The sequence below is a fragment of the Panicum virgatum genome, chromosome 2N, assembly GCF_016808335.1.
Source record: "Panicum virgatum strain AP13 chromosome 2N, P.virgatum_v5, whole genome shotgun sequence".
NCBI classification, from domain to species: Eukaryota; Viridiplantae; Streptophyta; class Magnoliopsida; order Poales; family Poaceae; genus Panicum; species Panicum virgatum.
The window spans coordinates 4,377,430-4,446,396 of record NC_053146.1 but is presented as its reverse complement, the minus strand read 5'-3'; the positions used below and the strand labels follow the sequence as shown (position 1 = coordinate 4,446,396).

Here is a 68,967-nt window from a genome sequence, read left to right as displayed (position 1 = left end):
GGTGTAGTGTTTTGTTGGGTGTGTTGTTTGCGTGCGTCGTTTGTGTAGTGGTGGTGTTCGCTTCGGCACGTTATGTACGATTGCTTTTTGTTTTTATATGATGTGGCAGTGCTCTTGCCTTTTTTTTAAAAAAAATCGATCCTGGCACCACTATGCTGACAAAACCTAGCTGTGCTGACAGAACCAAGCATTTTTCGACAGCTAAAACGACCACACCTTCATTCAGTTTGGAGAGTATGGAACTACACTATAAAATTCACTTCATTTACATTTTAACTCGAAACTGCGAATTCAGTACTCTATGTTCGCAGCTACGCAAAGGTTCACGAACAAGATCAACAAGTACTGAAATTTAAGTCTTGTTTAGATCACTTTGCATTTTGGTTTTTTAGATTTTTAGAAGGAAATCTTCAACATTTGAAGTATTAAATGTAGACTAATTATAAAACTAATTACAGATCTCGTCTGTAAACTACGAGACAAATCTAATGAGTCTAACTAATCCATCATCAGAGTATGTTTACTGTAGCATTACTGTAGTAATTTAGTGTCTAATCACGTCCTAATTAGGCTCATTAGATTCATCTCGCGATTTACAGTCCATTTGTGTAATGCGATTTATTTTTTGACTACATTTAATACATCATACAAAGGATTTACAAAAATTTTCTATTTTAGCTTTATGGATCTAAACAGAGCCTTAAGCAGCTTTGAAGGTTGCAGTTCAGACAGGGTGGGTAGTTTAAGCAGCTCTGAAGGTTGCAGTTCAGACAGGGTGGGTAGCTCAGGCTCTGACCATACGTCCACACCTCGGCCGTGCAGAGCTGCCAGCCAGTCAGGAACCAGAGCAGCGCCTCCATGATCAGTCCCCTGAAGATGACGGTGTCGGCAATGGCCAAATAATCCATCTTATCACTTTCGATGTATTTAGAGGCTGCATTTGCCCATTGTTTAGTTCCCTTCAAAATTTCAAAACTGTACAAGATTTTACAGCACATCGAATCTTTAAATGTATGCATGAAGTATTAAATGTAGCTAAACAAAATAACTAATTACACAGTTTGTCTATAATTTGCGAGACAAATCTTTTGAGTCTAGTTAACTCATGATCGGACAATAATTACCAAATACAAACAAAAATATCACAGTATTTTACAGCTTCCCTTTTACACATCTAAACAAGGGCTTGGTGCTCCTGTCATCTCCATGCAACACCTGCCGCATCACACGACAGCGACGCAAACTGCTTGCGTTCTGTGCGAGTGTCTGTACTTAATCGTGTATGTCTAAGAGACGGCTAGCTGTGTCCACTACTACAAAATCGATTTGTAAGAACACTCCATATTTTTTTAGGGGCGGATCAAAAAACAGTCCGTTCCTACAAATAAACCGAGACTACTGTAACAGCTAACCCGCCCCTAAAAATCGATCTGTAGGGACGAGTAATGGGGTCATCCGCCTCTAAAAATGAACACTATTTTTAAGGGCGGGCAACGAGATGACCCGCCTCTACAAATGTCATTTGTAGGGGCGGGTCACAATTCAACCGCCTCTACAGAATTTGAACTAGATGTGCGGGCTTAAAAATATTCGCTTACTGCAGCAGCAAGCACGAGGCACGTGGAGAGCCACATCTTTCTCCTCCCTTATCCTCTCTCTCGTCCCTCATCCTTATCTCTCCATCTCCATCTCGTCTCCCACGGCAGCCACACCTCCTCCTCCATTATCCTCTCTCTCTCCTTCTCCCCCCTCTCTATCTCCTCCTCCTCCCCTACTGCTCCGTCGAGCGCGGCGGGCACGCAGCCGTCCTCTACGACTAGCGAGCGCGGCGGGCCCGCGGCCTCCCCCTACGGTCCCATCGAGCGCGGTGAATGGGTGGGAGTAGCGGCCTGGCGTGGCGGCCGGGCGGTGGCAACCTGGACGAGCGGCAGCGGCGGGCGCGCGGCCTCCCCCTGCGGCCCCGTCGAGCGGCGGCCTGGCGCAAGCAGCAGCGTCGTAGACGATCGGCGGCCTGGCGCAAGCGGAGGCGGCCTGAAAGAGCGGCAGCGGCGTCGACGAGCCGCGGCCTGGCGCCGCATGGCGGACGACGACCTGCCGCAGCAGCCAAGCTGCGGCGACCTAGATGAGCGGTGGCGGGATGAGCGGCAGCGGGACGCGCGGCCGGACCAGCGGCGGCGACCTGGCGCTGGACGGCCGACGCGGCTAATTTCTTTTATTTTTTAAATAGGTTAGTAGGGACGGGTGATGCTGTGACCGTCCATGGAAATTCATTTGTAGGGACGGGCACCTTATCCGCCCCTACGGACACTATTTCTAGCTGCGGAAGGAAGGAACGGGTACTGCACCCGTTCCTACAAATATAGTTTTACCCGCCCTTACAAAACATTTATGTAGTAGTGGTCTAGCACTCTAGCTTGAGTCCGTACGTGAGATCTCATGGACACTTGGTTTGGTTTGGTTTTCCTTTCCTTTCTAACTCTATGGCAATCTATTTGCCGTGTGTTAGAGGCACACGACAAAGATCCTAAAGCACACGGCAAAAGCTTTGCCGTGTGTTGCACACGACAAATTCGACACGGTAAACAGGAGCCAACAAAACCGACTTTGTCATGTGCCTTTTATCGGGCACACGATAAAATCTTTGTAGTGTGCTAAGATGAGCCATGGCAAAAAAAATAACGCTCAATAAAATTTGAATCAGAAAAATCTGAAACAAATGGCAATTTTTGTTTAATTAGGGAAGGGTCTTGACCTGTGGACGGTCGTCATTGGGTGCGGATGGTCCGCCACCTAAAACTAGGTACCGGCAAATTCAAAGGACATTTTATAGCAGTAAATTAATTCTTGTATAACTTCTGAAGATTTACAATTATTATTTTGGTCATTTGTTCATTCGAAATAGTGGTAACAACAATGTTTACAAATCTTATATATATATCTCTTCTAGTTTTTGAAAACTATAGGAGAGATGTTTCCATTTGTAAGCATCGCACATGTTAAAATTGCAAAACACACTCCAATTTTTACGACAGCCTCTAGGTATTATAATATCATGAGATATTAATGTTGTCGGTCAAAACCCACTGGCGAGTAGCGACAGGCAACACGAAGAGCCGGGAGGTCGCCGGGGCGCTGGCAGCCACTGCTTCCTCGGACAACGGCCCGCAATCCGGCACACGTCGAATATTCCGGAGAATGTAAGGCGTGCCACCTGACCTATACCCGATCAGAAAGGTGCGAACGTGCTTGCAACAATTTGCCTGCATATACAAACACGTGGAAACGTAAGTCCTAGCCGTGGTCGGCTCCCCGAGACGACTCTTGCATCGGCTTTATAGAGCAGATTGAGTCCCGGTGTCAGATTGGATCAGCATCTATCTGGATATTGGTGAATAAAGCAAATAATTATGAAAAACTTGCTTCAATTAAACCTAGCTAATCCGATCCACGACGGTAAAAGTTTCACTGCTAGATCGAAACATCCTACACGTAACTAGGCCTAGTGAATATAACAGATAGCTAAACCATAACCGAAAACAGAGGTCTAAGAACTAGCAAGAGCCGATTCCCAGAACAATCCCTATCAAGGCTAAGATAAAGCATCTATTACATCACCGGAACATCCAATCTGTTTGCAGGGCCTAACCTAGCAGATATTGAGTTAATTCTTATAAAATAAGAATTAACCGTAACAGATTGGATCTACTAGATAGAAAAGAAGCGAGGTGTTGTCTCTATACAACTAATTCTATGCAACAAGAACTAGCTTAAGATCAAGCATGAACACATAGAGAAAACATGATACTCGTAGATGGTAAACAATAAGAGCATGATAGATCTACTAAAAGCCATGCTCCGAACATCAAGATAACTAGTACTACTCGCCATCAAAAACACTTCAGTACGAGTAATATCAAGGTAAAGGCAAGAACAATGCTGCCCTGATCGCAAGAAGACGATCAGGGTAGCATGGCGCTTACTTGGATGAAACCCTAGAATTAGGGGTGGCGTTGCGCCAAGGTGTTGTTGCAAAACGTGATGACGTTCTCCTTTTTACGAATACCATAGAGTACATATTTATAGTCCGGAGACTTGGGAAACAATCTAAACTAATGTGTCCATATCGGACTCTATCTCTAAAACAATCTGAACTAAATCTAAGGATACATGACCCACATGGCCCAAATGCTCGTGCAGGAGCCGATTCGTAACCCTTCTTTAATTTCTTCATTAAGCCCAACTCACTCAAGGCCCATTAATTAACCCTGTTAATTTATGGCGATAACACATGCCCCCTGGTTTTGGCAATGATAATTCCAAAACCACTCCGTCGCTTCATCTTCCCGTTAATGCTTATTAAAACACACTGCAACCACCAAGGAAGACGCAACGTCTCTGCAACTGGCTCCTCGTAGAATGTGAAACTGCCGATCCGTCTTCCATCCTTTTACTATTTAATCTCATACCGAATCGGCTCTCTTCACGGCAAACTCATCTTCCTCCCAAAGCCAAGTAGCACAGAAAAAACCCCAACCTTCATCAGCCAGTAGCCATGGAGATTTCCTCCTCCTCCGGCTCCAACTCCATCGGCCACTCTTCTTCTTCCCCTCCTTCTTCCCCTTCTTCCTCATCAACCGACTTCTGCACATGGTGGGGAATGTGGAAAACTCACGTTTTTAGAAAAGCTCTAGGTCCTCGTCTGCAGCAAATTGATCCTGAATATGTAATACCCGAGGAAGAGGTACCGAATTTGTGCACTTTATCCCTTCTGAGTCCTCTATCCTTGTACTTGTCTAATCCTTGCTCACCTCTCTTACAGCAATAGGATGGCCCAGTACCTGTGACCAGTAACAGGGAACCATTCCACTTTCTTCCAACTGTTCCTGATGTCCTCTTTTGCAAGGGATCACCATCAATGAAGAAAGTAATAATGGCTGTTCAGCCAGACTTACTCCAGTCGGCTTCTAAACGAAGACAAACTTCTGCAAGTGCTGCCCCCCGAGTGCCAACTAAGAAAAGGAAGATGATCACGAGGCGAGTCATCAAAAAATTAGCACAAGCTTCCCCGAGTCCATCAGAGTCTAACACCAACCAGGTAATCCATCTTACAAAAACCTCTCCCTTATTGCATACATATATACTCTGGTTGATTGTAATTTTATTTCCAGAACGCAACTGAAGACAACCTTAACACTAGTAGCTCAGTACAACACGAAGCCATCATTCACGAAGCTGATACTGGAGCAACTGAAACTCCCAATGCTCTGACGGATGTGCATGATCAACAGGCTGACATAATCGAATCCCCTGTTGTCACCTCCAATCCAACTGGATCGGCCACATTTGAACCGATCATCACTCCTTGTTCAGAACAAGTAACTCTACGAGCCGATTTAAATCAGCTGATCACTCCATTAATGTACTTTGCTCAAATAATCTTTATCATCAAGGCTTCAATATTTCGGACCTGCTCTCCTTTGACCCAGCATCAATGGGACTGAATGCACCGAATGCAGAGGTGCAATCACCACAGCAGCCGATTACAGTTACAAATCAGCTTCAGAATATCAAGCGTCTGCTCTCTGCTCCAATTACTGCTCTAGTTGGTGATTCCAACGAAATAAAGAACATCTTCGAGCAAATAGAATCCCAACTCCTGGAGCCATTGCAAATCAAGCTCTGGCCAGCCAGCAATCTTCCATTCTTCTGTGTAGAAGTGAATAGAGCACAACAAAGAATAGAAGCACGTCGTTCTCAAACTTCTCTGAAAGTTGACATTGCCCAAAAGTGCAAAGCCCTCAACCAGAAGAAGGCAACTCTAGATATCAAAGCTGACGTGTCTGCCAACATGAACCGACTCGACCTCCTGAAGAAAGAATTGGCGGAACTCGAAGAAAAGGTCCGCACCACCAAGAAACTCATCCAGGCCGAGGAAGCTTCCATTGCAAACTCCAAGCAAGAAACCCAGGAAATAGCCGAGCAGATACAAGCAGAGTTTACAGAGATAAGCACCTTGAGTCGGCAGATAGTAACAGGCGATGACAAGGATGATGAAGCAATCATAGCACGAGCAGACGCCGTCCGTACAGAAGCCATCCATGCCATTGAAGAATTCCTGAACTAATAGATAGGCTCAAGAAACATTTAATATTGCATGTCAACCTGAAACTTGTAACTGTTTAAAACATCTTAAGTCGATGGTCGCACATCGGCTATCTCGCTTCTCATATATTATCTCTCTTTTTTTATTGGCCAACTCAACGTGTTGGCCTCTCATGAATTTTTCATCGGATTTTGTCATTCACCCTCCCACATGCTCGGGAAATATTTCTTGAGGTGCTGGCCATTGACAGCCACAGGAAACTTGACACCATCCAACTCCTCAAGCCTGTAGGCATTTCCAGGCAAAACCTGATCAACCTTATACGGCCCGTGCCAAGTTGGAGACCACTTGCCATATTTTCTATCTTTAGTTCCCAATGGTAAAACTACCTCCCAAACTAGATCTCCAACCTGGAATTCTTTCGGCTTGTTCCCAATGGTAAAACTGCCTCCCAAACTAGATCTCCAACCTAGAATTCTTTCGGCTTGATCCTTTTATTGTATGCACGAGCAACTTTAGCCTTGTTTTCCTTAATTTTCTCAAGCGACCAAAGTCTTAGCTCTGTAAGATCCTCCACATTATCGTTCATCAAGGCTACATACTGTTCAGCCGATAGATCATTCTGAAACTCAACACATCTCGATCCGGCCGTAATCTCCCATGGTAACACAGCATCTTGGCCGTAGACCAAATGGTATGGTGACGTCTTGATGGATCCGTGATACGAAATTCGATATGCCCACAAAGCTTCTGACAACACCTCATGCCAGCGCCTAGGATATTCATCGATCTTTCTTTTGATCAGCTTGATCAGGCTCTGGTTGGATGCTTCAGCTTGTCCATTAGCTTGGGCATAATATGGCGATGATCTGATCAGCTTGAACCCCGTGTCATCGGCAAACTTTCTGAATTCCTCCGATATAAAGACCGATCCTCCATCGGTCGTAACGGTCTGAGGGATCCCAAACCTATGAATGATGTGCTCTTTAACGAAATTGATCACATCTTTTGATGCCATCGACCTCATGGGTACCCCCTCTACCCATTTTGTGAAATAATCTGTGACAGCTAACACCCATTGGTGACCTTTACTAGATGGCGGGTTAATCTGGCCGATCATATCCATGGCCCAACCCCTGAACGGCCACGGCTTAATAATAGGATTCATTACTGACGCCGGCACTATCTGAATCTTGCCGAATCTCTGACATGCCTGACATCCCTTGTAATATTTGAAGCAATCTTCAAGCATGGTAGGCCAGTAATATCCCGATCGCCTAATTAGCCATTTCATCTTATGAGCCGATTGATGAGTGCCGCAGGCTCCTTCATGAATCTCATGCAAAAGCCGATTCGACTCTGCAGGTCCCAGACATTTGAGCAGCAGCCCTTCCAAAGTCCTGTAGAACATGTCATCCCCAATCAGAACATATTTCATGGCTTTGAGTCTTATCCTTCTGGGTGCCCCCCGAGCCGAATCCTTCAAATAATTGAAGATATCGGCTCTCCAGTCTCCAGGTTCTAGATACTGAATGTCAACATCGACTCCATCGGCTGTTTCCTTGTAACCGGAAGCCATTTGTGTCAAATCATTGGCTTCATTGTTCAGAGTTCTGCGTATCCAGTGGAAATTAATGTACCTGAATCGTGATATCAACTCACGGCATTGCATCCATATTGGGAAAAGAGCTTCGCTCTCACATTTGTATTCTTCCGTGAGCTGAGAAATCACCAGCTTCGAATCCCCAAATATTTCCACTGCCTCTGCACCAGCTTCCAGGAGTAATTCCATCCCTTTGCGCACGGCTTCATATTCTACTAAATTATTGGTGCATGGAGCAGTCATTCTGATGGAAAAAGAATAAGTCACCCCTTGCGGTGATACCAACAGAATTCCCACGCCGCATCCATCATCACATGCCGATCCGTAAAAAAACATGGCCCAGGCACGTATAAACAGTGCAGCTATATCGGTGCTGACCCTATCTGCCACGAGATCTGCCAGTGCCTATCCTTTGACTGCCTTCGCTGGCTGATATCGGATATCAAACTCCGATAATGCAAACATCCATTTTCCGAGTCGGCCTTTCAGAACCAGAGCCGACAACATATACTTAATGACATCCGATTTGCATATGACAATCGTTTCTGCCGAGAGCAAAATATGACGAAGCTTTGTGCATGTAAAGAATAAACAGAGCCAAAGCTTCTCGATCTCAAGGTACCTGGTCTCGGCATTTAACATGCGCCTGCTGAGGTAGAAAACCACCCTATCCTGGCCATCGTGCTTCTGAACCAATACTGAAGCAATGGAAGTGTCACCCACGGACAGGTAGACGTAGAAAGGCCTATCTTACTGGGGTGGAACCAACACTGGAGGCTTCGATAGATATTCCTTGATTTCATCAAAAGCCTTCTGTTGTTCTGCCCCCCAGCGAAACTCAGCATCGGACTTGATTTTCACCAGACCCATGAACGGCTCGAAGCGCCCAGACAGATTGGAGATAAATCGTCTGACAAAGTTGATTTTGCCAATGAGCTTTTGTAACTCCTTCGTAGTAGGCGGTCTCATTGTCCTTATGGCTTCTTGACTTTTCAAGCCGATCTCGATTCCCCTCTCGTGCACCAGGAATCCTAAGAACTGACCGGCTGATACACCAAAGGCACATTTCTTTGGGTTCATTTTGAGCCCAAACTTCCGAGTCCGCTCCAAGACCTGACGCAAATCTTCCAAGTGTCCCCCAGCCGATGTGGACTTGACCACGACATCGTCAATGTAGATCTCTACCAACTTGCCGATGAGATCATGAAAAATGTAATTCATGGCACGTTGATACGTTGCATCGGCATTTTTCAACCCAAAGGTCATGACCAAGTACTCGAACAACCCGACCGCACCTGGTACTCTGAACGCGGTCTTGTGTACATCTTCTGGGGCCATAAAAATCTGATTGTAGCCGGCATTACCATCCATAAAACTCATCATCTTATGACCAGCTGCTGCGTTGATCAATGTTTCTGCAACAGGCATCGTATATTCATCTTTTGGCGTTGCTCTGTTGAGGTCTCTGAAATCTACGCAGACTCGCCATCGGCCATCTTTCTTTTGGACAGGGACCACGCTGGAGATCCACTCCGCATACCGACATGGCCTGATGAATCCTGCATCCAGCATCTTTTGCACCTCTTTCTTGACCTCCTCTAGGACTTTGGCCTTCATTTGACATGCTGGTTGCTGAAACGGCCGAAATCCCTTCTTAAGCGGGAGCCGATGCTCGACGATATTTCTATCTAGACTGGGCATCTCAGTATAATCCCATGCAAAACAATCCCGGTATTCCTTCAACAGTGCTATCATTTGTTCACGCAAGATCGGGTCTAACTTTTTGCTGATAAATGTCGGTCGCGGCTTATCCCCGGGACCGATATCAACTTCCTCCAAATCGTCAGTAGATGTAAACTCGTACCCTAACTTGCCGCCATTTGAAAGATCGACATCGACAGCAAACACAGGGAGATAACAAGAAAAAATTTCCGGCCAACCACATGGGTTGGCCGTTCCCATATTGCCATTATTATTCAAAACTGAATGCTCAGCAAAGGCCATTGTTTGTACATAATGTAACAATTGAGACCTCAAGTACATATTACTCATTTTTTGGGGCCGGTCGTTGGGACCGGCCTCTTTAACCTCGCTGGATTCTGTAGCTTGCTAGGATGTGTCTACTCTATGAGGCCAGGGGATAAGACCAGCCTCAGTCCATTTTTTGTCGCTTCAATCCGATCACAGTCCTCCAGCGCGATTCCTGAGGTCGGCTCTTGCCCTTCCGCATCCCAGGCATTCATGTCTGCAAGTGAAACCTCGCTGGAATCATCTACACGGACAACCTCCACTTCATCGCCGTCCCACTGGACTAAACACTGGTGCATCATGGAAGGAACACAGCAATTCGCGTGAATCCAATCCCTCCCAAGCAGCACTGTGTATGTACTCTTACTGTTGACGATGAAGAACGATGTTGGGATGGTCTTGCGGCCAACTGTCAACTCCACATTGAGGACACCCTGTGCCTCCGACGGCTGACTGTTGAAATCATTGAGCATCACATTGGTCTTGATAAGATCAACAGTGGAACGACCCAACCGGCGCAGCACTGAGTACGGCATCAGGTTGACTGCGGCGCCAGTGTCGACCAACATTCTGTTCACAGGTTTGCCATCTATGAAGCCCTTGAGATACAATCCCTTCAGGTGCTTGTAGCTTTTCTCCTTGGGCTTCTCGAAGATGATCGGCTGCGGGCCGAGATCCAGCTGCACAATGGCCAACTCCTCCGGTTGGGGCGCCCGAAACTCCGATGGGAGCATGAACACCATGTTCACATCAGCCGATGGCTTGTCATCGGCTCTTGGCTACTTGGGGCGCCACTCCCTTCTTGGAGGACGCCTTTCCACCCTTTGCGGGCGCCTGACTTGCTCTGCGAGATCCGGACATGCTTTCCTTAGCACGTCCAAGTACTTTGCTTCCGCCTCTTCGAGATTGCGTAGGCGCTGCACTCTGCGCTTCTGTGATCGGCTGAGCCCATCAGGACACCACCGTGGATGATGATACTTGTCTTCTTCTTCTGGCTCGAGATCATCCCTGGATGGCCGCCTCACACGGTCATCGCGATGTGTTCTGGGCCCCAAGCGCTGGAACACCGATGTCTCGCCTTGCTGGCGCTCCCGAGGCCTGCACTCCAAGCAATCATCTATAGTAGGCAATCGGCTCATGCCGGAGTTCCAACAGTACCTGAAGAACGGGCAATGCCAGTGATCACGTATAGCCTGGCACCTCCCCAGCGTCCTTCCTGTGCGGTGCTCGTACTCCTCCTCTTCCGATTCATATCGGCGGCACAACTTGTACTGGTACTGGTATTTTTCCAGAAGCCGATTGGAAGCTGGGAGCTGGTTGCGGATGTGACGCACTTGTTCTTCAGTGACATGTTGCTGCTCTGGCTAGTCTTCATCCTAGGGCCGTTTGCCAGAAGCGGCCTCTCTCCTCTGCTCGTCACGGCGGCGCATGGGTCCCGCCATGTTGATCTGAAATGCCAAATTCTGGCCCTCAGGTCCAAGATCTGACAGCTCTACCACGTTAGCTTGTGGGAATGGCTGACTGTCCACTTTCATCGTGTGTTGGGCCAGAATTAATCGGCCTTGCTCGATAGCCGATTGGATCTACCGACGTAGCTCCTTGCAGTCGTTTGTGGCATGAGTGAACGAGTGGTGCCACTTGCAGTACAGCCTCTCCTGCAGCTCTTGTACCATTGGTAGCTTGTGACTCTCTGGGAGCTTCAACTGCTTTTCCTTGAGCAGTAGATCGAATATCTGCTCTGCCTTGGCCACATCAAAGTCAAAGCCCTTCACAAGCCCCTTCTGTTTGACCCATTTGCACGGGACGGGGTTTGCCCCCCGGGTCCACTCTGCTACAGCCACTTCTTGTTCCTCGCCAGAATCATCGGAATCACCAGCTTGGGCCATATTGACATGGCACTTGAACTTTTCTTGGTACAGATCAGTGTGGTAGTGTTCATATGCCGTAAGCTTCTGCACCATGTGTGCCAGAGAGGTGAGTTCCAAATGAAAAGCCAAATCCTTGATCGGCTTAGCGAGTCCCAGAACTGCCAAATCAACCGCTTCCTTTTCTGTTATGCGCGATGTGTAGCATCGGTTCTTGACCTCTCGGAAGCGCTGCACGTACTCTGAAACACTTTCCCCATGCTTCTGCCTGACTTGAGCGAGGTCGGCAATTCCAGCTTCAGCAGCCTCTGAATGATACTGGGTGTGAAACTGATCTTCCAGCTGCCTTCAAGTCCGGATCGAATCTGGAGGCAGTGATGTGTACCATCCAAAAGCTGAACCCGTGAGAGACTGGGAGAAGAAACGGACCCTCAAAGGATCCGATACTGAGATCATCCCAAGCTGCGTCAGGTATCGGCTCACGTGCTCAATAGAGCTGGCCCCTTCTGATCCGCTGAATTTGGTGAACTCCGGAAGCCGATACTTGGGTGGCAACGGGATCAAATCGTAATCACTTGGATACGGCTTGGAATAGCCGATCGCCTTTCTCTGGGGCAGGATGCCAAATTGGTCCCTTAGTATTGCACTGACCTGCTCCACACTAAGAACTCCTGGGGCCGAGGGCTCAACACTCGGCCCGGTAGCGTACTTTGCCAGCCATGCCTGTTTCTTTGCATCTGCTCCCGAGGCTCCTGTACCCACCAGCTGCCCCGTGCGTGTTGCGCTGATATTGTCAGGTATGTACACGCATGTGTAGCCATGCGGGATCTCCTTGGGCGGTTCGCTCAGGAACTGTCCTTCCCCAGGGTCACCGCCGATCTTGTGGACGACATAGATCGGCGAACTCTGCTGTCCTGCTGCCGCGAGCGGGTAGGACACTGGCGGCCTAGATTGCAATGCAGCTTCCCCCCTGTGACTCCCCAGATTTGGTCCCAATGGGGAGTACTGGTTCTTGATCACCTCCTGGACAACGCGATGTGCCACGCGCTCAAGCTCGTTCACCAGGCTTTCTGAGTGCCGATGGAGCGTATGAGCCACCATATAGTTCATCTCCAGGCGTAGGGCCCTGGTTCGCTCATCTGACGGCACGGACAAATCAACATTGTCGAGAGCGCCCTCTGGTGAGAACCCCTTCCACCTGATGCCATGGTTGCGGGTCCTCTCAAAAGAGCCGATGAGATTGGCTTCGAACTGAGCTTTAACCTCATCGTATTTTTGTTTATGTTCTGGAGCCAGCTCTTCATATGTGACAGGTTTGGTGACCGGCGGAACAGGAACTTGGTCTTGAGGTCCAGTCATCTCTGCGACGGGCGTTGTAGTTGATGAAGGTCCCACCGGGCGTGCCAGAATGTGTTGTCGGTCAAAACCCACCGGCGAGTAGCGACAGGCAACACGAAGAGCCGGGAGGTCGCCGGGGCGCTGGCAGGCACTGCTTCCTCGGACAACGGCCCGCAATCCGGCACATGCCGAAGATTCCGGAGAATGTAAGGCGTGCCACCTGACCTATACCCGATCAGGAAGGTGCGAACGTGCTTGCAACAATTTGCCTGCATATACAAACACGTGGAAACGTAAGTCCGAGCCGTGGTCAGCTCCCCGGGACGACTCTTGCATCGGCTTTAAAGAGCCGATCGCGTCCCGGTGTCAGATTGGATCTGCATCTATCCGGATATTGGTGCATAAAGCAAATAATTATGAAAAACTTGCTTCAATTAAACCTAGCTAATCCGATCCACGACGGTAAAAGCTTCACTGCTAGATCGGAAGATCCTACACGTAACTAGGCCTAGTGAATATAACAAATAACTAAACCATAACCGAAAACAGAGGCCTAAGAACTAGCAAGAGCCGATTCCCGGAACAATCCCTATCAAGGCTAAGATAAAGCATCTATTACATCACCGGAACATCCAATCCGTTTGCAGGGCCTAACCTAGCAGATATTGAGCTAATTCTTATAAAATAAGAATTAACCGTAACAGATTGGATCTACTAGATAGAAAAGAAGCAAGGTGTTGTCTCCATGCAACTAATTCTATGCAACAAGAACTAGCTTAAGATCAAGCATGAACACATAGAGAAAACATGATACTCGTAGATGGTAAACAATAAGAGCATGATAGATCTACTAAAAGCCATGCTATGAACATCAAGATAACTAGTACTACTCGCCATCAAAAACACTTCAGTACGAGTAATACCAAAGTAAAGGCAAGAACAATGTTGCCCTGATCGCAAGAAGACGATCAGGGCAGCATGACGCTTACTTGGATGAAACCCTAGAATTAGGGGCGGCGTTGCGCCAAGGTGTTGTTGCAAAACGTGACAACGTTCTCCTCTTTACGAATACCATAGGGTACATATTTATAGTCCGGAGACTTGGGAAACAATCTAAACTAATGTGTCCATATCGGACTCTATCTCTAACTCAATCTGAAGTAAATCTAAGGATACATGGCCCACATGGCCCAAATGCTCGCGTAGGAGCCGATTCGTAACCCTTCTTTAATTTCTTCATTAAGCCCAACTCACTCGCGGCCTGTTAATTAACCCTGTTAATTTATGGCGATAACAATTAACAAGTCTTATGATTCTCAGACTTCATTTGTTTTTTAAAATTTTAAAATCATTTGGACACACATTCATGGTCGTATTTCCTGGACAAGATGTTCGAAATTTCTTTTCATTTGATAGGTAAGGCCTCAAACTAGGTTAAATAACATGAATGTTATTTTTCCTCTCATTTTATTCTATTGTTTGAATCACTTGTTGTTCAAATTTGACTTGATTCAAAAAATTATATGAAATGCAATTAATTAGTTAAATATAGCAAATAAATATAAAAATATATCAAAATTTTAACATGGAGTATTACATGTTGTAAGTGAAGAGTAGAAAATGTTTTGAGGTGAAAAGAGAAAAAGATTATTATTTCGTCGTGTGCAAAAAAACGAACATGGATATTTTATTACTTCGTCGTGTGCCAAAAATGGCACACGACAAAATATGTCTTTGCCGTGTGTCAAGAAAAAACACACGGCAAAGCCACGAAGCTTGGCTTTGCCGTATGTCATATATTCATCGTGTGTTTTTTTATCGACACTGGACGAAAGTGTGTTTTGCCGTGTGCCCCAAAAAATGGCACACGACAAATGATTGGGCACATGGCTTATAAGCAGTTTCCGGTAGTGTGACGTGTTTGCTTTGAGTTCTGTTAAACTAAGTTTCCTTTTTCAGCTTTTTACTTTCTGTTATGTTATCTCAGAAATTTTTATTTGATGAATGTTTTGTTAAAATTATGCGAAAACAATTTCATGGGAAGTTGGATAGAAAGTTGTGCGAGGAGTTCTCTGATAATATTATCGTGGGCATTATGCTAAAAAATATCCTTCAATAAGTTGTCTAAAAAATGTTATACATGCAACATGCATATCATGAAATGTTATGCTAAAGAATATCTTCTGAGAAGTTGATTGAAAGAAGTTTATTATACGCAAAAATTTTGTGTATCACACAAGTTTGCTGAAAAATATTCCTTGAATAGTTGTTTGGGAAAAAATTATATGTAAAATTGTTGTGCACAAGCTTTAAATTTTCAAAACTAAAAAGTTGCGGATGAGATTAATATCCTAGCACGGTGTGATTAGAAAGGCCCCCACCCTTTGTATCCCAGCAGTCCCTGAAGATGAAGTTGTCGGCTATGGCCGCGGGGGGGGGGGGGGGGGGGGGGGGGGGGGGGGGGCCGGCCGCCCGGCGCGAGCTTGCAGGCGGACTTGTGCGGATGGCCGTGGTTGGAGGCGAGGAGCTCCGCGACGAGCCGGGGCGCTACCTCTATCGACAGCTTTAATTCTTGGTTTCTGCCGCTGCATCGTCCTCCTATTAGCTTAGTTCGCCTCTGACGAACTGCATTGACAGGTTGGTGTTCAGCTACGCGCGACTACATGTACTTCATTTATTCCAGGAAGTTACAAGGCGATCTGGCGGTAGTTTCTATGAAAAACAATGAAATGTCAATGAAGTTCAATTGACCACACATAATGTCCACTTTCAAAAATGCGATCGTACACGTATGTTCGTGATCCGTAACTGCAAAAAATCCATAGCTAGCTAGTAACATATGCACCTTTAATTCTGCGAATAGTAAGTTAGTAACACTTAGCAATGGACGAAGATCACACACACTACGGGAGACTGCTGCTTTGCCGTGTGCCGCACACGGCAAAGAGCACACGGCATTCAGATGTCGGCAAAGGCGTCGTTTGCCATGTGTCATTTATCGGGCACACGGCAAAGCCTTTGCCGTGTGCCAAAGCTGACCCACGGCAAAAAAAAAAAAAGCAGAAAACCTGGGAAGTGACATGGCGGCCGCCTTTGCCGTGTGCATGTAGACGTGGCACATGGCAAAGTTCAAATGTTTGCCGTGTGCCTTGGCTTTGGCACACGGTAAACATTGGTTTCTTTGCCGTGTGCCATGGTTTTTGCACACGGCAAAGGTCCCTGATCCTGTATTTTCTTTTTGTTTATTGCGTATATGGTACCCCAAATAATACAAACAGTTCACATATATCATAATAATCATCGCATGCAATCCAAATAAGCATCGGATGCATTCAATATTATCCAGAAATGCACAAATACAAATAAACTCTAGTATCGTTCATCGGCAACCACAAGTTTAAGTCAAATCCATACAAGTCCATACGGCAAAGTCCATACAAGTTCAAGTGCAAAGCTTGTCTCTAGAAATGAAGTCCATACACTTCACGGGGCCGGCGGCGGCGGCGGGGCGGGTGCTGCGGCCACATCGGCGGGGGCAGCCATGTAGGCGACTGCGACCAACCTGGCTGCTGCTGCTGAATCCAAGCCACCCATTGAGGCGGTGGCCACACAAACTGCTAAGGCTGCTGAGTCTACTGCACCGGAGGCGAGAAGTCAGGATTCACTGGCCCATCATTGGATGCCGCCGACTGATTCTGCACATAAGCGAATATATATTGAGTTACATAAGAATAAAACTACAAGCATTAGCCTAAGTTCTAAGTCATTGTAGATGTATCATAAGATATTATTTTTAAGTAAATCTAGGTTAATGCTAAGTCATTAAGACATTCCGAAACTCGATAGGAGTCAAAACCACTTACGGTAGGAGGAGTTTCTGCACGACGAACAAGTGGGGCCGGAGGGAATTGTGGAGGCGAAACACCCATCACCGAGCCCAGGCTTTGCATAAATGTTAGAGCTTGATCCAATTTTTGCTGGATGTCGTCCCGCTCGGCCCTCCACCTCTCCTCTGCCGCCTCCTGCCGTGCTTGGAAGAATGCTTCCATCTGGGCCTAAAGGATTTGATCCCAGGGTTAGAATTCAAAGCGAACATATGTATAAATGGAGGAACGACGGATGAAACAGAAATAACCTTGACAGCCTCAATCTGAGTCTGTGTAGTGTCTGACCGTGGGCGTATGCCAGGGCTTGAGCTGGTACTCCTGGCTCGAATCTGCGAGAGAGTGGGAGTAGTCGCCGTGTCGACTAAGCTGTCACCAAACCAGTACCGTCCATGTTTCTTGCCTCCTCCCGCCCTCATGACGACTTCTCCATCAATGGGCTCATTGATCGCATCAAACTCCGGACCATGAACTTCTTGTGCCATCGAGGTGTACCCACTGAGGCGGCTGTGGACGCTTGCGTTGCTGTACACTTCGGGCGGATCCTGCGGGTTGAAGGTGACATCGGACGTCGCCTTTCCTTTGTGGGCCAAACAGTATGCCTGGACTTGGGTGCAAGGCACACCACCATGTGACGCCGACTGCGAAAAAAGGAAGATGATTAGAAATTATGCAGAATTGAGCGTTAGAATAAAAAAATTAATTCACATACATATCTAGCCGCGTACGCCTTGAGGTTACGGTTGCCCTGATGGTGTGATGCACCTGGCATCAGCAAACGCCGCTGCCGGGCAGCCTCGTGCATCTCCACCCACTCTTGCGAGCACCACCGGTCCACTATCATTTCCCAGCACGGATAATCATTGGCAATCCACCACGGAGGCACCTGCACATCATCAATATCTAATACATTTAAGAAGAACAAATGGAGCATAGTTGATAACTCCTTAAGATTGAATCTTTACCCGCAAGTATTGTTCCCGGGTAAGTCTGATGTCTCTCGCAGGTCCTTTGTAGATCCTCACTTTTTCGATCCTGGCCTTGTAGTCGATGACGGCCTGGATGCGTGCCTCGTAAAGCATATCCGCCACCAGCTTATAACAAGCTCTGCTAGCCACCTGCATCGCCCTGGGCATCATTCCCTCCTCGCATCTGTAGAAATCCTGCACAAAAACGTGAACAAAGTCATTATTTCAAAACCCAGTGCAATGAATATGATGTATTCGTAAATGTAGTTCCATGAGGACTTACCCATAATTCGTTCAACACCCGGTGCGCCTTGTTGTCAAATGCCCTGCCTTCCTCATCTGGTCCATCCGGTGCGGCGATGTAGTGCTCCCACGAAGAGGCTGGCTGACGTACCCCAGCAATATCCATGGCGCCTGGGTAGTGTCGCTTGCAGAGGAGGCCCAGGATGCCATTGGCCATGAGGTTGTGAGCAACACCTGGAACAACTATGTCAAAGTTCCTGCTCAAGTTATTGAGAGATAGTATTAGTGTCAATTGTGATTTTGAATATATCAAAAGGAAACGTATTGAAATCTTGTAAACTTACTTACCTTTTCCCGTCAGGTCGGAGGACCGGTCGGTGCTCTAGAGGTATCGGACGATCCGGGAGCCTCGAGGGGCCTCGCTGCCAGACGGCAGGTACGCCCAAGTCCTCCTCCTCCTCGTCCGCCCCATCCTCCTCCTCCTCCTCCTCCTCCTCCTCCTCCTCCTCCTGCTCGTGCTCGTCTGGCTTTCTGTAACACCGTAATTTAAATTTCAGAATTTATTAATAAAGTTAAATGGCTTTGTTTAATTTTCTAAGGTTTATTATGTTTAGCCTTGCATTTAATCTAATTTTCTCTCACAAGTAATTAAAATTTGTCTAAGTTTAAAAATGGTTGTTGCATTCATGCTGGTGCATTATTTTATTTGGTTGAGTGTTAGGGTTGAATTCAAATTTGAATTTGAATTTGAATTCAAATAGTTTGAGTAGTGTTTGGAATAGGAAATAGAAAATAGAAAAGGATGAAAACCCAATCCGGCCCAAACCTCAGTAGCCCAACCCAGGCAGCCCAAACCTAGCGGCCCAATTCCATTCCACGCGGCCCAGCAGCCCAGCCGCTCACCTTTCCTTCCCTCCCGCTCGCCCCGCGCGGCCCAACACCGCTCACCTGGCCCAGCAAATGCCCCGCTCCCACGCCGCGTCAACCCGCGCCGCGCCCGCTTCTCTCTCTGGACGCCCGGCCCCACCTGTCGGCCCCTTCTCCCTCCTCCCGCACCCTCCGCTCGCGCACCGGTCTCCTCCCGTGATCCTCGCCATGACACTCGCCCGCGTGCCCAACGGCCCGCAAGCCGAGATCCCGGTGCCCTCCTTTAAACGCCACCCCAGCCTTCTTTGCGCCCCCACGACTCCACACCGCAGCCGCCGCCTGCAACCCCAACCCAAACACCCCGCCTCTGCTCGACCACACGGAACTCCTGCGCCGCCGTGCTCTCGCCGCCCTGCCACACCGGAACCCCCGCAAACCACCGCAACGGCTTCACCCGTGCACCAGGAACATCCCCAAACTCTTTTGCCTCGAGCTCGGCCCTCATCTCGCCGGATTTGTCTCCCGACATCGCCGCCACAGGTGAGCTCATTTCCGAGCGATTCCTCGCCGCTGGTGGCTCTCCGGATCGTCTGACCCGCTCTTCACCTCCGCAGCACGACCCCACGACTCCTCGATGGACCCAGAAGCCGGAGACGCCCTCCTTCGACCCCGTCCCCGCCGCCCGGACCTCGCCGCCGGCCACCCTGCGCTGCAGCACCTTCCACGTCAGGCCCTCGGTGAGCACCGCGTTTTTCCCCTAGTCCTTTTGCGCTAGTTCCGGTAGGCAGTAGCCCATCCCTGCAGCCGGAACACTGCCACCGGCGTTCCGCCGCCGCTGCTCCACCGCGGTGACTCCCCTGCAGCACAGCACAGCCCCGCACAGACCCAGTTGCGCGTTGTTCTTGCACTGCGCACACACCCACATCCTTTTTCCCCCGCCCCCGAGCCCAGAGCACCGCGTGAACGCGCACGCCGGCGGTGTCCGCCGTGCAACTTCCGTCCGTCCATCGATTACACCTCCACAGGTCTTCCCGAGCCCATCTGAATGCCCAGGTGCTTCACGCGTGCCGTGTAGGTGCTTCCAGACCCCAGCCCCGCTCGAATCCATCCCAGGAAGGCCGAGTTCGGTCTTCTCCGGTCGAGCGCCGCCGCGGGAGCTTTGCTCCAGCGAGCTCCGCCGCCGCCCGTGCGCCCAAATTCCCAGAGCCACCCGATTCAGATCCAACGCACAGGATTAGGTCGGGCTCCCTTTAGATCGGAACCCCCAGATCTCGATCCAACGGCTGAAATCCACCCGTACCCCTTCGCCCTGGCCATTTTGTTAAAGAGCCGCTCAACTTTTCCCTATTCAACCCGCATTCCATCTGTATTCAAAAATATTTCCAGTTAGGTCCTGTTTTTATCACTTTAGCCCCTAAACTTTCCAGATTTAGCACCCGCCGTCCAGTTAGGGTCTTTTGCACGCTAGCCCTTAGATCTAATGTTTATTTACATTTAGGCTCTCGGTTTTTGCAGAAAAACCCCTGAAACTTAGTTTTTCTCGCAGTTAAGCCCCTGAACCTTGTTTTAGGCCTAGTTTTCACATTCTAGCTCTGTTTTAGTCTAGTTTTGTTTGCTGTTTTTATGTATTGGTGTACTGTTTCTTAGTGTTAGCTTTTGTTTGCATGTATGTTTATGTTATTGCCTTATTTTTTTGCCATGTGTTCGTGAGTAGACGTTGAGCTACCGGATTAGCCCCAGTACCAGTACCCGGAGCAGCCACCACCTTCTGAGCACTTTGAGCAGCAGGAGCAGTTTGAGGAAGGCAAGTATAACATGAACACCACCTATCACTTTAAATACAATTTCATACTGCATTTTAATATTGTATGCCTATAAGGATTTCCTAGCCACTTTATATCCTTTATATATATCCTTTGGGTTGCATTTTGGTTAGTTGTGCTAGGTGCCGCGCTATAACACACTTGGTCCTTTTTAATTAATTTGATTAATGGTATATGCAACTTAATTCTGAGAGTGGCCCGTTTGAGTGGCTCACATCTCGTTATAAAATGGTTTTGTTAGAAACATGGTTTAGGGGGGCCAGCACGGTGCTTACTGCTGGGTTGGCCACTCTCCATAAGGACCGGTTCATAGAGCGACAACCTGGGACAACAGCGCTACCACAAGACTGGAATGGGACGATCTTGGCTTACAAATTAGGTCATTTTGGTTCGGGAGTAACTTACCGACGGGGCAAGAGGGGGGTCGAGCTTCAATGGTCCCTGCGCTATGAGGCTTGGTCTGTGTACCCCCTCGAGGTGGGCACCATCATTGCATTGCCTGAATCCTTAGCGGTTACACCTTACCAACGTGATTCTTTGTAACGGCCTCGTAGTGAGTTTGCTAGTCATCTCACCTAAGGAAGTGTGATGAACAACTAGCATAGCACACGACTTGTGGGTAAAGATGTGCAACCTCTGCAGAGTGTAAAACTGGTATACTAGCCGTGCTCACGGTCATGAGCGGCCCAGATGCTCCTTTTGATTAGTGGGGTTATCTTCCTTTGGTTAGGACGGTTTCCCCGGGTGGCTTGGTTTGGTTTGGTTCTCAGTAGTTCATGATTAATTCTGATTAATTACTATGTAATTGGGTTTATGGTAATTCATCAACTTGTAGTAATTAGCTTTAATAAAATTTTGCCAAGACTAAAAAGCTAATGCAGTTGAGTCAGCCAACCTTAGAGCCTCATAGTTTGTGTTATACTTGTTGAGTACAAGTTGTGTACACACTCTTGCCTACTCTACTCTTTTTCCTCTTGGGGATACTCTACTACTGCTCAGTTCCTGCCGACGCGAGGGAGTGCATCCGGAGCTACCAGGAGTACGAGGACTTCTAGGCGTTCGTCTCCCAGTCGACGTCCCTGTGGCGCCCTGCTCAGCTTCCGACGAGAGTTATCGTATATGTTTTACGCTTCCGCATACTCTGTACCAGACTTTTGTCATTAATGTAATAAATAACATTCGTACTCGCTTTATTATATCTTTTTACGTGATATGTGCTGTGATATACTGTTCATTCTGTTGTATATACGTGTGACTTGATCCTGGCACGTATATGATTGCTCGGTTTATGTCCTTTTATAAACCGGGTGTTACACTTTCCGTTTCCCGCACCCTATCTAAGAAGGGTCTCAGTTTCCTGGAGGGTTGGTATCCTTGATCGATGCCAGAATTGCACATGAAATTCCCTGGTCGAAAGAGAAACGAACGGGTTGGATGCCGAAAAATAAGTACTCGAGAACTAAATGAATGCAGAGAACTTACTGTATGTACGGCTGCACTTCGGATAGGTTGGTCAACACATATAGCATGATACTGCGCCACTCTTCAAAATTTAAGGTCTTGATGCTCGCAACACTTTCGCTTCCGAGTTGCCCTTTGAAAAGGCTGAGGTTCGAGTCAGCTTCCCCAGCATTGTAACGTGAGGGTGGATTATGCACGCTTGGAAGATTCTCAGTATAATATTTCGATGTGAAGTTTGACACCTCCTCTAGAATGTATGCCTCTGCGATGGAAGCTTCAATTTTGCATTTATTTTTACATTTAGTTCGAAGGACTTTTTGACATCTCTCAATTGAGTAGCACCAACGATCTTGCACTGCCCCCCCATTCGTGCCTCGTACGGTAGGTGCAAAATCATATGCTGCATCGGGTTGAAGAAGCCTGGTGGAAATATCTTCTCCAACTTACAGAGCAACACAGGCGCCATTCTTTCCATTTCTTCAATAACGGTCAGAGATAACTCCTTAGCACAAAGCTGGCGGAAGAAAAAGCTCAACTCTGCCAGCACCTGCCAGACTTGATCAGGGAGGTATCCTCGAACCATCACCGGAAGAAGCCTCTCTAACCACATGTGATAGTCATGACTCTTGAGCCCGTTGATTCGCATAGTAGACAAGTTGACTCCCCTCCTCAGATTCGCTGCATACCCATCAGGGAACATTAAGGTTTGAAACCACTCTAGCACTTCCCTCCTCTGGGGCCTCGTCAGGACAAAATCGGCCTTAGGCTTTTTCCATGGCTTGCCTGACGCAGGAGGCCTCATGTCTAGCTTCGATCTATCGCATAATGTTGCTTGATCCACTCTGGCCTTAACGTTGTCCTTTGTCTTCTCTACAATGTCCATGATAGTTCCAAACAGTGCCTCGGCGACATTCTTTTCAGAGTGCATCATATCAATGTTATGTGGAAGGAGGAGATCTTGCATGTAGGGAAGCCTCCACAAGCCCGACTTCTGCGCCCATGCATGTTGCTGACCATATCCCTCAAAACCACCATCTGCATTAGCCACAAGACTATCTAACTGAGCACGAACACCAGCACCTGTCATAATATGAGGGGGAAGGTCCAGAACTTCGACACCTTTCGTGAAGTTCTTCTTATCGCGTCTGAATGGATGGTCAAGAGGGAGGAATTGTCGATGTTTGTTGAACGAAGAATATTTCCCACCCTTCCGCAACCATATGAAGATCATAGCAACCTTGCATACAGGGCAAGGGAACTTTCCGTGAACACACCAGCCGCAGAATATTCCATACGCCGGCAAGTCATGCAGGGAATAATGGTACCAAACATACATCCTAAAGTTTCTCTTTGTAGCTCGATTGTATGTCCAAACCCCTTCCTCCCAAGCACTGAGCAAATCATCAATCAGGGGCTCCATGTAGACACTCATATTATTTCCCGGATGTCTAGGAATTATCAACGACAAGAATATGTTCTGTCGTTGGAAAATCACACCGGGAGGGAGATTGAGGGGTATAACGAAGACAGGCCAACAAGTGTAAGGTGCAACCGACATTCCATATGGATTGAAGCCATCTGTTGCTAGGGCAACACGCACATTACGAGCTTCATCTGCTTTGACTCGATGAATCCCATCAAACTGGGTCCATGATTTAGCATCAGATGGATGTACAAGCTTATCAGGATTGTATCGAGTTCCCATTTTGTGCCATGTCATCTGTTTCGCGGACTCCTCGGTCATGAATAGCCGTTGGATCCTCGGTATGGGCGGAAGGTATCGTAGGACTTTCACGGGGACCGCGAGCTGCCTCTTTTGACCATCACTAGTATCTACCTCTACGAACCTAGAAGATTCACACTTTGGACAGTACTTTGCTTCTGCATGTTCTTTCCTAAACAAAATGCATCCCTTCGGACATGCATGTATCTGCTCATACGGCATCTTCAATGCACGAAGGAGTTTCTGTGCCTCATACATGCTTTTTGGAAGAATGTGACCTTCCGGAAGCAGAGTGCCAATAACTGTCAACATAACATCAAAAGCATCTCGACTCAGGGTAAATTGGGACTTCACGGCCATCAGGCGCGCAATGGCATCCAGTTGTGAAACCTTGGTATGCCCATGAAGGGGTTCTTGTGCTGCACCCAACATGTCATAGTACGCCTTCGCGGTTGCCTCTGGCTCCTCCTCGCTATGTTCTCCCTCGAAGTGTGCTTCATGAAAGTCATCTAACATATCTCCTACCCCGGCATCAGCATCATGATCTTCAATGTGTTGCCTAACGACCTCGTTTCTCATACGATTGCCTTCACCATGGTAGGTCCACCGGGTACAGTCTCTCGTAAATCCATAATTGCAAAGATGTTGTGTCATGACTTCCCGTGTCTGTCGACGCGTGTTTCCACATTTGGTGCAGGGACACCAAGTGCATGAGCCTCCTTTAACCTTTGCAAATGCTCGATCCAAGAAAGTCTCGGTCTTCTGAATCCATTCCAAGGTCAACTCTCCCCCTTGTTTCCAACCGGAGTACATCCACGCACAGTCATCCATACTCTATCATATCAACGAGTAATATAATATACAAGAGAATGTTTGCATCTACACGATGTCCAAACATTCTACTAGGTTAAGATAGGTCCTAATCCCACCCGAAGATGCGTAGCTTGAGTCGATTTCCATGCTCTACTCCGATCCGGGACAGAATTTCGGCAGCATTTCGCCGCTGTTCTCCAAATACACGTCCCGGAAGAGAGATTGTGTATCCGGAGAACAACGGGGAAATGATGCCGATACTCTGTCTCGAATGCGAGTAGAACATGGAAACTAACTCCATCTACGCATCCTCGGGCTGTCCAAAAAACGTGGACAATTCGAAATAGATACGGTCGTACATATGCAAAGTTTTGCATATTTCCATCCATATCTATTTCGAACGGGAGATGCCTAATTAGGTTACGTGATATACAAATATGCGGTACGAAAAGCGGACTACTCTTGTATGTCTCACCTTGCTATATGGTCCGGTGGCAGAGGCCGGCGACGGGAACTAGGTGGCGGTGCTCGGTCCTGAAAAAAAAAAGAATAATATGTGTGAAATTATAATCAATAATTTGTTACTATTGGTCATCTCAATAAAAAAGTATTGAACTACTGTTGTATGCCTCAGATATGTTTCGTTTCATTTGATCTTGAACTTGCAGCATAAGAAATCATCTAAAAAAAAGTTCATGATATACATGGAACCATGTGACACATCCAGCCCAACCATCATATCAACACAAATATCAACACAAATGAGAGTTTGCTTTGGGCATGGATGTGTCACGTGGTTTGATGACAATCATGAGAAATATAACCACAAGCTCAAGATCATCATATGCTACCCAGACCAAATCTAGGTAAGAATTTATATCATCACAGGCAACGAGGTTATGTAATCTACTACGAACATTAGACGGAGGCAGGGTCTTTTGCACGTGCTCACCTAGGGCTCGACGGCGGGCGAGACGGTCGGCCGTGAAGTAGTGGACGTCGGCGGTGCGTCAAGCATGGGCGCGGGGAGCGTCGGCGCGGCGACCGTGGGCGCGGCGAGCATGGCTGCGGCGAGCAGCGATTGTGGCCGCGGCGAGCGGCCAACAGGGGCGCGACGTGTGTGGCCGCGGCTAGCGTGACCACGGTGAGCGCCGATCCTGGGCGCAGCCAGCCTGGGCGCGGCGACCAGCAACCGGCGGTGAGGACGTCGGCGTCCGGGTGGCGAGCGCCGGCGAGGCCGAGCCCGGGCGCGAGCGTGGCGGGCCCAGCTTGAGCACCGGTGAGGGAGGTGGCGTAGCAGCCCCGCTGGCCGGCCACCCTTTGGCGAGAGGCCGAGAGCGTCGACGTCGGGCTCGCGAGCGCCGTCGAGGCCGTTGGCGGGCCGAGTGCCGGCGCCGGGGTGGCGATTCCGCGGCCGTCTGGGCTCGGCGGCGTGCTTCGGTGACCGGCAGGTGTTGACGCACCTTAGCGCCCCCGATTTGTATACCGCAAGCGCACGGTTCGTGTAGCTTTTCCCTTAGAGTATTCCCCCAAGGTTTATCAATCCACGGAACCAAAGATACAAGAAACAATCTACTAGCATAGAGATTCTGTAGGATCAAGAACACCGACTAGAGGGGGGTGAATAGGCGGTTTAAAATCTAAAGCCAACAACACTAGAGAAATTTAATTAGTAACAAAGGAAAGCCCTATGTCATGCTATTGCTATCTCTAGATGGGTTTGCAACCTAGGGTGATAAGATACAAATCAAGCTCTAGTAAAGTAAATTGCTCAAAGTAAAAACTAGAATTAAAGTGAGCAAGAGAAGTAACCAAGCTTGACACAAGAATTTATCCCGTGGTGTCGATGACTTGCCGGTCACCCCTAATCCACGTTGAGGTGGATTCTAAGAATCAACCGCTCCTCTATCAAGACCCTCTTGATCTTGCGCCGGCTTGAATCAAGGAACCGCTCCACACCTCGATTCCACTAGAGTTGCTCTTCACCACTCCGGTGAGGTGAGCACAAGACCTCTCACAACCGAAATCGGGGCTCCTCAACAATCTCCTTGGAGGAGCACCACGAAATCCTCTTCTCCAAGCCGTCTAGGGAGCGTCAACTCCCAAGATTAACAAGTCGATGACGCTTGCTTGAAGTTTCCCTAATGCCACAAAGCTCAAACTCTTGATGTAATGCACTAGGAAGCCCTCACACCCTCTAGAATGCAATCTCTAAGCAAGTGTGTGTGAGAGAGGGATGCCTTAGCTCTATGAAGACAAGTATGCAGTCCAAATGGCCAAGAGAGACCCCCAAAGGCCGGGCAATGGGTATATATAGACATCCCTCCAAAAACTAGCCGTTACACTCTTTTCTGCGAAGTCGCGGACCGTCCGCATTTCAAAAACCGGACCGTCCACCGTTATAAACCAGTGAGTTAGAGTGCATTTAATGCGTGTCAGAACAAGCCGTTAAACCCCGGCGGACCGTCCGCGACACAGGGGCGGACCGTCCGCAGTTAAGAGATCTGACTCACCAGAGACAAACAAGCTCTCTGGTACAAATTTGAATTAGCCTGCGGACCGTCCGCGCCCCATGGGCGGACTGTCCGCAGTTCACTTTTCAGCCCAAACCAGAGAAACAACCTCTCTGGTACAAATCTAAGATTAGCCGGCAGACCGTCCGCGCCCCATGGGTGGACTGTCCGCCGTTCAACTTTGAAGCCCACCAGAGAGACACCCTCTCTGGTGCATTTTTGAAATATAGTGGTGGACCGTCCGCCCACCTGGGCCGGACTGTCCGCCAGACCACCAGAGCCTCTGCAAGCTCTCTGAAACTGGTGCGGACTGTCCGCCCCTTGGGTGCGGACTGTCCGCCGTTACTCAGTCAGCTCCCAAACTTAGACCTTTTTCAAATCTTTTCAAAACGCCGTTAGCCCTCATGCATGCAACTAGACATTTTGAGCAAAATGGCACTAAGGTCCTGTCAAGCATGAGTACATGACCCCTCTTGATAGTACGGCTATCTATCCAACAAATCAGGTCACTTTTCATCCACTAAACGCCTTGTGACCGGTAAAATGCAAAAGCCCTATTTTATACCTTTGCCTTGTGCCCGAGCTTTGCTCATCATCTCCAAAACTCCATATGTTCACAACCAAATCTCTTTCATCCGTGGATCAACCTATACACATTATCTCAAATGAAATCGTTAATCCACAAACCGTTGTCATTAATTACCAAAACTCGAAATTAGGGGCCTAGATGCTTTCAGATTCCTTTGTGTTGAGATGGTGAAAAACGAATCTAATCTACTAAAGATGACAAACACCGAAGGTAGCAAGAGAAAGTTAGAGATAACCAATCTAGATCACCTAGATCATGCATATGTTGTAGTTCTAGCTAGATGTAGTGAAGTAAGATAGATGTGAATCTCAATGAAAAGCATCTTTAAACTCAAAATCTCCAATCCGATCCCTCGATACCCCACCTACTCAGTGGCAACGCCCTGTCACGACGCCGCCCCTTTGGACGAAAGTACCCTGAAGCAAGTCGAACCCCCTTTGGTAGTTCCGCCATGAACCTCTAGCCACCATGACTACAAGATCATGCTAAGCGATCTATCTCGATAATAGATCTAAGATGAAGCAAACCCAAAGAAAAGAACGAAATCGAAAGAGAGAACATGGTCGCTAAACATTCGGAATCACAAATAACTTCACCATAAATGATTGTACATCACAAGATCACAACCGGGGCCCTACCTTGATCTTGATGATCCTAGCTCCAGAACTCCGATGTGGTCTTCCTTGCAAGGTTCCCACGTCGGCTAGGGCAAACCCTAGACAACTAGCACGACCCTCGGCTCTCCGAGAGGTGTCCCTCTATCTTCTCTGCTCCTTGGCGTCATCTCCCGAATTGATCTCCGCGTGAACCTTGGGGAGGGGTCTTTAAATAGCCTCAGAAAACCCTAGGTCAAAGGGGAGGCCGAACCGCCTCAAAAAGGGGCTGGGCCCGCCGGCCCAATGGACCCAGGCCGGCCGGCCTGGCCCATTTATTCGCCGCCTCGTGTCCTCCTTTCTCCCCAAGTCTCCTGGAGTCTTCTAGAGTTTATGCCTTTCACGATTGTACCCCATTAGACGTCGTTATCTTCGAGATTTCTTCGAGGAAAAAGATAGGATGGAAAATCCTTCCTTAAATCTCTCTCTGCTTTGCTTACCCCCAAAGTATCTTGATCTTATCTTGTGGGCTTTGTCCTTTGGGCTTCATTGGAGGGTGGATGTGCATGAACGGGCCTCTAATCATCACGGGCTTCGGTCCTTTGTTCGGGCTTTGACCTTCGTCTTTCTTCGTGTCATCGCGTGATCGTGGGCCTCGTCATTTCGTGCTCCAAAATTGGTCAAAAACCTGCAAAAACAAAGTACCTCCAAAATATATGTGCAAACGCAAAAACAACCAATAATTGGGCCGAGGTTAGGATGGTTAGTGATTTTGATATTAAATTCTTGCCATTATCAAAGTTAAACATGGGATAAAATGGATACTTAAGGAGCGCCAACATTCCCCCCATGCTTAAACCTTGCTCGTCCTCGAGTAAGTCTTTGATAAAAATCAGCGTTGCCTTTCAATGTCCAATCCCTGCACTTGATCATACACGAGAAAACACAATGCTCCCAAAAATATTTTGCAGTTAATAGTTCAAGTTGTAACCAGCTTTTTCAATGTGGAAGGTAGATACAAGTTAAATGCTTCCCCACAATTATTAAGCACATGCTCTCAAAATTCAACAAGTCTCAGAATTAAGAAAGTAAGTTCCATAAGTAATGCTAAACCAAGATCAATAATTTAAACCTCATTGCAATTTGCTCATGGAAACTCTCAGCTCATCTTGTCTCTCAATCTTGCTAGAACTTTCTCCTTTCTTTCTCTCATATGTATGTGTGAGGCTTTATCTGGAGCTCTGGAAAGTTTAGTCCTAACAAAAGATATTATAATCAAGATATTATCAAAACAAGAAATATTTCTTATGGATTTACCGAGACTCGTCAAAAAAGACCATTGGAAAATAATTTTTTTATGGAGAGGGAGAGAATGGAACATACACTTTAGATGGTGGACATGTGCAAATGGCAACGGTTGATCCCAAGGCACAACTGAAGTCCTTGTTATCGGATTGCACATGGTTGGAATAATTGAGTATAGAATAATCTTCGAAGTACCTGGAGTTTAATGAAGCAAACGGGACCGAAGAGCTTTTCATCATCATTTTTTTTCTTTTTTTTATTCTTTCTTTCTTTTTGCTCCTCAGAACCGTTGGCAACACAATGCACTTACTCCACCTCCCCCCATGCTTTAACGTTTGCTTGTCCTCAAGCAATGAAGTGATGATAACTTGATGGAGTGGGTGCACAAAACCTTTATCAATTCTTTGGACTCAACTTTGGAATTCAAGGGAGCATCTACTCGTGAAAGATTGAAGCCAACAGAGGAGGAAAAGGGGCAGGCCGGCCGGCCTAGGGGTGTTGGGCCGGCTGGCCTACTGCCTGTAGGCCTCCACTTCTTCGGATTTTTCTTCTGCGAACTCTTTGATGCTTCCCAAGCTTATGTTTTACTGAATTTTGCTCTTGATTCCACTGTTTTGTCGTCGAAATAAAAAAATATACTCAATATATATGTTGTGGTCAAAGAGGTGTTTCACAAAAAGATGTTTTTGGTTAAGGGTGGATATCCAGCGAGGTTTGCGATGTTCCCGGTATAGAAACTCACAATGCATGGATAGAATGGCTAGCAAAAGAGAGGTACACAAAAATACGGAATGGTCAGCTTCTTCGTCTCGTACCAAAGAAGATAAATCCTAAATTAATTCACCTGAAAATAATTCTTGCTCTATGGTTTGTTATGATATATCATTTAGGCTTGTAGAAGGTAGAGCAATTGCAAAAGGTATCATTGACAAGGTTAGCTCAAAATTAAATCCAAATTAAATTTTCCTTGACAAGCTTAAGTAAGAGAGCAAGAATAAAAGATATGGGTCTTAATTTATCATAACCTCCACAATTGAATTAGCCGGCATTTAATTAATTTTCAGATCATGTTAGAGAAAGTATTAGTTTAATCATGCATAAACCAACCACAAGAAAGTAGACAAGGCGGCAACGATATTCATATTTTATCATGGCACAAACTTTCTATCATCATTACTAACCATAACATTAAAGCGTGGGTGATGCATTTATTTATCATGGTGATGAAAACAAAAGAAAGCAAATTGCACACATGCTGAAATAAATAAAACAGAAAATTGCTACGCACACACAAGCTTGCACACATGCTGAAAATAAATGAAAAGAAATAGAAAAATCCAAACCACACGTGCGAGCATTTTATTCATGGTCTTGTCGTCGATCACTCTTCTTGATTGGCTCTTGCGTTGTATCCTTGGTCATAATACTGCTGAAATGCTCCTCCATCAAATTGTTCCGGTGGCGCCAGGCCTAGAAGTCCCATTTGATATGCAATTCCTGCGGTTCCATCTTATAATTGGCTTGTATGCCTCCGGATGGCGTCTATGTCTTCCATGTTTCTTCTTGCATAGGCACCCATGATTCTCATTCCTTGTTCCGGTTGAGGGAGGTCAAAAAATTGTGCTCCAAATGACGGGTCGGGAATCTCTCCTTGGTGTGATGGGGGTGGGTAGCCGTAGTTGCTAAATGGTGGGGGCGCCGCCGCAGCATGCCCCCATGCTTGATTTTGGTTCCCTTCCCATTGACTCTTCCAACCTTGCGGGTATCCTTGTCCACTTGATGCACCTTGAAATTCATTCCTCCAATAAGCGGAACTTGGCGGTGGAAGGTCTACTTCCAAGTCTTCTTGTTGTGCCGATGCTGATGTTCCTTCAATTAACCTTCCTCTTTTTGATTTCTTCACCTTTTTTCCAATATTTTCAACTCGCCAATCAGTCCTCCCTCTTGCGAATAATTTCAGCCTTTGATCGGGGAGGGAAATATCTATCTCAGAAATAGTGAATCTCTTCTTTTCATCCCCTCCGATATAATGGCCTTGTCTCAAATGTTCAATCCCAATATCTCTTTCCGGGACATAATATTTTTGGATCACTCATAACCCCGGATTCATGGCTCGGGCTATCATTGTGAGATAACACCCCGAACCAACTTCTCCTATACCGGATGATGCTTCACAAATCCACCTTTCAACCATGATGTAGGTGGGATCAATCACTTGCTTCTTCACCAATGCAGCATACATCCAATTTAATTCTTGGTCGGTGACCTTCGATTCTCTCATCCTCCCGAGAATTCTTTTGCTCAACCAAGAGTGGAATATTTGGAGGGTCACATTACTTATATTCTTCCTTTGGCGGTTGACATCTTTTGCTATCTTTGTCCAAAATTCATCAAGCTCTCTATCTTCAACTTGCACCATTTCATATGCATTACTTTTGAATCCGAGCAAACTCCCTATTTCTCCATAGGTGATGACTTTTTCTTCATTCTTGAGCCAAAATTTCAGACATGGAACTTCTTCATCATCCACCACTTCCGTTGTTTTCTCCAATGTCATGAACATCTCCAAAGCCACTTCTTCTTGCATGTCTACCGTGACAACATCGGAAAATAACTTCCAACCGATGTTCTCCAAGAGTTGGTAGATGTCATGATGAAATCCCAACTTCTCCAATGCTTCATCATCAAAATCATAATTTGCTCGCAGCCTTCCCTTCATGAACTTGAGCCTTTCTTCTTCTTCCTTCGACAAGATAATAAACCCATATTCTGAATTCTTGGGCTTGTATGGTGGTGGTGCGGATGACCTTGTCGAACGCCGTGGAGGAGGTGGCATCCCTTCGGTGAATCTTATGGAGGAGCTTCTCGGGTCACTCATCCCACCAAGGAGCAACATGTCGCTCCTCGGTGCGGGGTTGTCTTCCTCCATGCTCCGCGGAGACTCGGAGACCGAGTGCCTCAGCGAAGAACTTGCCGATGCGTCGGATGTCGATGAACGCGTCCTTCTCCTCCCGGTGACGAACCTCATGATGCCACTCATGGTGACTCCTTGCTGCACACACTCAAAAACAAACACACCGGGGGTTTCTTGCCGGCGGGAGAATAATATATCGAAGAGTGGAGCAAACTAGGATTTGTGGTGAATTTTCGAAGATTTTTTGGAGTATATTTTGGTGGACGAATTTTTCAAGGCTCTAACTGATGTTTCTGGGTGAAGAACTTGAAGAACATAAGCAATGAACTGAGTGAGGAGCGTACCTGTCAAAAGGGAGCACCAGAGCACTTAAAAAGGGGCCAGGCCGGCCGGCCGGCCTAGGGCATTCCTGGCCCTCCTTCACTTCATCTTTCTCTGGTGGCTTCCTGGTGAAATTATTTGCTTCTGTCCAGTACATCTTTCATGCTTTGCACTGTCCAAATCCTGTGAACAACTCCTTCTTTGCCTTTGATGTCCACTTGCAATATTATTTCTTCACTTTGTGTCATTCACCTTGTCCCATGCCTAATCATTCATCACATGGTGCCATCTTTGCTGAAAATCACATGTCCTTCCCATGCATGGCTGCTCCCTCCTTTGGATTATTTGCATGTGGTGGTAGGTAGAGAGCACAATTCCTTCCCGTGAACTCACTTTGATCAATGGATGTTAATCAAGCACATAAACCCTTTCCAAATCATGCTTAGATGTTTAATCCTCCTCTAACTTCGAAATTTCAGAATTGACTCAAAGCGTGCAATGAGTTTAAATGAATAATCAGAGGGGAATTGAAACATCTTTACATTTGTAAGTCGAAAAATATTTCCCGACTATATTAATTTTGGTTGCACCGGAACCGTTCACTTTCATGAATTGATAGCGAACAATCTTGAATTCAACCTTGGGTCTTGGGTTTAGGTTCTAATCTTTGCCAAAATGAGAGAGAGATTTTTGAAAAAGAGAATAATTAAGGTTAGGAAAATTCTAGTCCTATGGTAATAAAACTGAAAATTCTCTCTATGTTTGTGCGAACCTACGCATCAAGAATTTAAATAATATAAACATAGCGCAGCTCTACTCGTGTGTTTTATCTCAACTTGGTCCGGCCGTCATGGACAGGACAGTCGCCAAAAATGGGTATGGAATTTTGGATGTGGCTTTCTCAAGAAGAGGCAAATAAATCATAGGATGGCTCATGTCATTGGTTTAAAATAAGAAACAACATCAAAATGACCGAGCGAATAAAATCCAAATCGAATTGTTCGACCGAACGACCAATTGTTCAAAAGCTTATCATGTCCTTGCGTAGCAAAATTCTTGACTCACTTACCAAAACCTCTCGTGGGTTTTCCTCCCGGCAGCTTATTCTTGACTCGATGAACGGGTTAAACTCCCGGCAGCTTTATTCTTGACTCGACGAATGGGTTGCCTCCCGCAAAGCGCTTCATTTATAGTCTATAGCTAGACTTTCTTCTTCTTCACTTCGGACCAATGCTCGGTGATGGCGCTGCAGTCTTGGGTACCCACTTCCGCACAATCCGTGGTGCGGGTTTGTCTTCTAGGTTAGTCGTCTTTTTGGTCTTCACAGGCGGGCTTTTAGCTTTCTTCTTGACGGGTGCAGCGATCTTCTTTGTCGCGATGGACGCGACGACTTCTATCTCCTTCTTCGCTTCCTTCTTGTTCGGCTCCTCTTCTTTCTTTGGCTTCTCCTCTGTGATACGGCGGTGAGGCGGAACATATTTGACATTGATCATGTTGCATACCTCGAGGCGTGGACGAAACTTGAATTCGCTTGTGGTGCCATTGATGTCGAACTTTATCTCCCCTTTGCCAACGTCGATGTTCGCCCTTGCGGTCTTGAGGAAAGGCCTCCCAAGTATGAGAGGTGCCTTGCTTCCTTCTCCCATATCGAGAATCACAATGTCAACGGGGACTAAGTGTTCTCCAATCTTCACGGGCACGTCTTCGGCGATTCCCAAAGGGTAGCGAACGGAATTGTCCGCTAACTCTAGGCACATTGCGGTGGCCTCCGGCTCCGGTAAGCGTAGCTTCTCGAACACATTTTTTGGCATGACGCTCACACTTGCACCAAGATCACAAAGTGCTCTTTCGAACATAAGAGATCCAATGGAACACGGGATGTTAGGACATCCGGGTTACCTCTTCTTTTCATGAGCTTCATTAGCGATTGCCGCGCTACATTCCTCGGTTAGCTTGACAGTGCTTGGCGGTATCTCGCGCTTGTTTCCCATGATGTCTTTGAAGTAGCGAGAATACGTCGGAACTTGTAGAGCGTCCAAGAGTGGCATGTTGATGCTCAACCTGCGTACCATGTCAACAAATTTGTTGAATTGCTCATCTTCATGTTTACCTTTGCGGTATCGTGGCCTTGGTGGTAGAATCTTGGTGTCTATATCATCTAGCTCAAACTCCGGCTCTTCGGTGACTATCTCTAGCATAGGAGTAGGTGCCTTCTCCTTGATGATGGTCTCCACTTCAACTCTTGGCTTAGGCTTCCTTGCTCCCGCTGCATGTTCGGGTTCTTCGGTCTCCTTTCCCGAGCGAGTTTGAATTGCCTTTGGCGTCTCTGGACCTTGAGGTTGCCCCGGCAAATTTCCTTCGTTGCTAGATAAGCGTCCGGCGAGCTGGGCTACTTGCGTTTCTAGCATCTTAATCATGTTGAGTACTTGAAGGTTAGAGCTCCCGACCTCCGTCACCTTGCCATCAATGTTCTCCAAGATCTTGTAAAAAGCCTTGAACTTGGTGACAGTGTCCTTGTTGATCTTGCCTTGCTCCTCCATGAACTCCTTCAATTGTATACGAAGAGGCACCGAGTTTTGAATGGAAGAGCTTGCATTAAATTGAGGTCTACCTTGCCCGTAGCGGAAGTTGGGTTGCGGGATCCATTCTCCCTTCTTCATGTAGTCGAGCATCTTGGCTTCCTCTGGGCAATTCTTTTGGACATGGCCGTACTCTCCACATTCTTCACATGTAGACCTTGCTTCGGCCGCCTTTAAATCAATAGCTTGGGCTTCTCTCTTTTCCACTTCCATCTTCTCCAACCTTCTCATGAGCGAGTCGATCTTCCCTTCTAGCACTTCTTCACGTTCCACTTGCAATACACTCTTCGCGGTGCCACGGCTTGGAGTGGTTGTAGGCGCCCCGATGATGCCCATGCGTCATTGTCTGCCACCTTCTTGAATAGCTTGAAAACTTGAGTAGGCGTGAGCTCAATGATAGAACCTCCGGCCGATGCGTCAACGATCCCCCTTGATGCAGTAGTGAGGCCTTGATAGAACTTCTGGACCACATCCTCCCTTGAGAACTTGTGATGAGGTACGGCGCAGATGTAGTCGTTGAAGCGCTCATAGGCTTCCGCAATAGTCTCCGTCGGGGCTTGCGCGAATGTTGCAATCTTGTTGCGCAGAATCTGGGTCTTGCCCGGCGAGTAGAACTCCGTCATGAACTCTTTCATCAAGGACTCCCGATTTTGCACCGTGCGCGGTGGTAGAGAATGAAACAATTGCAACGCTCTCCCAAGTAGAGAGAACGGAAAGAGCCTCGCTCTTATTTGATCTTGAGTCATCCCTTGCATGTCGAAGGTGCGGCATAGTTGGAGGAACTCTTGAAGATGTAGATTAGCGTCTTCTTTTCCAGTGAAGGGCGAGCTTTGCACCATCCTTATGATTGAAGTCTTGATCTTGAACGGAACTCCGATGTTGTCGAGGTTTTGGATCGGCAAGTCCCGAATGTCTGGAGTGCATAGCTCTCCGATCGTACGCTCCTGCTCCGGTAGCGCCATCCCTCGGTGAAGTGGCGCCTCCTTTGGACTAGTTGGTGGAGTCACTTGAGGTGAAGACGATGAACCGTCGGCTTCGACTTTTTGATCTACTAGTTCCGGTTTCCTTGATCGTGCTTCTCGTCTCCTTTGCCTGTAAATTTTTTCTGGATCATCCACAAAATTTTCGGGTTTGTTGGAGAGGCTCCCGTCCATCTCCTGTTAGGGGTTAGTGAAAAAGAAAAATATATACCAGATCTAAAAGATGAATATACAAGATCTAAAACATAAAAGAAAAATAAAAGCAAACTCTAGATTAGATTGATTTTCGTGGAATGGATCCGTTTTTTTAGTTAGCTCAGAAAAAATAGAGATCTAAAAAGGTCAAAAAGGAAAATCAAGAAAAAGAAATATTTACGAATGTAAGTAAGATTGTATCTTAAATCGATGGTTCCCCGGCAATGGCGCCAGAAAAGATTGTTGACGCTCCTTAGCGCCCCCGATTTGTATACCGCAAGCGCACAGTTCGTGTAACTTTTCCCTTAGAGTATTCCCCCAAGGTTTATCAATCCACGGAACCAAAGATACAAGAAACAATCTACTAGCATAGAGATTCCTTTGTGTTGAGATGGTGAACAACGAATCTAATCTACTAAAGATGACAAACACCGAAGGTAGCAAGAGAAAGTTAGAGATAACCAATCTAGATCACCTAGATCATGCATATGTTGTAGTTCCAGCTAGATGTAGTGCAGTAAGATAGATGTGAATCTCAATGAAAAGCATCTTTAAACTCAAAATCTCCAATTCGATCCCTCGATACCCCACCTACTCAGTGGCAACGCCCTGTCACGACGCCGCCCCTTTGGACGAAAGTACCCTGAAGCAAGTCGAACCCCCTTTGGTAGTTCCGCCATGAACCTCTAGCCACCATGACTACAAGATCATGCTAAGTGATCTATCTCGATAATAGATCTAGGATGAAGCAAACCCAAAGAAAAGAACGAAATCGAAAGAGAGAACATGATCGCTAAACATTCGGAATCACAAATAACTTCACCATAAATGATTGTACATCACAAGATCACAACCGGGGCCCTACCTTGATCTTGATGATACTAGCTCCAGAACTCCGATGTGGTCTTCCTTTCAAGGTTCCCACGTTGGCTAGGGCAAACCCTAGACAACTAGCACGACCCTCGGCTCTCCGAGAGGTGTCCCTCTATCTTCTCTGCTCCTTGGCGTCGTCTCCCGAATTGATCTCCGCGTGAACCTTGGGGAGGGGTCTTTAAATAGCCTCAGAAAACCCTAGGTCAAAGGGGAGGCCGAACCGCCTCAAAAAGGGGCTGGGCCGGCTAGCCCAATAGACCCAGGCCGGCCGGCTTGGCCCATTTCTTCGCCGCCTCGTGTCCTCCTTTCTCCCCAAGTCTCCTGGAGTCTTCTAGAGTTTATGCCTTTCACGATTGCACCCCATTAGACGTCGTTATCTTCGAGATTTCTTCGAGGAAAAGGATAGGATGGAAAATCCTTCCTTAAATCTCTCTTTGCTTTGCTTACCCCCGAAGTATCTTGATCTTATCTTGTGGGCTTTGTCCTTTGGGCTTCATTGGAGGGTGGATGTGCGCGAACGTGCCTCTAATCATCACGGCCTTCGGTCCTTTGTTCGGGCTTTGGCCTTCGTCTTTCTTTGTGTCATCGCGTGATCGTGGGCCTCGTCATTTCGTGCTCCAAAATTGGTCAAAAACCTGCAAAAACGAAGTACCTCCAAAATATATGTGCAAACGCGAAAATGACCAATAATTGGGTCGAAGTTAGGATGGTTAGTGATTTTGATATTAAATTCATGCCATTATCAAAGTTGAACAGGGGATAAAATGGATACTTAAGGAGCGCCAATAGCAGGCGCAAGCATGGCGGGGCCGGCGTGCGGGCGAGGGTGGCGGGGGCGGCGTGCGGGCGAGCGTGCGGGCGTGCGGCGTGGGCGAGCGTGCGGCCGTGCGGCGTGCGTGCGGGCGTGCGGCGGCAGCGCGCAGGTGAGCGGCGGCGAGCGTGCGGGCGAGCGGCGGCGGGCGAGCGTGCTGGCGGGCGAGCGTGCTGGCATGCGGCAGCGGCGGGAGCGCGGCGGCGGCGGCGTGCGGACGGGGCGAGCGCGGCGGCACAAGCAGAGTGCATGTGTGGCGTGTGTGGTGTGTGAGTGTCTGAGGCAGCCATTCGAAGGGGATAAGGGAGGCGGGCTTTGCCGTGTGCGCCGATCTGGCCCACGGCAAAGACACCACCTTTGCCGTGTGCCTCCGATCCGGCACACGGCAAAGGCATGTCTTTGCCGTGTGCCCCGGGCAGGGCACACGGCAAAGAATCATTTTCTTTTTTTTCTTCCTAATCTATATATTCTATATAGATGCAACCCACTAAGTGTCATAATTGTATTTCTCTCAATTCTCGTGCTGCCACATCATCAATCCACTAAGTGTCATGTTGCTATGTCATCAACCCACTAAGTGTCATAATTTCTATTTCTCTCGGTCATGTTTTTCAATATGTTGCGGTTCATCAAAAATATAAATAAAGAAGAAGCCCAACAGCCAAATTTTTTATTTATCAATTAAATATTACTCTATGCAACATACATATGTTAAATCCCCTCCCTTTATTTTCTTTTATTATTGTCTCATGAACATTATTTTCATTTATCAATTAAATATTAGTCTATCTAATATTAATAAATAAATCCACATTTGTTTCAAAAAGAAAAACAATTAGTCTCCTATGGTGTTTCTGTCTTATAAAATTGATGCATCCCACTAGGAAATGTTAACAAAAAGAAAAACAATTAGTCTCCTATTATATTTCTGTCTTCTAAGATTGATGCATCCCACTAGAAAATGTTAATTTATATTTCTCTCAATCCCCATTGAGCCACCAACAATGGAAGAAGCACTCCTTCATCCACCTTACTATGTCTCTTCATTTCTCTCATGTTTGTAACTTGATCATCCAAGCTGTCATTTCCTTAAGTCTCTCTATCTAACAATACACTACCACCACCACCCCTTCCACTACTCATGATCTGTAGAACCCAACGCTCTATATATTTTGCTTAGTTGAAGCCATCGTAGCGTTACACACACTCTCGACTCCATTATTCCATTCGGTTCTGGTAGCTCCTTGCCTTCCCCAGCTGTTTTGCTATGCTTAAATTTTGTCTTGCATCACTGTGGCATGCAGGAAGAGCACCGTGAAGGATTGTTCCTGGTCTCTTCTCTTCAATGTTACACATTCATTCATTATGTTCTGATATTGATACTATGTTTGGTTCCTCCTTAATATTTTACTATTTGATACAACTATATTTGTACAACTATATTTCTAATTATCAACATTTCACACACAACTGCATTCCTCACATTTCATTTTAAAAAAATATTTGCATAAATTTCGCTTAGCCACAGAGTCGATACAAAGTCGAATCACTTCACAAAATGATGCAGACTTTTTCCATTTTCTCCTAGAATAAAATTAAAGCGATCTTACCATACCAATTACGATTCCTCTTTTTATCAGTTTCATCAACTTGAATTTTTTATATGTACTTCAATTTTAGTATTTAAGCATATCTTATATACAACCATGCCATATATCTCAAATGCTAAAATTGGCTACAACTTCATATCTCCATCTTTTCAATACACTCAACTTCAACATTTTTGTCCACAAATCCCGCAGCAACGCGCGGGGTATTCAACTAGTTATGTTTAATTAGTGTTTCCACTATTGTTTAACTAGTGTTTCAACTTCTGTAGTAAATAAGTAATAATTCAAAAAATGTATCATTCATTTCGTGCAAGAATAAATACTTCTTGCTTCATTATCACATGCGGATTAAATGTACTATTTCATGCTATTTGAATCCGATATGTAACAACTGAATCACCATTACGTGTTTAACTAAAATTTGTTCAAAACACTCTAAATATCACAAAAAAATCACTCAACATTTTCTGTTCTATGATTGCACTGGAAAAATCATTATTTCATGCAGTTACACCTCCATTTCAATGTATGTCACATGGTACTATTTAATGGAGACAAGATATAAAAAATAACAAATAAATCTACAAAATTATGAAATTTTGGCATGATAGATTCTAAGATGTGTATTGCATGTACAAAAAATTTTGAAGTCAACACCCAATTCGACTATCACTTTCACTTGAAATATCAACAGCTCCTTCTCAACTCTATAGATCTTCTTTGAAGATACTTCGGTTTATAAGGAGTATATGCGATAACTTGTGCTAAACATTTTCAAAAATTTTCCATAGCCTCCACTTATAAAATCATGATAGCATAACAAATCTTATATTTTTCAGAGTAAGTTTGCTTTTTATAGAATTTAAAAATTATTGGGGCACATGGTTCATGGCATGGCTCATGAGCAAGATCTTCAAATTTTGCATCCATTTTTTAGATTAGAGCTCAAATGGGAAAAAATGATGTGAACAACATTTTTTGCTTCATTAATACTCTATTCACAATTATTGCAGTTCAAAGTTGACTTATTCTCTAATATTCCTTTTCACGAAATAGAAATGTTAAATATAGCAAAATGACCGAGAAAATTACCAAAACTTAATGTAGAGTTCCACGTACAATATAGAGATAAACAAAAAAGTTTCAAACGGAGAACTAATTTTTTAAAGTCAAATTTGTCGTGTGCTTAACAAAAACACATGGCAAAGAAGACTCTTTTGCCGTGTGTATATGTTTACCGTGTGCTTTATTGCTCGGCACACGGCAAAGATGGGGCTATGCCGTGTGTCCATTTGTTTGCCGTGTGCTAAACACTTGGCACACGGCAAACATCATGTTTGGCGTGTGCCTGTATATTTGCCGTGTGCTACATTTTAGGCACACGGCAAAGAGTCTGTTTGCCGTGTGCCCGACAAAGTGCACACGGCAAAGCTTCTCGCACACGGTAAAGGTGGCGTCTCCCGTAGTGACACATTCATTATATCAGACCCTGCCTTGGTGCACAAATAATTCCATTTATTTAGCAATATACATAATCTCCAGCATGCACACATCGATCACTGCTGAACGCAGAACATGCACGCACACAACTAGGTCCGAGAAATACAGATTATCACCAGCAGTCCACACTTAAAAACTCACACAAACCCCGGTAGCAGAATACATGTAGCACAGCTTTAACTATATATAAGCTGATGGTGAAGAGTTCTCCATCGATCGTCAGCGTGCGCATACGCGTACGCAGCGCTCGATCTATCTTCTTGACATATGTAGCAAGCACAGCATCAGCGATGATCTAGCTGCTGCCGCCGCCACCGTCGGCGACACTCAGGCCGAAATGGAGCCGAGGAAGATGAGCCCACTGCATGCATGCATTTGAACCAAATCAGAGACACATGCATATACATGAATAAGTTTACGTGATGACGAGCTGTACTCCCTCCTTTCCAAGTTATTCCAAATTATAATTTGTTTTGACTTTTATAATAAGTTCTTAGTTTTTGCTACATATATTTAGATATACACTATATTTAAATATAGTAAAAATTAAACTATGTATCTAAAAATACAAAAATAACCTACAATTTTCTAAGTTCTTATTAGTTTACAGTTATATGAGGATTAAGATGAAGAGCATGTGTATGTTTATGGAGTCATGTAATCACGTACATGACTGCTGGCTATAAGAGTTTATTGTTCGCACACCAACTATAGCCTCTTCAAATGGGTTGGGTCTAGCACATTGTCAAATTTAAATTAATTGGGGCCTACAACTCATATATAGATTTATTGTAGACCCCTGCATGTTCGATGCTGAGTAGACTAGCTATCTAATTAATAACTAAGCAGTCCAGTTCTCTTTGATGTGTGTGCATTGTTGGAGAGATGCCCTAAGATAGCTTAGTCTCCTATTAGTATTTAGTGTGGTAGTCGATCATATGACATCATAAAGGTGTGTCTGCGCGCGCAATTGTTGCTTTGTGTTCATTATATTTAAAGCAAATTAGGCCAAACTTACATTCTTTGCTGCAGCACTGAATGCCTCCCTGTGGCTAATCTCTGGATTGCTAGTCTTTATCCTTTGTATTTCTTCCCTGTTGTCAGGAAGAAGAAACTTACATTGGATCAAATGTGAAGAAAACACAGTACTGAGACTTACTACTCTAAATTACTTAGGCTGACAAATTAAGACATATGATAAGAAAGATAATTCAATTAAATTTAGATGAAGTCACATTAATATCTAAACCAGATACAGCTTTTGTGGCTAGGTTGAAATATTGATACCTTATTAAGGGCCAATAATTAACTGCAAGTTCATTTTTCTAAAAAAAAGAGTAAAATACTCAGCCGATCCACAAACTTGTTAGGGTATGTCAGCCCGGTCCGCCAACTAATAAAACCAGAAATTCGGGTCCTTAAACTTGTTAGAGTGTGTCATCCCAGTCCATAAACTTAAAAAACCGAGAATTTGGGTCCATGCTATGACTAAAAGTGGTTTCAGACCATGTTTTAGTTCAAAAACAAATCCAACAAATAAGAGATATAGTTTTAAAACCATTAAATATCACCAAGCCTCTAAAATTCAAATGAAAATATTTTGAAACTAATTAAAGCTCTTGAAAATATTTTTGTAAACTTCTAAAATTAGATTTAACTCTATAAAAATGTGAAAATATATTTTACTCGGTATTTTTATGAGCTCCAACTATTTTTATTTAGGCTTTGTATATCTAGTATCTTTTTTTGAAATTTTTGAAGAATTTTGGGGGCTTAGAGATATTTTTATGGTTTAAAAACTATATCTATTATTTGTTGACTTTGTTTTTTAACTAAAAATATGGTTCGAAACCACTTTTAGTTATTGCATGGACCAAGATTTCTGGTTTTCTAAGTTTAGTGGCCGGGATGATACACCTTGACAAGTTTAAGGATCCAGATTTCTGGTTTTATAAATTTAGGGACCGGGATGATACACCCTAACAAGTTTGAGGAGCAGCCATATACTTTAATCTAAATATTTGTGATCACATGATCTCCTTGCAGCTGAGCTTTAAAATTATTTTGATAACCAGGTACACTACTCAACAATTTGGGAGTGTGAAGTGTGTATATAATATTATAACACCTTATTAGCTAAGACCATGCGCACTTCTCATTCTTTTTAATCAAACCAATCTAGTTGGTGAAATTTTTAATCATATAAGTTGTCTGATTTGATCCATTTGATAAATACTTATCACCAAGATTTTTTTAATGTTGAAGTCACCAACCTAAAAGATTTAGGCAGACTTAATTGCAGGTTTACATTGCTATCTTCGAAAAAATCACAGTATTGTGTCACTTTACGCCTCTTGTTTCATGTATTTGTCCTTTCTTTTATGATGGTTGTACCAAATTTTTGGGCATTTGGAAATTAAGACATGAATTGCAAAATATTTAATTTTCCACTTTTTACTGCAATATAGGTAATATTTGGTTCATATGCCACTTAGTTACTATAGTAGTCTTACTATATAGTTAATCTAATTATAACTAATATAGATAGGCTTAAGTAAACTAAATTAGTTTTCTATGGAGAAGTTCTATTGCATAAGTTTAAAATAAGGGACCTTATAAAATATTTTAGGTATGCTCTAGCCCACAAATGGTTTATGAAGCTTATACCTTTTCTCTTGAATACATCCATATTCCCTATTACTCTAAAGAAAACAAAAATATTCCCTTTTGTCACGCTTTCCTCACTGCACATTTCTCTTTTGACATCTCCTTCTAGTTAGCAACATCATTTTTCAATTCAGTAGAGAAAATAAGGGGAATCAAGATAAAAGTTCAAAATAATTTCTAATTAAGAAGTCTAGAAACATTTGTGATTATAAGTTTTGAATTTTTTGAAAAGTCCATAGAGTTAAAATATTAAGTGCATTATAATGCAATGAAAATAAAATAATTACAAACATCTTAAGAAATTGAATTTGTTTTCAATAAAATTAGCTTGAGTAAACTTTTTTTTTGCAAACATACAAATTTTCGTTCAAATGTTATGCCTGACTTTCAGGAATTTTTTTGATTTTTCTAGTATGTTAGTGAATGATTAGACTTTATTGACAATACTGGTGGGATTCTTGATGAAAGAAGAGAAAGAGTTTGGATGTCTGGAGAGGTAACAAGGTTGCAGCGAGATGTGCAGACAAAGTTTCCTCAAAGTGATCAGAATTGTAGAAAGGTAATACATGTACATCTAGGCAAAACGACTAGATTACTCTATTTAGTATTAAAGTACTCATGCCAGCAAATACTGTGGCTTGAAATCTCACTTGATGAATCTGTTGTATGCTGACGGAACACGCTGTCTCTTCTCTGGGGCTGGAAACATGAAAGAAATTAAAAGTGAAATGAACAAACTAAGCACAGCATTGAACTTTGTTCTTCAGCAATCATGAGAATATATATATATATATATATATATATATATATATATATATATATATATATATATATAAACATTGTATAGCTATGCTGAGCTTTTTGTTTTAGAAACCACGAGAATATAGTACATACGTCGCATTGGTTGCACTTGTGGCTGATTGTTTGACATCTGGTACATGGACTGATTTCGTAGATTTCTGGAGGCTGGCTCATAGCTCCCAAAATTATTGTATTGATGAAATCCTCTGTTCTGAACAACCTATATAGAAAAACATGCATGTAACAAATTATGATGCACACTGAAGAAATTTAAGTTTCAGTGTAAATAAAAATTATGTTTGGGCAAATTTTCAAATAAAATATTGTGTTCAATATGCCCAAATAATTAAAAGAAAATTGTGCATATATATGCCAACAGCTAAAATATATCCACATTTTTAAGTATCCTGTGAAAATCAAATTAATTTAAAATGATATCATATTTTCTTGGAAATCCTTTCATGTTATCAGTGTGAGTTGCTGAACGAGTCCTTCACCTGGTTGTCTGGAACAATCCGTGCCTGGTGGAAAGGACTGAGATCCATCGAGAGCGCCATTGTGCAATGCCCACATTTAACAGTCACGATGTTGTAGGAACAAGTGTTCGGCACATTCACCTGCATAGATGCACACATGAATTTATGATAATAAAAAATTGTATTTTGTTGTACAATTCTATTTATATTCTTTTCCAAAAAATATTTTGTTTTTAAATAAGACCCTGACAGCTTTACTAACTTTGCCCAAACAAGGAAAGTGTAATTAAAAGCATTAAGTAAAATGGGGGAGATTATAGACAATGGGATTCCATGGCGCCACAAATACATGCATGGCAATGTGGCATTGATATTATATTGTTTGTTTGGGAGTCCATAAATAAAAAGTACAATCAAACAGTGTTTCATATACGTACTAGAAGTAAATGCTTGATCTATTTGATCAAATAATTTATGTAGCAGCTATAGGCTATGCCTAACTTTGGACCATCTTTGCAAATGATTCCATGGTTTTTGAATAATGCCTAACTGAACCCTCTCTCTCTCTCTCTCTCTCTCTCTCTCTCTCTCTCTCTCTCTCTCTCTCTCCCCCCCCCCCCTCCCTCTCCCTCCCCGAAGAGAGATGTGGATGTTGCAAAAGATCGAAGAGCACAGACTTGTAGGAGCTACAAGTGGGAAGCAAAGGGTGCCCTGGGCTATGCCAGATATGTTTGTATTGTATGATGGCCAGTGCAAAGCGCCAAGTAGGAATAGGGAAGTTTTTTTTTTTTGAGCACGTAGGAATAGGGAAGTTGCTGCGCCATGCCTTGATGTACATCCATCCATGCCGTTGTCTTTTGACTGCATGCAACACCTTTTCAGGAATCTATCTTTCAAGTGCTACCTCGCTGCCTGCCTGGAGATGCTGGACCCTAGCTTCACTAGCCTGCATGGATCCCCTCATCATCAGCTACTACTGATCGCCTCCAGGAGGCAGACATGACATCTCAGGCGTGTAAACGAGAATCTCTCTCATCAGACAGGAGACAGAGAAAAGAGAGAAAGGGGAAGCCTGAGAGAGAGAGAGAGAGAGAGATGTTTAGAGTCTCATGTGAATATTATGAGCATATATAATAATGTATATAATGAGAAAAGGTTGTATCTTTTGCAGTTGAAAGTTGATGTCACGCTCTCTCCTCTCTTTCAGCGCAACATCATATCGATAGATAGATCGCACACACGCATACACAAACCTAGCTAGATCCCCCACCTGCGCCAACATCAAGAAAGGGGAAAATGACATGACCAGCAGATCCACTTCTCCCTGCACATGTGCAGAACGAGAGGGAAGGCTGTCGTCCCTAGGGGTGCCAATTGATAACCCTTAGTGCCCCTCCAATCCTTCTTAGTTTAAAATTTTGAACTAATTCTTCAAAACCATATCTCAATTTGGAAAATGTTAGCGCACCAATGTGTGAGGCACCAATGTGTGAGGGGGAGATTGTTGGGATTAATCCCACATTGGTTGTGGGGAGAGAGTTGAACCAACATAAAAGTGAGGGAGTCTCTCACCTCTTGAGCTAGCTTTTGGGGTGTAGCAGGACTTCCTTCGGGTGTGTGCCCGATTTGGCCAACTCTCCTGGTTTTGGGCCGACAGAAAAGTAGTACAAAATTTTGAACTAAAGAGGGTTGGAGGTGCACCTAAGAGTCACCCATTTGCAGCCCTAGTCGTCCCCAACTTCATTTTTTTTATTGACTACTGCATCATAAAATTCTAGGTATAATTCCTAAAAAGATATTCATAAAGATATGCTAGTAACAAGGTACACTGGTGTATTATCGCATGGGAGACTAAAGCCAGTTGGGTTAAAGAGGCTTTAATCGTCTACGCCTGCATGCTTGTAAAGTTGGGCGGCAGAAATGGTTTTGTCACGAAACCATGAAGAAATGGCATTATCAGCTGGTAGCTAGATAGAGAAAGCCTCAAGAAGAAAAAAAAAATCAATATCTCATGCATGCTGCTGCCATGGGTATTGCCTTCCCAAATATTTATATGTTTCTAACAAATTAAATTAGCTTAAAAGTATCCGGTCATTGAAAACCTATATGCTTTTTAATTGATAAAATTATGAAATCCTGCCACGAACTTCAGTTTGTATCTGTTTGAGAGGAAGAGCTAGCATCGATTTCAAAAAAAAGAGAGGAAGAGCAAGCATATATATTAGTGTTGGATCTGAGCTATGAATGGGTCTCATTAAAGCTGAAGGAAATTCCATTTATTGGAAACCAAAACCATGTACAAGACGAAAAAGAAGATGTGTATCCTGTTATTTAAAGGTGCTGTATACTTGAAGAGGGTAGGGGAATAATTGTTACAAATTGGAAAGGTGGAAAAGAAATTTATTCTCTATGGTTTTGTTTTGCTCATCAAAGGAAGATTCAAACATAGTATTTCTCCTAATTTTCACTTCATATTTCATGATGCCAAAATTTGGGTACATAACCATGCACTTAGAACATCTTCAGAAACAGATTGTTTTAGATTGAAGTAGCAAGGAGTGAAAAAACTTTTGGTAGAATAATATTAAACACAGCCAGGAACCAGTATATGCATGGCGGCAGAGCACACTTGAACTGGATCACCATAGGTTAGCTTCCATGGAAAAAAAAAGGAAAAAGAAACTTGCTGCACATCAGTTCGTTAAAAAAAGAAAGAAACTTCTGCAGATCACGTAAGAGAGTGAGAGGGGCGGGGGGGGGAGTTACACAGAGAGAGAGAGAGAGAGAACTATACATACCACCAGGATGGTATTGCAATAGTTGCAGTTGACATAGCAAACATGCTCGGATGCAAACTGGGTTGACATTTCTCTGATCTCCAAGCGCCTACCTTGCCGTCGCAAAGGTGAGATCTAGTGAGAGGAAGGAGGCAAAGATGCAGGAGATGTGAATGAACAAGAACGATGCCTCCTGTGCCCTATATATGGAAGACTGGTGAGGGCATAGCCCAATTTCCCCTGACCTTTGGCTCTGTCGTCGTTTACGGTGGAATTGGAGAGAGGTTTGTGGAGGAAGCAGCAGCCGGATGCCGAGAGAGAGAGAGAGAGAGAGAGAGAGAGAGAGAGAGAGAGAGAGAGAGAGAGAGAGAGAGAGGAGAGAGAGAGAGAGAGAGAGAGAGAGAGGAGAGAGAGAGAGAGAGAGAGAGAGAGAGGATAACAACCTGAGTGGGGGCAGGGGGGAGGAGAAAAGGTGTTTGGTGGGTTGTCTGTGGGAGGACAGTGCAGTTGAGGGCGCAAGAGGTTGGAAAGATCAAGCAATAGGCTACATCAACCAATGGGCAATGTTGGTGTGATTATCTAGCTGATAGGACTTGGAGAATCAGTGTGTGGTCGTACTGGTAGCAGCACGGTCTGTCAACTGCCAAGATGAACAATTCCATTGGGGATGGACTTTGTTTACTGCATTACCGTTAGTGGCTTGCCCAATCCTGATTTTACCGTCGACCGTGAGTTCAACTCACGGTAGACTCAACCCACCGTTGTCATCTTTCTCTTTCCCCCTTTTTCATTTTCTCCTTCCTCCACCTTGGCTCGCTTCGTCTTCCACCAGCAGCGCCGCGCCTGCGCTCCTTGGCCCGGCCGCGCCCGCCGTGGCCTCCCTCCCCCTCCGCCGCCGCACCTCCGCCTCCCTCCGGCGGCTCCAGCGGCCCCGAATCCCATGGCGGCAGCGGCCGCCGGCACCGGATCCGCGGCGGCAGTGGCGCGCCTGGGCGGGGCCGCGGCGGGGAGGCCATGTGGCGGCTCGCCGCGCGCAGGTAAGTGTTTTTGTTTTATGCAAAAAAAAATCACAAATTTTTTTTCTGAATTTCTTTTGATTCTGGATGAATTTTTTTTATCCGAGCCTTTTTTTTCTTTTCGTTTGGATGCAAAAAAAATTTTATCAAAGCTTTTCTTGTTTTGAATGTAATAGTTTTCTCCTCAATATTTTTTGTTTGTTTCTCGAAAATTTTTCTTCCAATATTTTCCCGTCAAATTTTTTCGCTTCATCAATTTTTCCCCTTGAAAATTTTCTCAGAAATTTTTATCACAAAACGACAAAAGGTTACTAAAAAAGGAAAGAAAAAACGGTCGAAAAATCGACCGTACGGACCAAAATTTACGATCGCCCGCAAACTAGCGAGACCCAGTGGCTTGCAGGTCTCTCTTTTGTCTTCAGTTTAATTTCCTTTGGATGTCACACTACTGGAGAAAGAAAGGGCTCTTAGTACCGGTTGAAAACCGGCTTTATTTGGTCCCGGTTTTCCAACCAGTACTAGGAAACCGAGACCAAAGGGGTCGGTCTAGAACACCAGGTATTGTATCATCGATGCGTTGTAATATATTAGTAATTAGTTATTAGATAATAGCAGTAATGAGATATACCTATCTTAATAAAATGTAGAAGAAAAAATAGTTGAAAACAAACTTGGTACTATATATGAACGTAACAATGCAATGTCATTATTGTTTTATGGCATTATTATTACCTTTGATCAATTCCCTGTAGTTATTATGAGTTGTTAGCCCATACTACCCCTGTTGAGCATATAACAGTTTTTTTTAATATGAAATCCAGACTTAGATAGGTTCCAAAAGGCTAGGGAAATCCTGACGAAGTCATCTAGCTGCATGTCTAGCTGGGCAGAGCTTGTGTGGATCAGCTAGCTCCTAGTTCTCCATCAATGTTCCCACACTCCCTATGTGGATCAACTGCCAGTCTGCCATCACAAAAGACACGGTGAAACTAATAGTTGTTTATCAAGATGTGATGACACCTATATGTGAAAGAGACTGTAAACTGTACATATGCACCAATATGAGAGCAACCCATCGTGCACTTTAAGTTTAATGATGATGGACATGAACAACAATATGGTATTGCCACGGTCAATTGAAACGTCCCCTCATAAGAGAAGACTTAAATGTGATACAATATCAGTCCCAGGAGGCTGATAACATATTTATTACATCAGATGGTACATCATCGTACAACTCTACGCGGTAATGTGAAGTGAAGTGCCACTATCGTGAGGACAACAACTACAACCCAAACAAGAACGTGAAGCACGAAGAAGTCATCAGAGTCTTGCGCCATACGGAGCTCCTGCGGGTGACCCTATCCACAGGCAAGGTTGGGTGCAGAACGGAACACCTACTCAATGTCCTCGGGAACAAAGTCTGGATCTTCCTCTGTAAAAATTAAGTAAGGGGTGAGTACAAACGTACTCAGCAAGTCCAACCACACCCACGGAGGGGGTATAAACAGAATACATGCCCAGGATAGATCAATAATAAGGATAGGGTTTTATTTGCGGAAAGTTAATTTTTATGCATGGGTTTATATGATAGAAAAGGGATTTCCACAGCAATTATCTTGTATCGAGTACACGTAGGGTTGATCCACACAGGATCCCGGTTTATAAGTTGCTACCGGACTCCCCGTCCACTGTAGCACACGGCACAGCTACCGGACACTTTCCAAAACAACTCACGCCAACCCATCCATTCCCAGAAGAAATGCTAGTTGTGTGACCAAACCGTAACTCGCCCAGTACCGTGAGCATGACTATTCGAATAGATTTTATACTCTACAGAGGTGTGCAACTTTACCCACAAGCGGGGTACCACAGCACGATTACCGTAGTGTCGGTGCAGATCCCAACAAAGTCATTACCCACCTTAGCTAGACCTGACTAGCCACCACGGGATCCACCAAGGGGCCATTGACCTATCTCCGAGGTTTAACCGGGGCATAAGTCACACAGAGCTTATCCCTTCTCCGTAGTCACCCGTTGCTCTGAGTTCTCCTAATGGCTATCAGACTAACTAGTGGGGTTTATGCTAAGTCGTTGCCACATACAACGGTCGAGTGGTTTGCACGATGGTAGAGTTAGGCAAGATGACACATCAACTCGGTCCTTAATTGTGACAAGATGGATATCTCCCAACCCTGCTCAACCACACAGGTACGAGCACACCTTTTGGCAATTCACACAGAAGTGCCATCCATCTCATCCTTCTTTTAGTTTTCAAAAATTTCCACATTTTCCCTTCTCGCACACTCACACATTTTCCTTTTATAAAACAAGTTGTACCACGTTCAAGGTCCTAAGCATTCTAGCAGCGATTAACATCCAAATAGAACAAATCATATTTAGACGTTAATCTAGGTGGTCAAGGAATGGTCATAACAAATCAAGGGGTGGCTATCCAACCGGGTTTTAGCAGCAAAACAACATACAGTTTTGAAAACAGGCCAATAGGTTGTGTTTATAAAATTGGGGCAAAATATGCATCAAAGGATGAGATTGAACTTGCCGTTCTCAAAGCCTTCCGGAAAGTCCTGATCGAGGTACTGTCCTTCGGATTCGGGGTCGCGGTACTGATCCTCGCTAACTTGCTCGTGGTACTGTTCGTCGATGAGTTCTCCCTCATTCACACTGTGATCTACGACGCACACAAGCAAGCACACAATAAAGAAAAAAGAAATAAAGGTTTTATCGTTGAGCTCGAATCGGGAACAATTAAGATAGGTGTAATATTTTTGGGCGGTTTTCTAATGGCACAGCTGAAATTATGTTAGAAATGGCGTGGTAAAGTTTCAGGTCAATCGGAGAATGTTTTGCGCATGAAATGATAGGTTAAAGGAGTGGTTTATGGGCCAAACCGGAGTCCTGGGGGCCTATTTGTAATTATTTTTGGGAAGAAAAGGGCTTGTTTGGAATTTCTAGAAATATTCGGGGCTCACTAGAAATGTGCAGGGGTCTAGGTGTAATTATTTTGTATAGTGGAAGGGTCTTTTCTTAAATAGGAAGAATCGGGAGGGCTTTTTTGGAAAAGAACATAGAGAGGGGGAGGACTCTTAAAGAAATAGGGAGAAGGGCAGGGGGTTAAGGGCAAAAGTGCCCCTCTTCTTCCTCTCTCCAGCGACCGAAACAGGGGAGGGGGAAGGGGGCGACGCCGGCGGCGGCTTTGCCGGCGAGCCAAGGCGCGGTGGCGGCCGTGGGAAGGGGGAAAGGGAGAGGGAGTCGCAGTGGATCGATTCCCCCACTTAATTTGGGCGGAGGTGGTCTGTGGAGGCGTAGCCACGGCAGCGGGCAGCGGCGGCGGCCGTGGTGGCGCTACTGCGGGGTTCGGCGGCGGTCAAGGAGAAGGAACCCAGAGGATTCTATCCCCTACCTCGGCTCGGGCTGGGGCGCAGCGAGGAGGGCTGCCCACGGGGGCTGGCAGCGGTGGGTAGAAGAGCTTGTGGCGGCGGCGTTCGGGTGCAGGAGTGGAGGGCACGCGGTGGCGGAAGTGGTCGTGGTGGTGGTGGGCGGCGTCGGGGCCTATTTATAGGCGCTGGAAGGCGGTGGAGATGAGGGGCGCCAGTGGTGGCCGGCGGGAGGTAGCTCGGCTGCCTTAAATGGCGGGGGCCGCGGTGGTGGTGGCGTCGCGGAGCGGCGGCACGATTCGCGGCGGCGGCACAGGGACAACGAGATGGCTCGGGCAGCGGCGAGCGGCGCGCCGGGCACTGCAGGCGCGTGGAGCGCGTGGGTGCAGTGCGCGCGTGCGGCCAGGGGAGGAAGGGCACTGTGCGCGGCTCTGCAGCGCGTGGGGGGCGGCGCCGAGCTGAGCAGCGCGGGAGAGCGCGGCAGTGAGGAGAGGGAGGAAGGAGAGAGAAGGAGGGAAAAGGAAAAAGAAAAAGGGAAAAAGAAAAAGAAAAAGAAAGGGCGAGAGAGAGAAAGAGAGAGAGAGTCGCGGCGGGATTCGCGGCGGCGACCACGGGGTTGGACGAGCACGCGCGGCAGCGCGTTGCGCGGAACGAGGGAAAGAAAGAGATGGGACGGCGATTGAATTCGGGTGTCGGGACGGCGAAAATTTCAGTGAAGGATTTTTCGGGAGATTGGGAGCTCGGGCGGGGAACGAATTTTGAACGGCTTGAGCTCAATGATGAAAATGATTTTGGAAAGAAATTTTTAGCGAGCGATTTATTTTGGATGAATTTTACGGGTGTTACATCAATCCAAAAGACTAGGGAAAGGAACAATGACTGACTAAGCCATTACTTGCATGGCATAATCAGGCTCGTAGAAAGGAAAAGCAAAAATTATGTACGTACAAAACCATTTCTTAGGTATATTTCTATATTGTGTATGCTATAGTGTGTTTTTAACGACTCGTATGTGCCAGCTGCCAGGTATACCATCCGAACTAATACTCCCTCTATCCAAAAAAAAAAGAACAAGTCATTCTTAGGATTCAAAATCAGTCCCAAAAAAACATGTTATCTTACCCTATTTAGAAAGTGTATGTACATGTAAGAATCAATTAGTGCTAAATATGGGTAATGAATAGGGAAAACATGGTTATTTTACCTTGTTAATTTGTCATAGAATTCCTAGGATGACTTATTTTTTGGGATGGAGGGAGTATATTTGTCTTCAAAAATATATAGAAACTATATGTTCATCATTTTACATACATATAGAATAAAAAAGTACAATTATTTCCTGGTTTGTGACAAAATATGTGACCATGCATGGATTATTTCACAAATAATTAAATTCCTTCATGCCCTCACAGAGGTCAATATATAGAGAGTGTGGATTATCACATGCTTACTAACTGCATACAACTGGAATCATCACCGGTGATTGCGTTGATAGGCAACAAATATCTATCAATTGTGAAATCATTGAACCAAACAAAAATTTATCTTGTCCACTCAATACCTATCTTGATTCATCATTCCATGCTCTTTTTTTCTAGGAGTGAAACTGCATGACTGCACTTTGTACATTTTTTTTTGAAAGATCCTAAACCTTTCGGTTCGGCGTATATTAATAAAGAGAAGAGAATTGACCCTGTTTATAGGTAAACCGGGCCCAAAAACCGCACAACATAACTACAAAACCTACATCTAGCAACACCAGCCGGTTGGATTGGGACATCAACCGGAACTCACTCGACTTTAGCTGATCAGATTGGGACCTCGATCCGAGCCACCACAACCTACACTCCACCCGGTCGAATTGGGACATCGACATAGGCCACCACAACCTACACTCCGCCCGGTCGAATTGGGACATCGACATGGGCCACCACAACCTACACTCTGCTCGGTCGGATTGGGACATCGACCCGAGCCACCGCGAACTCTACCTGGTCGGATTGGGACATCGACACGAGCCACCACAATCCTAAAAGAACAGAGAAAGAAAGAAAAAAAAGAAAGCCCTTTCGGAAGCCGCCAACACCGAGAAAGCCTCCATGCCGGAAAAACAACCGACATGGGAAACCGACGCCCGTGGCCACGAACATGAGTTAGGTCAGAGCCGGAGATGCTCGACATCACCTTGAAGAAGGAAATGACGCCAATGGCGCCATCGATGCCGTCCCATGGAGGGATAGGTTTTCACCCTCATCGACGCTACAGTGAAAAGAGACGGCCGGCATCACCAGCCCCACCACCATGGGGTAGCTGGTAAACCATCGCACGATCGCAACCAGTGATGCCACCACGGCGACGCTGGAAAATGCCCGAGCAAACCGCTCTCAGCACACCACCACGGTGCTGCTAGCACACCGCAGCTCAGGTTGCCGCCGGAGCCGCTGCCGCCGCACCTTGATGCGGGCCGGCCACGTAAGGTGCCGCCGCGTCACGAGGCCGCGGTCGTGGCCGGCGTCGCCGCCGCCTCCCCCATCGCGCTGAGGCCCGAGGCCCAACAGCCGTGGGAGCCGCCGCCGCCAGGCCGGCCACGGACGGAGCCACCGCCGCCGCATCACAACATGCACATGCCGCCGCCGATGTCACCTCCGCGCACAGAACGCCGGCGCCGCCACCGCGCCCCACCGCGCACAGCCACGACGGCGCCACTGCCACCACCCCCCGACACGTCGAAGCCCGAGGAGGGCAGATCAGGCGGCGTAGGGCGCGAATCCGGCCACCCGGGAGGCGGATCCGGCCGCGAGACACCGGAGTTGGCCACCACTGCCATGGCAAGCTACCAAGAGAGGGTGAGGGGGAGAGAAAGAGAGAACGAGGGGAAGGTGGAGCCCCGCTGCCGCCTTCCTTACGGCCGCGCGGGTTTCCGGCTGCTGCTCCGGCGACGGCGAGACAGGCCGGGGCACGGACAAGGGCGCGGCGGCGCTCGGGGCAGTTCTGCCCGAGACGCCCTAGGTGGAGCGACGCGGACGGGTTCTTTTTTTTGTACATTATATTAAAGGTATATAACTGTAAGGATCACCGGGGTGTCCGACCCTAAAGGGGGAGGGGGTGAATAGGGTCGCTAATCGCTTTCTATCCTAGGGCTCAATCTATTTGCATGAGATAAACCTAACTCGTCCTACACATGCTAGTTATGACTAAGATTTATCTATGATACTCTCTACTTACCCCTAAAAGACTTGCAACCTATAGCCAATCCTAATCAAACTAACTAGGAAAGTAAAGGCACGCAAGATAGAGTAAATGCGGAAATGTAATACGGTAAGTAAAAAGGTAAGGAAGAGAATATGCAAACTCCCGTGAAGACACCAAGACACACGATTTAACGTGGTTCGGTTAGGACACCAAGTCCCTCCCTACGTCCAGGGCCACTTGTCCAACACAAACAAGTGTGATGCCGAGTCTCTCCGCTTGATCACCGTCTTGCGTTCGCCACCAAGGCTCCCGGCAAGCAAAGGCTAAGTGACCCCAAGTCACCAAGACAAGGCCACCGCCACCGTCTCTCTCGAAGCGTCACCCACGACACCGTCTTCACTATCGGAGCTTCTCACCAAGAGGGGTCTCCTTCCCCGCACAAAGTGTCGTTGCCACTCCACACCAAGTCGGAGGGTCACACGACGAGTACAATGATTGCTTGCCGCAGCAAGGCTTCTCTCAAGGGAGCTCTCGCAAGAACTAATCCCTATTACAAGCACTAAGCACTCTCACAAGTGTGCTTAAGCCTATAAGATGTACAATGATGCTCTATGGTGGTTGGAGGTGTTCTTCAAGTGTAGTATGCTTCAGCAACTCCAGCACTCTCCAGCAACCTCAAATGACCCGGCCGTGGGGGTATATATAGCCCACACACCCCAAAAGAGCCGTTGGGAAAGGCTGACAAAAATTCTTATCGTCGGTTAAATCGACGCTCCAGTTTTGTGAACACCGGATCAACCGGTGAGTGTACTTTCCCTTCTTCTAGCCGTTACTGTCTTCCAACGGTTACTTGATCAATCGACCGACGCTCTTGAAATCACCGTCGGTTTAACCGGTGAGTGCAAGCTCAGAAACCCCCCGAAAAATGGAGTCTCTGGACAACTGCACCGACGCTCAATTTTGAGCATTGTCGGTTTAACCGGTGCTAAACCCTAGCCTCAGCCTCTGGGTCCATTGCACCGACGCCTTAATTTTTCCCGTCGTCGGTTCAACCGGTGCACTCTGCTGACTTGGTCTCCACTGAGCCCATTGCACCGGTGAGTACAATTTTTCTATCGTCGGTTTAACCGGTGATAGTAAATTGTCTCTGTTTTGATCTTTCTGACTTGGATTTCTTCACGGTCTCTTCGATTCTTCGATTCTTCTAGCGGAACCACCGTAGGGGCGGCCCTTCGGGCCTAGCTACGCCTATTTTCTTTTTGTCATCACTTGAACCTAAAAGTCTGAGAATGGTTATCTTAACAATCATATTAGTCCAAGTGTTGTGTGTGTTATCAATCGCCAAAACATTATATTGAAATATGGCATGAGAGGTCATTTTCGCTACAATAACCATATAAATATATATAAAGCACCACTTGTGCACAAAATAATTGACGCCGCCAGTAGGTATACTTAAACATGTAAAGAGATAGCTCTAGATTCCTATTGTTAATTGAGATACCGCAGGTGCGCATATGCAAGAATAAATGGACCACAAATATCTAATGGTCAAAATTTCATTTCTTGTCTCCACTAGCAATAGGGAATAAGATGTGTTGGAAAGAAGTTTAACTTTTCTCGAAAGGTCCCATTCACACGAGAACAATGATGATGAGGTACGGTCCGATCCACTGCAAGATATTTCAAAAAAAATGAAAATGATCATATATATCTTGTCCCCTAACATGATTTATTGTATAAGATTTCTCAAGGGCAAAACATCAAGTATTGGTTTGCACTGTTTAATTTGTTGAGCTTATGTGTACTTTTTTAGTCTAGATCAGTCGCCCACAAGTGATTATCAACAGATATTTTGGAACGTTAACACGTACCACTACTACTGGTGCACCCATCTGTGTCCCTGAAGCAGTTTATGCAAGTGACCGATGCCAGCACTGGCAGCAGGCAACGCAAGGGCAGGATGTGCTGGTGTCTGATTGGACGATTCCTCTGCTCAGGAAATGTCACCTCAATTGGACAGATTGGATCCTCCTCCCAGTCTCATCTGGTTTCAGACTGACAAGATGGATGCCTAACCAACACTAGTTCTCGTAACCTGGTGCCACTCCCTTGCACTACAATCATTTTGCTAGAACTGTGTGTGTGCATTGCTATGAGTTGTTATGCAGACCCTACCGAGGATAGATTAATGGCGGGTTTCTTTCTGTGCAGTAAGAATGGAACAGATCATGATTTGAACCTTTGTGATCTGCCAGCGTTTAATTACTAGAAAAAATAGTTAAGGGAGATAAAGATCAGGGGCATGCCTGTCCCGTGTGTGTGTGTTTTGAAACGGAACCGGCAGGAGAGCTGCCTGTCGCATTAATAAGAAAGAAAGCTCAAACGAACATAAGTTGATTCTTGATTGTAATAACAAATTCATACAGAATTTTAAGAAACTGAAGATGTTTTTCTTTGTTTCACTGTTTAACTTCCTAATTAGTTTTGCCAATTAAAACTTAATAATCTTTCCATTTTTCTTGTTCTGAATCTTTTCTGTTAGTAAATTAAATGCTGTCTCGCCTACAGTACATGCAAGAACTCTGCACCATAAGCCAATACAAATTTAAAAAGAAAAGCTCCTAGCTACATGCAAACTTAACAATAGCGTAATAATACCATCGCAAATTCCCTCTTTTACAAGAAATTTTACAAGCGTTTAAGTCGAAATATACATAATCTGCAAGGTGAACGGTCTTTGCTACTAGTACATGTGTAGCTCCATTATCAAGTACAAAATAGCCTATGCAATTTATCATATATATGTAGATGTACGTACTTCTCTACAAATAAAATAAAGGTTTTTATATATTGAAGGAGCAAACAATGGGCACTGGCACAGTGTGTCCCAAACAGTTCTATACACTCATCTGCTAGCTGGAAAAATTAAAAACAATCCAAGGCCTACTACAGTCAGTCCTACTCTCCATTCATGCACGCCTATGGACGCACGATCGATCGAACCCTGCCTGGCTGCTTCCTCCTTTGTCGTTTGCCTGCTCTAGTCTCTCATGCATCATCATCTCTCTCGCAACAAAACAAATGGCACGCGTGTACTATGTACTATAGTGTCATGACTGGTTGCAGGGCGTGGCGAGCAGGATGGGTAAAGAATGGGCGAACTGGCCGGCCGGCCGGCCGGCGGATGATCCTCCAAACCAGCAAAGGCGAGAGCTTGCGTTGGGGCGTGAACAGGTCGAGCTTGCTGCGCCCGGCCGGAAATGGAGTGGCGGCCGGCAGCCTTGGGTGAGCCTGATGAAGCCTGGCCGCCGGCCGGCCATTCACTTCCATGGTTAATAGCCAGCAGGGGCAGAAGGCACTGTGCAACGACACTGTTGCGGCGCCGGCCCCGTCGTCGTCCTCTTGTACGTCCTGCAGTGTTGCGTCGTCACTGTTAGAATTCCGAGCTCGGCCGTAAAGTCAGCAGTGGTGATGGTAAAATCTCAAGGTGTTTCCCTGCTTCTTGTTACCGACGGAAAGAAAAAAAAAACTAACCTGTCCTTGTTGCGTATTGTCGAGAAAAAATGGTTTGATAAAAGTAAAACCCTAAAAGGCATCCTCCGTCTCCGTGGAACTAACCAAGTTAAGGCAATCCTTTGGAAGGGGAGACCTGTCGGCATCGTCGTCAATCACGGGCCAGCAGAGATAGGTTGCCGGTCCAGGCCCCGGGCACGAAAAGAACCGTGCAAAACTACTGCAGCGCAATTTCACCTGTACAGTGGAGCATCCTGCATCGATCCGCCATGGATGGGCCGTCGTCACCTCTCCCATCAATGTCGCAGCCGGGGAGCACTGTAGATGCCATTCCCCCGATGGAGAGCGGGTTCCTGCTCCTGCTCCTGCTCGATCGGGGGTGGGGGACGGCAGGCCAGGCGCCCAGGCCCCGGCGCCCTCGCAGCAGGGCATCGATCAGATCCAATCATCCACCTGATGACCTGACTGACCCACAACCAGCCGGCCGGCCATTCATGTGGTCACCAGCCTTACACATCCATCCCATCGGCTGCCTTTAACCCTTTCTGCTGGCACATCCAGGCTCTCCGGCCGGGCTATACCTCCTGCCAGGATCCAAAATGCATGGCTGAGGGGGGCAGCACTCCTAGCAAAAGGGTGGTGTCCTATTCCATTCCTGCCTTCCATGCCAACACCCATTCCTTTATTTTCACTTCTGGCAGGTAAAAACAACATACTAACATACTAGCACTGAATGTGTTGTGTCGTCGGCGTGAGCTTCCAGCTCCATGTTGCTTCTTTCTTCTTAATACAATGATGCGCAAATCTCCTACTTATTTGAGAAAAAAAAACTGAATGTGTTAGGTATCAAAACTTATTTTTTAATTTTTCGGAGAATAGGTGGCTGGGATGCTCGCATCTCGATCCGCCTCAGGTTAGGGTTTGAGATATGGTGCTTTGAGTTCTAAGGACACTCCTTCAAATTCATGTGGCTAATAAAGGGAAGAAGAGACCATGAGCACAAGATGGTCCCGCAGGGAGGTGGAATGGGAATATAAAGGAGGCGTGGGCACCACAGGTGAGTGGCGAAGGAAGGCCTACGTGGGCAAGGTCGGAGTGGGGGCATCATACAACTGAATGGCGGCAGGAGTCATCAGAGAGGGTAGACTGAGGGCGTCCACAATATCTATTTGGTCAGCTGATGTGAAAGTGAGAGAGAAAAAAACTATTTTATACTATTGTACCCACACGCTCCTCTCACGTATTCTTGGGCTACGTGAAATAGATCAGCTATTTGTCGTCACTAGTAACTACTCTCACTCCTACTTTTTTGTTGTCACATCAGATCTAGCTAGTCAAATAGCTAACCATTGTGGACGCCCTGAGAGAGAAGCATCGGTAGGCAATGGAGGGGATTTATTTATTAGTAGGATTGGTTTAGACACGGAGTCCGTCGGATTTGAATCGATAGACTAAAAAGATCGAGCTCATACAAGCCAAGCAACGCTCGAACGCGAGCTAGACAGACAGACCGACCCCTAACTTAGGATGATATCATGTCACTAGCACATAAGATCTCAGGGTTTGGGGATCAGCATTAAATCAGCAGGTACTTGGATAGGTACCCGTCAAGAAACAATGGATCAAGCACTAAGGATCAGGAGCAGGGAGAAAAAAGTAGGATTATTGAAGGAGGGTTCTGGCTTGCCCATGAAGAGTAGAGAACTTTAGACCTGCTGGTGTTCATTGCAGCTGGCCATGGACTTGTCCTCCGACACCAGTAGATCGCCCCCACAGGCTCATCTCGCCCAAAAAGCTCCGAAGCTCATCCCACCCGGTCCGGCCCTAAGACGCGTCGTCACAAGGAATGGTTCCCAGATAGGGCAGAATATTTGTCGAACCACACTAGCAGCTACCAGCAGCGATCGCAGCACCCAGCTCGTGTAACCTGTCACTGAGACGAGCTCCGGCGAGCTCCGGCGAGGGGTCAGCGTCCATCATGGCGATCCTGGAGATATGGCTGGTCAGGAAAAGTCTCCCAGCTGGGCAGGGGCTTTCCACGCCTTCAATGATCACCGCGTCGCCGTCGGGGCTGACTGGAGAGACGGCGAATTGCCGGCTCATGGATGGAGCAACAGCATGGGGGAGAAGCTGCGGCGTCACGGTCACACCACACGCAGCAATCTGGACAAGAACAGATCATGGGGAAATCTGGAGAAGAACAGATCACACGGGAGTTAATTTACAGAGCTGTTACATCGCCGCCTCGAATCCCCGGCGCGAATTCTGCGGGCAGAGACAGAAGAATTGTGTTCATTGACCCTTCCTTCACACTACAATGCTGGGGGTGGGAGGGGGCCCGGGCCATGTATGATGTACCCAAAAGAATATAAGAATATTGTGAGCTGGAAAAAAAGAATGTTGCATCAGCTAGGTTCTTCTGCTCTCTCCTGTTGGCAGCTGAATCTGTACATGCTGTTGTATAGGTAAGTTAGCGTGACTTGAGAGATCCAAGTGCCGACATGTTGAAATCAGTCATGGTGAAACGGCAGGTATGCAGGGAAGTCTGGAGTTGCCAACTGGAAAACACCTGCACAAAATGCTACTGTATCCTCACTGTCGTCTGTAGAACAGAACATAAGCCGCCGGCGTCTTTATGCTGTCTTCGCTTATAGGAGTCACACAGTCATCATCGAACTTATACCATCCTTTACCTTCCTCGTGCTGCAGAAACATCAAATGTGTCAGTAACCCACCTTATCAACCAAGCGTGAAACTCAATCAAGAGATTAAAATGATACATCAAGGATTGGACATGGACAACACAGCATGAAAAGAGTTGAGAAACTCACATAGATGCTGGCGGTGTAATGCCCTCCTCCCATGTTTCCATAGTGGTTGCTAATGGCATACAAGCGATAATGGCTGCTTGGCTGCTCGCTCTTGTCGGCAACGTATGATGACAGATCCAAATCAGTGGTGGGGAAGTCAACGAATGTCTCGAGCTTGTTTCTTGTGAACTGAGTGTACGAGAACCTTTTGAGGTGGATCACCAGGACTTCAGGCAGCCTCCAGAGATCCAATTTCTTCATCGCTTGTTGATGCTTCTTGCAGCATGGGCAGTACCTGATTAACAAGCAGAGGAAAAAAAAAGGTCAAAATTATGAAGCCAACAGTGCACTTTCTTTTTTAGGAGATATTTTCTTCTTTTTTTTGGATTTATAGGTCAAGAATGATTTCTTTCTAAGAAAAGAATATTGTGAAAGGCATTCTGCAAACAGTGAAGCCAAAAGCCACACAGTTGTTCCTCTAGGTACACTTACCACATGTCCTCTGGGCCCAATGGCTCCTCTTTCAGAAAGGCTTCCAGACAGCCATGTAGTGCAATAGAATCTTCAGTTCCTTTCGGGGTAAGCTCAAGCTTGTGAATCTCAGGTAGATTGTTCAGCATTGAGGCAGCATACTGTCTTGACGCATTTTGTTGCCAGTGGACATTCACATGCAACCGGCTTGGTATTGTCTCCAGTAAATCAAGCTCATTAATTTCTATTTTCTGTTGCTGGACATCACCCCTTTCACTTTTTAAATAAAATTCAAAATCTTCCACTCTCCTTTCCTTGTTAGGATCAGCTTTACCCCCATCATATAACTCACCGGGTGCGTTTGTTATTTCACAATCATTAGTACTGCAGTTACTGTTTCGAGGGTCATCATCCAATTGAATATCCTGAAAATTACTGCCTGAATCAGAAGGCATTCCATCCATCAAGTCAGCAGAGTCACCATTAAACCCTGCAGAACCATTAAGTGAGCTAGCCCCCTTGGAAAGTTGGAATGGATTCAGCAATTTCAGGTAGATATTCTGAAGGGATAATCCATTGACTCTCTCTGGAAGCGCTGCCAAAAGTGGGGCCTCAAATTCCTTCTTTTGTGGAGTTACATTATCACCACTAGAATGCCTGAATGCAATGGCAAGCAAAAATTATGTTATGTTTTATTTCAAAAAAAAATGTTATGAAAGTGCGTAAAGGTCTCAAAATGCACAGTACTAGCTTCATAACTAAAACATTTGGACAAAAAAAAACCAGTAATATAAATGTAAATGGTTGTGCTTACTCATCAAAATGCTGGTGTGTAAAAATCACAAGTGGGGATTTCTCATATTTTTTGGGTAGGCGGTAGGCTGCCAGTTTATCCCCATCCCTCAGCAATGAAACCGAATCAGAAGGTTCCTCCAGGTATCGAAGAATGCAGTTATTATAGACCTGCACAGTCAGTTCCAGTAAATGAAAGAGCTAAGGAACTTGTATTGCTTAAACTAGCTTAGAAAATTTGCAACAGTTCAAAAGGGGCAATGAGGAAGGGAAATCATACCTCCGCAACAAGTAGGATCTCATCATCTCCAAGTAAGCAAGCAATGCTTAAAGCCTGAACAAGATCACTAAGAGTCCCAAACTTCGGCACACTGACATCATATGAGCAAGGTTCTCTACTACCATCAGTGCTGAAAACTGTTACAGTCATTGCCCTCTTTGCCATGGAAGGTACGGGCAAAGATAAGTACATAAATGGGTCAAAAGTGACAGATTTTTTACTGCAAGTAGGACAAGTTAACATAGATTTGTATTGCCCCTGCAAATGGTAACCAGAAGAGTTTAATAGCATAAAATACAGGACACACATTGAATTAATACTGCATAAAATATATAAATTCACCACATGATAACAAATATAGCACAGTGCATCCTTGTAATGGAAATTAATTATGCAGAAGAAAATGAACAGTAAATGATGATTCTATGCTTTTCTGAAACATATTTTTGTAAAACAACTGCAGTTATGCACCTTCCTTGAAATCGAAGAGGTGTTTTAATCTCAACTCTTAATTGGTGTTTAGATCTGAAAAGGAATGTATTTGCAAATTGAAATAGACTAGGATCACTTCCATCAGTATTTAATGAATAAATGTTTTTTTTAGTTTGTGAATTCAATTGACAGATACAATGTTAAAAGCACAAAAGAACTAAAAAAAAGCCGTTGTTTCAGGAAGGGCGGAGTTTTGTTTCAAGAATAGGGGTTCAAACTTACATGGCAGGTATCAACTATCACAGAATCATTTCGAGCTAAATGGTTGCTCCAGTACTCATCTGCTACTTCTTCGTCAGGACGGCCACTTGCATCCTTTGCTTCTTCATACGGTTTACACTTAACCTGGTTAAGATCTTCATGGAGACCATCCAATAAAAAAGCAAGAAGCTCCTGTGAATCATGCTGATTAAAGCCACTGAACTGAGGAGCAAAACAGGCAATCTTTTCCTTGAAATGATGTGGCGCAACTGGTTTTCTGTCAGTGGTCCATAAGCTCCTCAACAATTCTCCAAACGCCAAAGCAAGTTCACCCTAGTTAATGGAAGAGTTGGTAAAACAATTATCGGCACCAATGCACGATTTGAAGAAAAAATATGTTTTAAGAAAAAGAATCTACATACATTCAATCCCAATGGATTAGTACGATTTATATTTCTGGCATAATCACCAAGGAAATAATCAACAAGCTTTGGTGTGTGAGCCAAACATTGGATCGAACTGTTCATAAAGCAAGTATTTCCAAGATTCTCCAATCCTATTAACCCCATAGAGCCAGCTCTTCCAAAGCTTCTGTAGTACGAATCAGCATTCAAATCATTAACACCTCCAGGGCTTTCTTTGTTGGTACCTCCAATTTTGGATGTTAAGGAATCAGACATTGCGTAGACTTGGACTTCTAGAAGATTCTGCAAGTGCAAATAAAAAAGGATAAGAAAGTACATTTGGGGAGAAAAAAATTAGGCCACGCTATAAGATGATAAGAATCAGAAAGTAATATCATCTCTTAATAAAGTAAATGCTGAATTAAATTCTAGTGCAGTGGAAACACGTTGGTACAGTAACCACAGGTTGCAAATGGTCCTACCTCTTGATCTGCATGGCAACAGTCATGATGTAGCCTATTCCATTCGTTCATTAATATTAGATTTGTCTGCCCTGAAAAATCCCAAACATGAACCTGGATAAAGAAACATTAAGTAAACAGCAGTAGTGGGATTCGTATTTCCAAAGTTGGAACTGCAGTGAGCAGCAACATACTGGTTGAGAATCAACATTGAAAATTTTGTTTGCTCGTTTGTAGTTCTCAACTGGATTGTCCTGAAGGATAATTAAATATGTAAGTATTATCCAAAGAGGAATTAATTGAACCAAAAATTGCCTGACAAAGATGGTACCTTTTTGCTAATCTTCAGTGTCAAAATACTTGTTTCTCGGACAGATATCCTAAGCACCAAAGGATAAGCACCAGCACTATCTCCAGCAAACGAATGCTTATTTTGCAAACCAAAACCAGAGTTCTGCCTAGAGAAAAGAGACACGAAGCTATGGTCAATGGATGAACAAAGATGAAATTAGAAGCTGAGTCAATTGGGCAACAAAACGGTGAACCTATGATGTAGGGTAATAGGTACAAGCATTGGTCATTTACATCTTATCCTCATTAGATGGCCCATAAAATCTTATGTGCGTCAAATATCTCAAGAGCATTATGATATATAAGCTAAGGAATAAATGAGCTGGATTCTAAGTAGAGTATGTCTCTGTAAAGGAAACAGTATTCAAGTCTCAAAAATGGTGAAGAGGAAAATATTTAACACCTACCTATTTTATTCTCAATTGGTTGAAAGTAAAGTGCCTTTGCCAATGCAGAATGTTATAAGAAATAATGGCAACTCAATCTGGTTACATATGGCTAAGAATCCTTTCATACGTTCAACATTAGGGGTATCACTAATTTGATGTGGGACAGCTAATTTATATCATAGCATTAAATCTATTGACCGTTTGATGCAGACTTCTTGCTTCTCAAGGAAGCGAGAAGAGAGATATGTCTAGAGCGAACAGCTACTAAAAGATAATGACTAGGTTGGTATGCAAAACACAGGATACTCGAGGGCGCTTCCAACCTATCAAACAATGAAATAATATAAACAGTAACACAGCAAATCAGTGTGCATGCCTTCCATATAAACCATAAGTCATGTCACATGTCAAACATAAAGGCTTTTAAAACTTAATTTTTTTCCCTAGCTGCAAGCCTGAACTCTTGGTGTTGTGCTGGGCTTGAGCAGTTGCAGAGAATGAATCATCCTACTTTAGTTTGGCATCAATGCAGCCTGCTCTTCGTGCATGGAACTCGGACAAAACAAGCAGCAGTAGGACAAGTGTCCAAATACGCACAACATGCCAAGTAAGCAACTAATAAAGGGTAACACATTCCGACACATGCATTCCCTCTCCTTGGCAAGTTGGCATCATCTAGTCTCCTCTGGAGGGTAACACATTCCCGTGAGCAATGCTGCATGCGTGAGTTATATTGCTCAGGGTTGTAAACCTAGGTTGGACTCGTGGAAGTGCGTCCGAGCTACAGACATTCTAGAGACACCTGCCCAGTGCCCACACTTAAAGCTTAAGGTCTGGTAACGACTCAAATGGCGCGGGCACGAGGTTCACTTGGTAGTTGGCACTACGACCAGTACACCAACACTGGGAGCTGAATTGCACTAGATCAATCACCATCTCGCTGATCCAATTGCATCGGCAGCCTACACGCCGCACCGCTGCACCAGCCCCGCAAGTGCGAAATGCACACCCATCCAACCGGCATCGGGAAAAAAAATGTAGACCCGTACCCCCGTAAACACCGTAGGAAGCCAAGCGAGGCAGCAAGCATAGATAGAGGGAGACGGGTGGCGGCGACTCACCTGGCGAGCGCCCTGGAGAGCTCGTCGGCCGGGACGAGCGCGTAGCTGCGCCCCCCCGCGCCTGTGCCGCCCGCGCGGCCGTCCCCGCGCTCGAGGCGCAGGACGAGATCCGGGTGCAGGAAGCTGTGGAGCAGCCTGAGGCCGTAGTAGGAGGGCGAGGCCGCGGCGGTGGCCGCGTACCGCACCCCGCCCGCCGCCTCCTCCTCCCGCACCCGCGCCCACCACCTGCACGCGCAATGCCGAATCAGACCGCGGAACCGGACCCAGCCCGCGAAGACGGGGGAGGAGCAAGCCGGACCTGAACGGGACGAGGCAGACGGCGGCGGGGGAGGAGCAGGCCGCGGCGAGGGCGCCGCGGCCGGAGGTGGAGGCGGAGGCCGGATGCGAGGCGGTGGCGGCGGTGGCCATGGGCCCCCGTCGGGGAGGGCGAGCGCGAGATGGGATCTGGGGGGGAGGCGTGCGCGAGTGAGCTGGCGCCGGGTCCTGAGGTCCTCCCGCGATGCGAGCCCCGGCTTGTCGCTTTGTTTTGTGGTGCGGGCGGGGGATTTGTAACGGAGACGCCCACGCCGCCGCGGTGGCGCTCGGCAGGGGAGGGAGACGCTCCGGCCAACGGTTGCTTCCTCGCTGCTTCCTTCCGTTCCGTTGCCTGCTTGGCTTGCCCTTGCCCTTGCCTGGCAGATTGGCACGTTGACTGCGTGCTGACCGGCCTGGTGTTCACTGTTCCGGACGCAGAAATTTCAGATCATTTCCGACGAGCGAGGAACTAATCGTGGGGAGTTTGGATTTTCAAAAGGAATTATAACGGGCTTCTATCACCCAGTCGACTGATTAACCACTTCGACGTTCAAATAACTCTAGCTTTGTTTCCTTCCGTTCCATTCCATTCTACAAAATAATCTCAAATGCATGGTATACTAAATGAAATCTATTTGCAAAAAAAATTCAGGGACGGGTGTATGTAACTTTTCGCGACAAATCTAATGACAGTAATTAATCGATAATTTGCTACAGCAATGCTACAATAACCATCCTCTAATCGCACGGTCAAAGACCTCATTAGATTCTTCAGGGTCACTAGCACGGGGGTTCTGAAGTTAGTTTTGTAAACTGGCTTTATTTGACACCGTAATTAGCGATCAAAATGTCAATATTCACTAGCACAGCACAAGCCAAACGAGGCTGACGATGATACTAGGTCCCGTTTGGATCACCTAGGAATAAAACGTTAATCCAAACTAAATTTTAGGTAACTAAACATAAGCTATCTAAATTTTAGTTCAGTCATGTTTGGATCCATGAACTAAATATTAAATGGAAAACCATTTAAAACATATAAGCGGGTGAAACTAAGCTTTAATTAGAATTAGGTAAGTTCTATGGACTAATGGATTATTTAGAGCATCTCTAGCAATCCTCCATTCTCCAATAATTTTGTATTATTGGGGAAAAAGTGCTCTAGCAATACCCCAATACAGTCTCTTTCCCCAATAACTATTGGGATGTCCCAATATTTCACCTCATTTTCCCTCAAATAAAGAGTGGATTTATGTTCTCCTAATATGTTGTTGTATTGAGACAAGAGTATTGGGAGACTGCAAAAGCAACTCTCCCAATAATTTTAAAGTTGTTATTGAGACACCTCCCAATATCAATTATTGAAAAAGAATTATTAGGAAACTGCTGGAGATGCTTTTAATCTAAAGTTTAGTCATATTTAGAAGGGATGCCGCCGCGATAATTCGGGCTACAAGAGGTGGATCGATGCACAAGCCGTGGGCAAGGTGGTAAACCACGTCGCCAAAGGCTAGGGTCAGGAAGGACCGTCGAAGATACTGGTAAAGTCATTTTAG

At 45.6% G+C, this 68,967-nt stretch overlaps 2 protein-coding genes and 1 long non-coding RNA gene across 4 annotated transcripts; all 3 read right to left on the bottom strand.

Annotated features, from left to right (window-relative positions):
- Positions 1-17,292: 17,292 nt before the first annotated feature.
- Positions 17,293-17,888, bottom strand: LOC120659372. Its single transcript, XR_005668990.1, has 3 exons — positions 17,787-17,888; positions 17,534-17,707; positions 17,293-17,462 (listed from the first exon to the last, which is right to left on the bottom strand). It is a non-coding gene; the product is annotated as an uncharacterized LOC120659372 (long non-coding RNA).
- Positions 17,889-41,496: 23,608 nt separating this feature from the next.
- Positions 41,497-48,614, bottom strand: LOC120659371 (protein YABBY 1-like). The gene is made up of 7 exons (XM_039937489.1): positions 48,469-48,614; positions 48,245-48,358; positions 45,468-45,587; positions 45,064-45,190; positions 44,820-44,868; positions 42,521-42,596; positions 41,497-41,863 (listed from the first exon to the last, which is right to left on the bottom strand). The coding sequence occupies exons 2-7, from the start codon at positions 48,311-48,313 to the stop codon at positions 41,798-41,800; spliced, it is 507 nt and encodes a 168-aa protein (XP_039793423.1). The 5' UTR covers positions 48,314-48,358; positions 48,469-48,614; the 3' UTR covers positions 41,497-41,797.
- Positions 48,615-61,526: 12,912 nt separating this feature from the next.
- On the bottom strand, positions 61,527-67,634 carry LOC120659370 (ubiquitin carboxyl-terminal hydrolase 8-like). Of its 2 annotated transcripts, none has more exons than XM_039937488.1 (12): positions 67,416-67,634; positions 67,118-67,342; positions 65,588-65,714; positions 65,451-65,510; positions 65,278-65,370; positions 64,814-65,098; positions 64,413-64,724; positions 63,699-63,956; positions 63,441-63,589; positions 62,648-63,274; positions 62,177-62,450; positions 61,527-62,048 (listed from the first exon to the last, which is right to left on the bottom strand). In XM_039937488.1, the coding sequence occupies exons 1-12, from the start codon at positions 67,523-67,525 to the stop codon at positions 61,938-61,940; spliced, it is 2,631 nt and encodes an 876-aa protein (XP_039793422.1). In that variant the 5' UTR covers positions 67,526-67,634; the 3' UTR covers positions 61,527-61,937. The 2 variants fall into 2 exon arrangements, with proteins under 2 accessions (XP_039793422.1, XP_039793420.1); XM_039937486.1 differs by having other exon boundaries at positions 62,648-63,283; positions 67,416-67,629.
- Between the last annotated feature and the right edge of the window lie 1,333 nt (positions 67,635-68,967).

Excerpts from the sequence above, each read along its gene's own strand:
- LOC120659370 (XM_039937486.1), bottom strand. The coding sequence starts at position 67,525 with ATGGCCACCGCCGCCACCGCCTCGCATCCGGCCTCCGCCTCCACCTCC. Across the intron at positions 65,715-67,117 it reads CTCTCCAGGGCGCTCGCCAG|GCAGAACTCTGGTTTTGGTT; the intron begins GTGAGTCGCCGC and ends TCTTTTCTCTAG. Across the intron at positions 62,049-62,176 it reads ATTACACCGCCAGCATCTAT|CACGAGGAAGGTAAAGGATG; the intron begins GTGAGTTTCTCA and ends ATGTTTCTGCAG.
- LOC120659371 (XM_039937489.1), bottom strand. The coding sequence starts at position 48,313 with ATGTCAACCCAGTTTGCATCCGAGCATGTTTGCTATGTCAACTGCAAC. Across the intron at positions 45,191-45,467 it reads GGATTGTTCCAGACAACCAG|GTTGTTCAGAACAGAGGATT; the intron begins GTGAAGGACTCG and ends TTTTCTATATAG. Across the intron at positions 44,869-45,063 it reads ACAAGTGCAACCAATGCGAC|CCCCAGAGAAGAGACAGCGT; the intron begins GTATGTACTATA and ends TCATGTTTCCAG.